At 39.8% G+C, this 72,089-nt stretch overlaps 1 protein-coding gene across 6 annotated transcripts; it reads right to left on the minus strand.

Annotated features, from left to right (window-relative positions):
* Positions 1 to 22,912: 22,912 nt before the first annotated feature.
* On the minus strand, positions 22,913 to 27,996 carry LOC104231864 (internal alternative NAD(P)H-ubiquinone oxidoreductase A1, mitochondrial). 6 transcript variants are annotated; one of them, XR_011405585.1, is made up of 9 exons: positions 27,298 to 27,996; positions 26,362 to 26,575; positions 25,928 to 26,088; positions 25,770 to 25,835; positions 25,467 to 25,627; positions 25,203 to 25,317; positions 24,730 to 25,095; positions 24,565 to 24,628; positions 24,099 to 24,186 (listed from the first exon to the last, which is right to left on the minus strand). XR_011405585.1 is itself a non-coding variant. In XM_009784916.2 (8 exons), the coding sequence occupies exons 1-8, from the start codon at positions 27,739 to 27,741 to the stop codon at positions 23,123 to 23,125; spliced, it is 1,494 nt and encodes a 497-aa protein (XP_009783218.1). In that variant the 5' UTR covers positions 27,742 to 27,980; the 3' UTR covers positions 22,913 to 23,122. The 6 variants fall into 6 exon arrangements, 2 of the variants coding, with proteins under 2 accessions (XP_009783218.1, XP_009783220.1); XM_009784916.2 differs by lacking the exons at positions 24,565 to 24,628; positions 24,730 to 25,095 and adding an exon at positions 22,913 to 23,275 and having other exon boundaries at positions 24,007 to 24,186; positions 27,298 to 27,980; XR_712190.2 differs by having other exon boundaries at positions 24,094 to 24,628.
* Between the last annotated feature and the right edge of the window lie 44,093 nt (positions 27,997 to 72,089).

A 72,089-nucleotide genomic window follows, 5' to 3' on the forward strand; every position in this document is an offset into this window, starting at 1 on the left:
CTTCAACACTGGGAAAGGTTCTCAGAATTCCGTGTGAAGGTATGTCCTCAGTTAAGGGTGTGTGTGGAGTAAACTTTCAGAGAGCTATCATGAAAGAGCAAGCTATCCAACAGGGGGAACTGGTGCATAAGAAGGTATTGCTTCCTGAGTACCAGCTTCTTTTTGAATTGGTAAATAAAGTACTCTTACCCCGCTTTGAGAGGCGCTCTATTGCTACAAAATTGGATATGTCCTAATGGAAGCGCTTGATGAGTTTTCCCCAATTAATTTACCAGCAATCATGATAGATCATATGTAGAAGGTGGCAAATTTTAAAGGTGGAAATCATGGGTTACCTTATGGCTTTCTCCTCACTCAGGTGTTCAGATTCTATAAGGTCCCCTTGGATAATCCTAGAGTGGGAACACGCAAGCAGACCTTCTCTAAGACTACTCTAGAAGAATGTGAATGTATAGAAAGAGTTGATGGAAGCATCTCGACCATTTCTCAGCTAGTCAACGCTCAAAATGTAGCCTCTGAGGAAATAAACGGCTAAGGGCTCGAAATGCCATACTGGAAACTCAGCTCAGTCAAGCAGCTAAAGGACTTGATTCTGTAAGTGACGAGGTTGCATGACTGACAAGGGAAAATGAGAGACTTCAGGCTCAATTACTTGAAGAACAACTATATGCAAATGCTAGACTGGACCTGGTTCTCAAAACCATTGATGTCTCTTCCTCCAAACCTCCTTCTTTTAGTGTCCCCTAAGATCCTCTTTGTGTCAAGCTATTTTTGCTCCAACATCCTATGGCTGCCGTTTTAATTTTGTTTGCTTGTTTTTATGATGGCATGTTGAACTTAACCATTACTGCTTCTGACTTGCTCAGCCCAATGTAAACATTAATAAAACAGCTCCCCTTTCTCCCCCTGTACAATATTGTGTTCCTCTGGCTTCTCTTTTCTATCATGTTGTGTGCACATATGTGGCATGAGCTAGCTGTGTTAGACTTCTTTATACTTATTACCTGCTTGTGCTCTTCTTAATACCTATTCTTTTTTATGATGCCAAAAGGGGAAAGAAATGTGTAGGTGAGAGTGAGGGGTAATATATGCATGCTAAGAGGTAAGGGGTATGTGAGATTAAGGGGGAACTATCAAGCGATCAAGGGAAAATCAGAAAGAGGGGGAGATCCAAGATTAAGGGGGAACTTCGTGTAGTTCTGGTGTCTCATCTGGTTATTTTTGCTCTAAACAAATACCGACCATGCCTAAGTTTGTCATCATCAAAAAGGGGGAAATTGATGGGTTTTCAATGTCTTAGCCTTATGCTTCTTATGTTTTCATGATCTAACAAACTTGTCGTGAAGAACCAGATAGAGAACTTGGCCCACAGGATATACATTTCATGTGAACTGGTCGAAGTTTAAAAATCAGCAAATGAATGAACGACCACAGAGAGGAACACAACAGGGACCTGATGACCTGGTCCCCTAGAATTCTCCGACATAAGCACAAGTCAGTGACTATACGCAATCAATATAAAGAGGAACACAACAGTGACCTGCTCCCTTAGGGTTCTCTGACAGAAGTACAAGTCAAGTACACAGCTGGAACGTAGCCGAAGAAAGTGACCATCTAGCAACTGTCACAGAAGGGGAACACAACTAGGACCTGGTCCGTTAGTGTATCCTGACAAGAAGGACAAAGTCCACTATCCAGCTGGAATGCAACTGCCCAGAAGTGGCTGTGCAGATAGTACAATAGTCACTTCTCATTGGGAAGAAGCATACGCCAAGAGTTGACATCTCTATCGATTATGCTATCTTTTGTGATAAAACAACCTGGTGCAAGACACACCATTCTTTGTGAATTCAGTGATATTCTCTCAAGAAACAAAAGTATTCATCCGGCATTGAAGTCACCGGTGTGTCAAGAACAAGAAGACAGCTCCACTAAGGATCAGTTTCTAAATGAGTTTATGTACATTCGTAGTTGAGTTTTAATCTTATTATTTGTTCGTCATTGTAATTCCTAGTTTGCTTTCTTAGAAGCGTTGTCTTAGGAACAAACCAAATTCGTAAACTTCTGAGTTTATGTTGTGACTAGGGATAGTCATAAGTTTAAATCATTTGTAACTAGGAGAGTTATAGAGTGGCTTATGGTGGTTGCATCACAAGTTAGTTTGAAGTCATTGCAATAGGGTTTTTGCAAAGTGGCTTGTAATAGGGAGATTGCAAGTTAGTTGAGTTAAAAGCCTACAAGAGTAGGTCGTGGTTTTTGGATCCCCTTGTGTGAGATTTTTCCACGTAGAAAATCTCTTGCCTTCTTTACATTCAGTCTTTACTGAATTCTATGCATCATCTCATAGAAGACCTGGTACTCTATAGTTTGGTGAACTGATATAAACTAACAAGCACATTTAATTAAATAAATTATCATAGCTACCGGTACGATTCTCGTGATGTAGTTGTGATGCCTAATTTCTAAATCTAGGGGTACTTTATGTGACCCGACCACAATTTAATCTATTTAATAAAATAAACATGTTGTGGATCGTGGGTACGGTTCCCGTGACATGATTCGCAATGTGTAATCAAATAATTTGTTGTATGACAATTGGGTTATTAAAAATGCACATAGGTTTCAAAGATATTTTAAAATCAAATGAATAGGCCAATATTAATAGTTGAGCGGTCGTGCTAAAACAATGGAACCTGAAAATGCCTAACACCTTCTCCCGAGTTAACAGAATTCCTTACCCGGATATTTGTGTTTCGCGGACTGTAAAACAGAGTCAATCTTTCCTCGATTCGGGATTTAAAACCGGTGACTTGGGATACCATAAATTATCCCAAGTGGCGACTCTGATTTCTAAATAAAATAATCCCGTTTTGATTGTCACTTTAATTGGGAAAACTCCCTTACACCCCTTCTGGGGATAGGAAAAAGGAGGTGTGATAGCTCTGGCGACTCTGCTGGGGATTAAGAACCCAGAATCTCTGGTTCATGGTTCAAGAATTCGAGCTTAGAATAATTGTTATATTTGGCTTTTATTTATTATCTGATTTTTATTACATGCTTGGGCCTAATGTGCTAAATGACGCTTTTACTGCTTTGATATTATTTGAACTGTATATAAACTGCTACGAAACCCTTCTCTTCTCATCTTCAGGGAAGTGCACGCTAGCGTGACTTCTTTTCTATTAATGTCATACCTTAAATTAGAAAGAGGCTCGGACAAGTTATAAAGCTGGATGACCTTTTAGTTCCCGGTACGTAGCCCCCCTGACTCGAGTTGCCCACTCGGGTACACAAGTCTAGAACAACATACCCAGGTTTTTTGAACATAGAATAACTCAACCTCATGCCGGATCCCTAGTAGGAATGCTTGTTTTCATCATGTGCATTTTGACTTTGGGGACTCAACACAGGGGTTGGGTTCGTCTAGGACAGGCGTGCCCGAAAATAAAAAGACCAACCTGATGCATTTTATTTATATGCTACCTGTGCATTTAATTTGTTTCGGATTGCATGTTGACCGACTTCTAGATTAAGTGAGGAAAACCAAAAGAAAAACCAAGTGCGGGGTACGAGAGAGAATTTCATCCGTTGTCCAAAATACGGTACCCAAAACATCCCGAAACTCTGCCGAAAATTTTTGAAAAAAAAAAGAAGAGAGAAAAAAAGTAGAAAAATCATTTCAAAGTGTTTATATTTTTCAGTTGCGTCAAAACTGGTCGAACTACGCGGGTTTGATTCTCACCGGATGTGGGATACGTAGGTAACCCTCATCGGGTCCAACCCCGCTTTTTGAAAATTTTGAAAAACAAATATAAGAAAGTATCGTCATTTTGTCATAAATAAAGTGGGTGATGTCGTTCTTGTCTAAATAGCCGAATGTCCCAACGGGACGCCGGAAGGCTATTTTTGCAAGAATAGCCACTGACTGTGTTTTTGTCAATTTTGGCCACTTAGCGAACACAACCCTAAAAACTTCCATTTCAAAGTGCTGAAGGGCCGTACTCGCAAAAGTAGCCCCGATTTCCTGATTTTTTGCAAAATAAACCCTTTTGTCAGTTTTTCAAATGAGATTCACTTTGTCTTTAAACCAATCACCTTAATCTAAATGTGCAGAATGAGCACGAGTCAAAATTTACCAATGAAGGTCATGACCAAGATTCCGTTGGAACTACACATATGGTAGGAAGATTTAGGTGGGCAAGGACAAGACACGGTCAACCATTACTGGGGGGGGGGGGGGCTCACCGGTTTACTAAAGATCAGGCCCAAGGGAGATATAATCAAAGCACTAGTAACATTTTGGGATCTAGCTCACAATTTCTGCATTTTTCGGATTTTGAACTCACACCCACTTTGGAAGAGATAGCGGGATATGCTAGGAGTACCGAGGGTCTAAGACACAAATACCTGGCCGCTCCAAGGGCCGTCACCCCTCACAAGGTTTTGGATTTGTTAAAAATAAGCAAGGGTCTATGCAGATTTGGCGGCGGGGTTTTCCACTCTACGCTTCATATACCAGTGGTACAGACATGTAAGATGGTTTGAAAATTAGGAAAGCAGAATCTGTAGTAAAGGGAATCGACAAAAATGGGAAGAGCATAGATGTTTTGCCTTCATGGTAACATTTTTGGGGCTTCTAGTGTTTCCCAGGAAAGACGAGAATATTGATCTACGGGTAGTCGGAGTCGTCAATACTCTAATTACCAATGCTAAAAGCACCCTCGCGCCTATGATAGTGTCTGAAATATTCCGAGCTCTCACAACATGAAAAGCTAGAGTAGATTATTTCTAGGGGTGCAATTTGTTGCTACAAATGTCGATGATTGAGCATTTATGTCATCTCCCTCGGTACATGAACTATGGGTCGACAGGGAAAAGTTTCATAGAGGAGTTTCATACAATGGTCGATGGGTTCAAGATACCGGAAGGTGTCGTAGATTGGATATCCTGCTTCCATTCCATAACTGTTGATAAAATAGAGTGGACGTTGGGTTGGCTTCCTGTTAATGAAATTATATACATGCCTGCCACCGGTCCTCACTTCCTCCTGATGAGTCTCAGAAGTATCCAGCCTTATGCCCTGTATCGGGTTTTGAGACAGCTGGGAAGATGCCAAATAGTTCCCAAGGACGAAGACCTTAGCACTCATGCAGTTGAGATCCATTATGATGGTCAATTTCATGAAGCAGCGGTTCGCCAAATCTGGAGTGAGTTCCAATACTTGACAGCAAACACCCGAGTGCGTGATCTATCCAAGGGTGAAGTTTCGTCCGGTTACCTCGCTTGGTATAAAAGAAGTGTTGAGTTTTGAAGACCAGCCAAAATACCCCACCTTCAAGAATTTGTTGAAGCATCACAGGAACAATGGGATTGGCTGGCCAAAGAAAATAAGTATAGGGCCACCATAAGCAAGCTGGAAAAACAAGTCAGAGATCTTCAATTTGAGAATGGTTTGCAAGCCTCTGCGGATGAGGATGAAAAACAAAGGCTATCCAAAGAAAATGACCCCCTCCGGGCCCAAATCCAAGAGATGAAGATAGCAGTTGAGACTGCCAGAAGTGAAAAGGATAAGAAACTTATAGACAACCTTAGGCAAAAAGTAGGTGACTACGGATTTGACTTGGAAAAGGTTGAAGCTGAACTAGCACAGGCTCGAGCAAAGTTAGCTAATAATGCAGAGGGACAAGCAAATTTTGTTCGACAACTGAAGGAAAAGTACGATAAAGGAATCATGGGTCTGAAGAAAAGGGTCAATTTCTTTGAGAACGAAATGACCAAGCAGGTAAGAGACTTTAAAGCAGAAAGAAAACACTGCTATGCCCTGATGTCGTAGCTAGAAAAAGACCTGCAGCAACTTCAAGAGCAAAATCATACAGCCGAACAAGTTTTGGGGGCCAGATCTCAACAGATCGGATGGTTGCTACAAGAAAAGGGTATTATAAGGGAGAGGGTTAGGAGGATCGCAGACTACATTGTAATGAAGTGCAACGAATGCGAGGACATGACCAGGTCCATGTTCTTCGCTTCAGTTATGATTTTTATCCAGCAGATCATGGATGACCTATTTCGCCTCCAAGAAGATATGACACATAAGCCCGCGGCGAGACCGACTGATGTCCCGCGGGCCCCTGGGGCAGTAGTTGAGGCACTTATATATTCCTAATTTTAATTGTTCGAGTCTATATTTTCAGTTTCTTTTGGAGTTAGTTAGTCCATTTTTGAGTCTGTATTTTCATTTTTCTTTTGGAGTTTGTTAGTCCACCTTTCGAGTTTGTTAGTTTTTATGTTTAAATCTATAAGGGAAGTTGTTGTAATCAGGATGTTTTTGTTTTTCGTTTATTTTATGAAAATTTGAAAAAAAAAACAAAAAATGTATCTTTCTTTTATTTCGCATTTATCCCCCTGAACTACGTAATGATCTTATTCATACGGCGTCATAATACGTAGGCAATCCCCATAGGATTCGATCATAGCCATAAAATGAAAAGGAAAAAGAGGAGAGAAAAAAAAGAAGAAAAATTGAGTGGAAAGAAATAATGGAAAAACAAGAAAGAAAAACGAGTGCAAAATAAAAGGGAAGTAACAAGAACAAGTGGGAAAGGCCAATAGTGATTAAAAAGGATTGGATTGAAAAGAAAAAAAAAGAGAAGAGAAAGAGCAAAATGAGAAGAGTTAGTTAAAAGCTGGCATGAAGCATGCAACCATTCAAATACACGGTAGGAGCTTTAACCGTTTAGGTGCATTGCATCCCAAATGTGCGGTTGCCTATCTGTTAAATCTTAGACACTAACAAGGTGGTTGTTGTCATTGAGAACAAGAAGGTGGTTAGTTTGTTTGGCATTCTGTCAACCCACCCGTATAACACCAGGTCTAAAAACAAGTTGATCATGGCTGGCCAAGAACTGGATGCAAGTATTATTAATCCACCGAGAGAGGTGGAGAGTTTGAGATTTGTCTGAAAGAGGAGTTACATAAGTTGAAACACTAGATGGCCGAAATGTACCAGGCATGGATGAAAGGGCATCCCCCACTATCATACCCTACCAACCCTGCTTTCGTCCCACCACTAGATCAATACCAAGAACCTCCCACTGTTGATTTATCCCCACAACATGCACCAAGCTTCACCCTTAGCACCACTATCATGGCACCACTTCCCAAACCATACAAGCTCCACCAGCCAAAACAACCCCATACCCCCTCCACCAACTACCCCTATTTTTGTAGCACCTCCACCAGCTACGCTCCATCGATCTTCCAGTGAGCTGTTATTCCAAACCCAAGATAATCAGTACTATCCCCCAGAGCCTACCTTCAAGGCCCTAGATCATTACTCATACACTCCTCGTTTCGACCTTCCTGTTAAGACTTAGAAACCACCTAAGAACCCGGAACAAGAGGAGATGTTTAGGAAGGCGAGAAGCCTGGAACAGTCACTCAAAAACATGCAAGGGTTGGGAGGTCAAGTGAGTGTAGCCTACAAAGATCTGTGTTTGTTCCCTGACGTACAACTACCTGTTGGGTTCAAAATGCCCAATTTGATTTGTATCACTTTAGCCAGAGTCTGAGTGGCGCGGTATTGGAGTGGTACACTCGTCAGGACCACAGAAGAGGGTATACCTGTGATGATTTGGCCCAATCATTCGCTCGTCATTTCCAATACAACATAGAAATTATTCCAGATCATTTGTCTTTGACTAATATATAGAAGAAGCCTAGTGAAAGTTTCAGGGAATATGGTTTCTGCTGGAGAGAACAGGTAGCACGGGTTAACCCTCCAATGGAGGAGGATGAAATGGTGGAATACTTTCTTCAGGCTTTGGAGCCTACTTACTTTGGCCATCTTATCTCGGCCATAGGCAAGTCTTTCAATGAAGTAGTAAAAATGGGAGGAATGGTAGGGGAAGGGCTCAAATCAAGCAAGATCATGAGCTACTCTGCCATCAAAGCAACTACGCAGGCAATCCAGAATGGTACCAGAGGCATGCTAGGGAAAAAGAAGAAAGAGGACGTCGCTATGGTTGTCTCAGGATCGTGACACGACCTGGGGATGCTCCTACCCACTACACCCAACCTTTACCCCAGCTTCAAACTTACACCCCAACTCCGTATAGTCCATCCCAACACTACTTCCCACCACCAGATCCTCAGTACTAGGCCAGGACACCCCAATATCATGTTCATCATGCACAGTCATATGCTCAATCCCCTCCTCACCCGCAATGGCATGCACCAGTTCCACGGAACCTTTACCCACCTCTACAAACATACCGAAACCCTGTTGGTCCAAACTTTCGGACCAAGCCAAAATTCAAGAATGAAAGGTTGCAGCGAAAGAAAACTTTTACCCCGCTTGGGGAATCTTACACCAACCTATTTCAAAGGTTGAGGCAGTTGGCTGTTCTGAGGCCAATTGAGTCGAAACTACCAAACCCCTTCCAAAGAACCTAGATTATTCTCTCAAATGTGCGTACTGTTTTGATACTCTGGGGAACGACACAGAAAAGTGTTGGAATTTGAAGAACGTCATCCAAGAGCTTATTGATACGAACCAGATTGTGGTCCAGAGCCCAGAAGCACCCAACATCAATTAGAACCCATTGCCAGCCCATGCTGGAACGCACATGATTGAGATAGTGCACAGGGATGGAAAGCCCAAAAAGCTTTCACAATCTGTCATGATGATCTAGTCTAGTGAAAGTAAGTCAGTCAAGGACCCAGTTGTCACAAAGGCAACTTCTTCGATAGCTAAAGGATCGGCGGAAAGGTTGAGCATGCCAAATGATAAGCCAGCTGTGGTAGTTGAAAAGAGGTCCCCAAGTGATGATGTAGCAATGCAAGAAAAGCCAAAGGTGATCGTGCCGGGGGTAGCAAGTAAGCCAGTCATAATTGTGGAGGGTGCTCACACGGACCCTATCATTATCAAACCTATGACCCAGCTGCCGGTAGCTAATACCAAGACTGTCCCATGGAACTATGAGCAAGTGATAGTGACCCATAATGGGAAGGAAGTTAAAGAGGAAGTTAACGAGGCCCAGGGATTAACTCATTTGGAGAGATGCTTTGCCTCGGAAGAGTTAAGGAAAACTAAAACACTCAGAGAAAATCCAGTTCTAGTGAAGAAACCGATCATTGAAGAAGAGGCAGAGGAGTTTTTGAGAAAAATGAAGGTACAAGATTACTCCATCGTAGAACAGTTGAGAAAGACTCCTGCTCAGATTTCCCTGTTATCATTGGTTGATCCATTCATATGAGCACCGTCGGTCCCTGATGAAGATTCTGAACGAAGCTCATGTCCTCGACAAAATCACAGCGAACCATTTGGAGAATATTTCCAATAAGATATTTGAGTCCAACAGGATCACATTCTCTGATGATGATTTGCCTCTGGAGGGTACGGAACATAATCGAGCCCTCTACCTCACAGTGAAATGCGAAGATTTTATGGTCACAAGGGTGTTAGTTGACAATGGTTCTAGTGAAAACATCTACCCTCTCTCTACTCTGAACAAGTTAAAAGTTGATGATGAGAGGATTCACAAGAACATCATATGTGTCCGAGGTTTTGACGGAAGCGGAAAAAACTCTATTAGAGACATCATGCTAGAGTTGACAATAGGACCAGTTGAATTTACCATGGAGTTCCAGTTACTGGATGTGGTTGTTTCTTATAATTTGTTGTTGGGTAGGCCTTAGATATATGTTTCCAAGGCAGTTCCGTCTTCTTTACATCGGATGGTGAAGTTCGAATGGGATAGACAAGAAATCGGCGTACATGGCGATGAGAACTTATGTGCTTTCAATGATAAATCCATCCTGTTTATTGAGACTAAAGAATATAAGGGGTTGTGGGTCTATCAAGTTTCTGAAACGGTGTCGGTAGAAAATATTCCAGAAGGGGAATACATTCCAAGTCCAAAGCTAGCTTCTACAACCATCATGGTAGCAACTGAGATGTTGAAAAATGGTTTTTTGTCGGGCAAGGGTCTGAGTGCATCTTTGCAAGGTATCGTGCAGTCAGTGTCTTTGCGTGAAAATCTGGGTACATTTGGTCTGGGGTTCAAGCCTACAGGGGATGATGTGAAGAAGGCTAGAAAGCTGAAAAAGAAGGCATGGTCATTCCCTAAGCTAGTCCCACGTCTCTCCAGATCTTTCATCAATGCAGAGGTCGTGAAGCGTCCAGTGACAACAACTCCAAAGCCTATGGTTGATTTTGATGAGGAATTGGTTAAAAGGTTGCAGAGTCTATTTGATGAGGTGAACATGGTAGAAACTAGGGAAGGTTCCAACAAAGCGGATGTGCAGTTTATTAGGCCAAAAGTGAAGCTTAACAATTGAGATGCTACTCCTCTCCCTAAAAGGAAGGAGTTTTGGTATTTTGCTTTGTTTTCCTTTCAGTTTATCTGGATTATTCTAGGTTTGTAATTCAGATTTTATTTTCCGTCTGTTTTGATGTACAAACCCTTCTATCCTTTACTTTCAATGAAATACAATTTTTCTTTTTTCCATTACTCCTGATAATGTCATCTTTTTGTTTCTTCTTTCTTTGTACAGTTCTTTGTATGCTGGTTTCAATGACATGACATGCATGAGGAATCTTCGGCCAAGTCTTAAAATCCAATCTAACTCTGAAATAATAATCCAAGAAATAGAGTGTGATGATGAAATAGAATATGATGAAGAGGAAGCATTTGAGGAAATTAGTAAAGAGCTAAGTCACTTTGAAGAGAAATCCAAGCCTAATTTGAATAAACCTAAAGCAATCAATTTTGGGGATCCAGATAATATCAGAGAAACCAAAATAAGTCTAACCACAAATCAGGGAGGAAATAATCAAAGCATTGTTTGAATATAAAGATATTTTTGTATGGTTATATGAATACATGCCGGGTCTAAGTACTGACTTGGTAGTTCACAAATTGCCCACTGACCCGACATTCCCTCCCGTCAAGCAGAAGTTAAGGAAGTTTAAAACTGACATAAGTGTGAAGATCAAGGAAGAAATCACAAAGCAGTTGGACGCAAAGGTCATTCGAGTCACGCGATACCCCACTTGGTTAGCTAATGTTGTGCCAGTTCCAAAGAAGGACGACAAGAACAGGGTGTGCGTTGATTACCACGATCTTAACAAAGCAAGTCCAAAGGATAATTTTTCATTTCCAAATATCCACATTTTAATTGACAACTATGCCAAGCATGAGATCGGTTCTTTTGTGAATTGCTATGCGAGGTATTACCAGATCTTAATGGATGAGGAGGATGCAGAAAAGATAACATTCATCACACCATGAGGAAATTATTGCTACCGGGTAATGCCATTTGGTTTGAAAAACATTGGGGAAACTTACATGAGGGCGATGACTACTGTGTTCCATGATATGATACATAAGGAGATTGAGGTTTATGTGGATGATGTGATTGTAAAGTCAAAGCAACAAGCCGACAATGTCGGAGATTTGAGGAAGTTTTTTCAAAGGCTCCGCAGGTACAATCTTAAGCTTAAACCTACCAAGTGTGCATTTGGTGTTCCATCTGGAAAATTGTTGGGATTCATAGTTAGTCATCGATGAATTGATTTGGACCCGTCAAAGATCAAAGATATCCAAGAATTGCCACCTCTAAGGAACAAGACCGAGGTGATGAGTCTGCTCGGGCGTTTAAACTACATCAACAGGTTTATCGCTCAACTCACAACAACTTGTGATCCCATCTTTAAGTTGCTGAAGAAGGATGTTGCGATCAAATGGACTGATGAGTGCCAGGAGGCATTTGATAAGATCAAGGGGTATTTGTCAAACTCACCCTTGTTGGTCCCACCGGAACCCGGGAGACTTTTGATTCTCTATTTGATGGTCTTGGACAATTTGTTCGGTTGTGTGCTGGGTCAACATTTGATAAGATCAAGGAGCAAGCCATATATTATCTCAGCAAGAAGTTCACATCCTATGAGGTTAAGTATACTCCCATTGAAAGGACATGTTGCGCCCTGACTTGGGTGGCACAAAAGTTGAAGCATTACCTGTCATCCTATACTACTTACCTCATGTCTCGCCTGGATACTCTAAAGTATATCTTTCAGAAGCCTATACCCACAGGAAGACTTGCAAAGTGGCAGATGTTGCTTACAGAGTTTGACATCATCTATGTGACTCGGACCGCGATGAAAGCCCAAGCATTGGCCGATCATTTGGCCGAGAACCTAGTGGATGAAGAGTATGAGCCATTGAGGACTTATTTTCCTGATGAAGAGGTGATACATATTGATGAGGTGGAATAGGATAACAAGCCAGGTTGGAAACTTTTCTTTGACGGAGCCGCTAACATGAGAGGTGTCGGAAAATGGCTTGTGCTTATTTCTGAAACAGGGCATCACTACCCTGTTACAGCCCAGCTTTGTTTCTATTGTACCAACAACATGGCTGAGTACGAGGCATGCATTTTGGGATTGAGGTTAGCGGTAGATATATGAGTTCAGGAAGTCTTGGCCTTGGGAGACTCAGATCTTTTGGTGTACCAGATTCAAGAAAAATGGGAGACTCGAGATTTAAAGCTCATACTGTATCGGCAATGTTTGCATGATCTTTGTCAACAGTTTCGATCAATAGAATTCAGACATATTCCAAGTATCCATAATAAGGTTGCCGATGCATTGGCTACCTTGGCGTCAATGTTGAACCATCCGGACAAAGCTTATGTCGACCCTTTGCATATTTAAGTTTGTGATCAGCATGCCTATTGCAATGTGGTTGAGAAAGAACTTGATGGTGAATCGTGGTTCCATGATATCAGGGAATACATCAGGATGGGGGTATATTCGGTACAAGCCACAGGTGATCAAAAGAGAACAATTCGATGTTTGGCTAGTGGATTTTTCTTGAGTGGGGGAATTTTATACAAAAGAACTCCAGATCTTGGGCTGTTGAGGTTCATAGATGCTAAGCAAGCCACGACTATCATGACCGAAGTACATTCCGGAGTTTGCGGTCCACATATGAGTGGGTATGTTCTGGCAAAGAAAATTCTTCGAGCAGGGTATTATTGGCTCACCATAGAACGAGATTGCATCAGCTTTGTGCGCAAGTGTCATCAATGACAGGTACACGGAGACTTGATTCATTCTCCGCCATATGAGTTGCATACAATGTCCGCACCATGGCCTTTTGTTGCTTGGGGCATGGATGTCATTGGACCAATTGAGCCAGCGGCATCAAATGGGCACAGGTTCATTCTGGTGGCCATTGATTATTTCACTAAGTGGGTTGAAGCTATGACTTTCAAATTTGTGACCAAGAAGGCAGTGTTGACTTTGTTCATTCAAACATCATTTATCGGTTCGGAATCCCCAAGGTAATCATCACGGATAATGGCGCTAATCTTAACAGTCATTTGATGAAAGAAGTATGTCAACAGTTTAAGATCATGCATCAAAACTCCACTTCGTATCGCCCCAAGGCAAATGGAGCTGTTGAGGTGGCCAACAAGAACATAAAGAAGATACTTCGGAAAATGGTGCAAGGTTCCAGGCAATGACATGAAAAGTTGCCCTTTTCTTTGCTGGGTTATCGCACTACTGTTCGCACTTCAGTAGGTGCAACTCCTTATTTGTTGGTATATGGTACTGAAGCAGTGATACCCGCGGAAGTTGAAATTCTATCTCTTCGGATTGTTGCTGAAGCCGAAATTGATGATGATAAGTGGGTCAAAACCCGTTTGGAGCAATTAAGTCTGATTGACAAGAAAAAACTGACAGTAGTGAGTCATGTCCAGTTGTATCAAAAGAGAATGGCAAGAGCATACACCAAGAAAGTGCGTCCCCGAAAATTTGAAGTGGGACATCAAGTATTGAAACGCATCCTTCCATATCAGGCTGAAGCAAAAGGCAAGTTCGCCCCAAATTGGCAGGGGCCGTTCATTGTAACGAGAGTGTTGTCCAATGGTGCTTTATATTTAACAGATATAGAAGGCAAATATGTAGATATGGCTATCAATTCTGATTCGGTCAAAAGATATTATGTATAATTTTTTTGTTGTTTAATTGTTGTTTATACTTAGCATGTTTTGAAGATTGGAATGACGAAGACATTTTATTCTGCTATTTAAACACTTTATCCTTTGTTACCCCTTTGAACTTTATTTATTTTCTTTCATACCCCTCTTTTGGAATCAGTAGCAAAGTTCAAAAATACGGACATAAAAGGTTAATAAAGAAGAAAAAGAGGAAAAAAAAAAGAAATTGAAAAAGTAAGTAAAGCAAAAGAAAGAGAAAAAGAGAGAGAAAAAAAAGGAAAAGAAAAAGAAAAGAGAAAGAAAAAGAAAAGACAAGTAACAAAAAACAAAGTAATTCCTATGTCATGAACTACGTTCGACCTGATTCCATTTAAGGATACGTATGCAGCCTCACGGTTCGGTCCCAACAAATAAAAAAAATCAAAAGTCCCCAAGCAAAGACACTGGGGTAGAAGTTGCGGTTTCGTAAGAGATCTGATTCCAAAAGTTGTAATTTTGAACTCATTCAAGTTGTTTCGAGCCTTTATGATATCCTTTCTTTCTAACCATATCCAAAAGCCTGCATTATGGTCCAAAGAAAGACCTTCCGATCAATATTTGAGAGTGCCAAGTCAAGCAAGATAGAGGTATGATTCGCATCAGGGGCAACACTCCGTGCTGCACAAGGGAAAATGAATAAATGAGAGAGTCCTATTGGTGAAAACCCTCACGGGCACCGTAGGGCGATGGAAAGATGAGAGAAATTAAAATGAGAGAGTCTTATTGGTGAAAATATTCACGGGCACCATGAGGCGGTGGTGAGGTGAGAGATGAACAAATGGGAGAGGTTTGTTGGCGAAAATTCTTCAGGGCGCCGCAAGCCGAACAAGGTTGATGACTTTGCAAAGAGATTGGAATATGGAAATCCCGGGGCATAAAGTATGACAACTGAAGATTGGTTGAACATGCTGGGCTGATTAATCCGAAATGCATGTCATGATCATTGGTGCCAGCTGCCTCACTCAGATAAGTCTCTTTTCCTTTTCTCCCTCAAACAATCATCATGTTTACAATTTTCTTCTTTATTCCTAACTCTCGAAGTCATTGCATTTCTTTTCTTTTGGGTTTATTTCTCCAAGACTTTTCTAGTGTCAGCCTTGTTTAGGCAAGTAAGAAAGGATTTCAAAGCTTACTACCAACGTCCAAATTGCACAAAGCAAAGTGCGACCAAAACATACCAGAAATAGCATGATGCAAAATGGAAAATAAGGTGTTAGTGAAAGTTCAAGTGGGCTAGTGGTTTGTGAATTCTGTGAAAGATACATGGGTTCAAATTGGAGGTACAAAAATGTAAAACAACAGGTTGAATGCAGGTCACACGGGTCATTCAGGGTCATGTGGGTGAGATTCAGTCAGAAAGTCAAACAATTCTTTGCCAGTCCAAGGCAACCAGTCAGAACAAAGCACGACAGTGAAAAGGCCACCTTCAGCAAGAATGCCGCAAACTAACCACCACATTTTCAAACTGATAAATTTTTCTTTGATTGAAAAAAGGGCAGGAAAAATTTAATTTATTCCGAAAGAACCCTCCATGAGGAAAGTATGTTCCGGACAGGTTCAACCGTAAATCTTCAGGACCTTCCTGGATAATGGGATTTAGCTAAAAATATTCAAGGCCCTCCTGGATAATGGGATTCAATTTTTAAAGGATCTCAGGACCCTCCTGGATAATGGGACTTAGTTGAATTCCAAGATCTTCATAGATAACAAGATTTAGCATAAGCTCTACCTTTAGGAAATATAAGTTGGCTTTGAAGTTTCCACTTTTAAGATGGGATTTAATTTTAATTTTCAGGGCCCTCCTGGATAATGAGATTCAGCTTTTAAATTCTTAGGGCTCTTTCGGGTAACATGAATCGATAAATGTGCCTAGATACCAAACTGGGGCAAAAACGTTTCTTTTGTTTTGTCCGTTTTGTTGTAATCAGGTGCCCACCTAAAGAACAAGGGAATATAGTTCAAGTTTTTGGCAATCAGGCACCCACTTAGAGAACAAGGGAATATAGTTTCAAGTTTTTGACAATCAGATGCCCACCTAGAGAACAAGGGAATACAGTTTTAAATTTTCGGAAATTAGGCTCCCACCTGGAGAACAAGGGAATACAATTCAAGTTTTCGGAAATCAGGCGCCCACCCGGAGAACAAGGGAATACAATTCAAGTTTTGGCAATTAGGAGCTCACCTGGAGAACAAGAGAATACAGTTTAAGTTTTGGCAATCAGGAGCCCACCTGGAGAACAAGCGAATACAGTTTAAGTTTTGGCAATCAGACTCCCACCTGGAGAACAAGAGAATACAGTTCAAGTTCGGGCAATTAGGCACCCACCTGGAGAATAAGGGAATACAATTCAAGTTTTGGCAATTAGGCGCCCACCTGGAGAACAAGAGAATACAATTCAAGTTTTGGCAATCAGGCGCCCACCTGGAGAACAAGGGAACACAGTTTAAGTTTTGGCACTCAGGTGCCCACCTGGAGAACAAGGGAACACAGTTCAAGTTTTGGCAATCAAGTGCCCACCTGGAGAACAAGGGAATACAGTTCAAGTTTTTGGCTATGAGGCGCCCACCTGGAGAACAAGGGAATACAGTTTAAGTTTTGACAATCATGCGCCCACATGGAGAACAAGAGAATACAGTTCAAGTTCTGGCAATCAAGCACCCACCTGGTGAACAAGAGAATATAATTCAAGTTTTGGCAATCAGGCTCTCTCCTGGAGAACAAGGGAATATAGTTCAAGTTCTGGCAATTAGGCGCCCACCTAGAGAACAAATGAATAAAATTCAAGTTTTGGCAATCAGGCGCCCACCTGGAGAACAAGGGAACAAAGTTTTTGGAAATCAGGTGTCCATCTAGAGAACAAGGGAACACAATTCAAATTTTGGCAATCAGGCGCCCACTTGGAGAACAAGGGAATATAGTTTCAAGTTTTTGGCAATCAGGCGCCCACCTGGAGAACAAGGGAATACAATTCAAGTTTTTGGTAATTAGGTGCCCACCTAGAGAGCAAGGGAATACAGTTTAAGTTTTGGCAATCAGGCGCCCACCTGAAAAACAAGGGAATATAGTTCAAGTTTTTGGCAATAAAGTGCCCACCTGGAGAACAAGGGAATGCAGTTCAAGTTTTTGGCAATCAGGCGCCCACCTGGAGAGCAAGGGAACACAGGTCAAGTTTTGGCAATCAGGCGCCCACCTGGAGAACAAGGGAATACAATTTAAGTTTTGGCAATCAGGTGCCCACGTGGAGAACAAGGGAATACAGTTCAAGTTTTGGCAATCAGGCACCCACCTGGTGAACAAGGGAATATAATTCAAGTTTTGGCAATCAGGCTCCCTCCTGGAGAACAAGGGAATATAGTTCAAGTTTTGGCAATCAGGCGCCCACCTAGAGAACAAGAGAATAAAATTCAAGTTTTGGCAATCAGGCGCCCACCTGGAGAACAAGGGAACACAGGTCAAGTTTTGTCAATCAGGCGCCCAGCTGGAGAAGAAGGGAATACAGTTTAAATTTTGGCAATCAGGCGCCCACGTGGAGAACAAGGGAATACAATTCAAGTTTTGGCAATCAGGCGCCCACCTGGTGAACAAGGGAATACAATTCAAGTTTTGGCAATCAGGCTCCCTCCTGGAGAACAAGGGAATATAGTTTAAGTTCTGGAAATTAGGCGCCCACCTAGAGTACAAGGGAATAAAATTCAAGTTTTGGCAATCAGGCGCCCACCTAGAGAATAAGGGAATATTGTTCGTGTTTTGGTAATCAGGCACCCACCTGGAGAACAAGGAAATACAGTTCAAGTTTATGGCAATCAGGTGCCCACCTAGAGAACCGGGGAATACAGTTTAAGTTTTGGCAATCAGGCGCCCACCTGGAGAATAAGGGAATATAGTTCAAGTTTTTGGCAATCAAGCGCCCACCTGGAGAACAAGGGAATGTAGTTCAAGTTTTTGGCAATCAAGCGCCCACCTGGAGAACAAGGGAATGTAGTTCAAGTTTTTGGCAATCAGGCGTCCACCTGGAGAACAAGGGAACACAAGTCAAGTTTTGGCAATCAGGCGCCCACCTGGAGAACAAGGAAATACAGTTCGAGTTTTGGTAATCAAGCGCCCACCTGAAGAACAAGGGAATACAATTCAAGTTCTTGGCAATTAGGCGCCCACCTGAAGAACAAGGGAATAAAATTCAAGTGTCGGTAATCAGGCACACACCTGAAAAACAAAGGAACTTATTGACGAATTCAATTAAAGTTAGCAACAACAGAAATTCAGTGCAAAGCAACAGTTCAAGATGCACAACAGAACTGTAGAAGTGACAAGACCAAGTTTGAAGATGGTAGTACGATTCTTGTAATTCATAGATCATAGTTTAGCCTAGCTTCTTTTTATTTCATCTCGGTGTAATAAGGAGTTTAGCAAGCAGTAGCAGCAGCAACAACAGTGAAATCACAGCTTTCCGGTAGTCCCAGCTACCGAAACTTTCTGAACTACACTGATCTGATTCCTTTATAGCCAAGGATATGTAGGCAACCTCGGAAGCAAGGTTTGGTCAGATCTTTCAAAAAATGCTTCCCACGGAGTATTCAAACGGGCAAAAATCGCTCATATCCGTTCACTTTATCTTTGCCCGAAACTCTTTGTGTTTCTTAGAAAAAAGGGGCAGCTGTGAGCACGTGATCTTTGCCCTATGTGAAATACTCCTACAAATCAAAGAAATAAATTCTTCCAACTGTTTGCAATTTTATAGGATTTTTTGTAGGAATATGTGTTAATTATTTGCATTTCTGTGCATGTTTACTTTTATTAAAATCATGAAAAAATACATAAATACCGTGCATTGCATTGAGATTTTGTTTTCATATTTTTAGGACTAATTATTAAATTAGGTGTCTCATTAAAAAAGAAAATCACAAAAATTGGTTCACTTTTATATTTTTTTAGCTTTTAATTCAAGATGAGTAGTTTTTCTCTTTTAATTTAGGATCAATTAATTTTTGTAAATCTTAGGATTTGCTAATTAGTTTGATTTTACAACTTAAATTAATTAAGGGTTTAATTTAGGATTTTTATTAATCAAAAAAAAGAAAAAAAATTAAAAAGGGAATTGAAAAAAGGGGTTTGGTCTTAAGTTTAATTTGGGCTAATGTTTGTTGAAGCCCAATTACTTCACCCAAACCCACCCCAAATCTGAGTCCAAATACCAAATTACCCACCCCAGCCCAGACCTCTCCTCTGACCCGCTATGTTTCCCCCTTTAATATATAAACCTCATATAACATTTCTCCCAAAACAAACCATAAACTTAAAAGACCACAAACGGCGCTGAGCTACTGTTCATCGTCTCCCTCATCTGAGCCAGCCCTAACTCACTTGAAACTCAGGTGAGTTCATTCACACACGGGCCTCATCGCTCCACGTCACTCTAATCCTAACGAATTTCTGAAAAACGAGAATATTCCCTCCGGATTTGCACGTTTTTTTGGACTCTTGAACGATTTGTTGGATGAATGGGAGTCGTGGATGGATGAAAATCAATCCATGACTTCCATTTGTCCCTAAAATTGTTTACAAACGGATTGAATTCTTTAGATTTTTGGCAGAAGGTTCGAGAATATTAGAGGCTTATATATAAGGTCCGAATTTTCTTGGTTAAAGGGTAGGGAAAAAAATTTCAGAAATTTAGGGAAGAAAAGTTCTAGGGTTCTTGAGTTTCTTTCTTCAGATTCCTCAAGTTTTAGATTGCATTTTCAAAAAAAAAAAAAAAATAGTCTGAGTTGTTTCTTCGTTCGAGTTTATTTCATTTCAAAGAAATTAGAAATACCCAAATTTCGGCATTTTTTTTTATCTCTGGTTCTCAAAGAATGGGGTTCGATTGAGTTCAAAGTAAAGTTAACTTTTTGAGGGTTGTTTGATTTTTGTTGTTGGTTCGTAGATTTTGTTGTAATTTTGTTCGAACTCGTTCTCTGTGAGTCATTGTAGCTGTTGAAGTATTGTTAATCAAAAGTTCTAATTTCAGGTTCATCTCTAATCTTTCTTAATTTGTTTTTTTCTCTTTGTATTGTTGGAAATCTGGTAAGAGCTATGGGTGGTCGAATGGGGTACTTTAGTGGCTATAACATCTTAAGGGTACCGAATGAGTTTGTATGCGCTTAATAAACAATTTCGAATGGGTTTGTGTTCGAATGTATGTTTCAAAAGTCGTCCTGCTCTGGACAGATTTATCTGAGTTTGTTTCTTACTGTTTTGTGCTGTTTGGATAGAGAAATCGTCCCTCAAATCGTATCTGCCTCCGATTCAGTTTTCTACAACTTGACTTATATGTCTCCTCTAGTTCTTGTTTTATTCCCTGTGTGGACTGGCTATCAATGTTGAATTAGCTAAGAGTTCAAGTGGTATTTGAAAAATGTTTGTTGGCTTATCATGTTCTAACAAATCTGCACCTCTGACCAACATACCTGACTATTTGTGCTTTGTTTCGTTTACTGGAGATGGATCAGTCAATTGGTTTAAATTTAATTGACTAGTTCATTGGTTTCAGTTTTATAAGGTCGTCCAGTTTTTTAGTTTGAATGAGAACCATTTCGAAGTCTTCTCCAATGGCTATTCATGTGCTTGTCTGCTGGTTTACCGCCGAGTTACTTTGAATTTCTTTTCTTTTTTTAGAAACTTCAATCTATTCTTTTCCTTGAGAACTTGATCGATCGCAGGGTTTGAATCTAACTGATTATCTTGTTTCCTATATGTTCCCTGAGAATGAACTCCATTAGCCATTTTACTGGATTTCCTGTTCATGTTCTAACACATAGGGTTTCTTTGGTTTCCTGGAGATGTTTTGAGATAGTATGGTCGATAGAAAATGGAAATATTTGGGTTCAAATGCAAGTTGAATGCTTTGGTATTCCGAAGATTTCTGGGAATCAATTCATTGTTGCTTTGGTTGTCAATGTAGGTGTGGATCGATCATGCGTTTGTTGGTAATTTTCAACAATGTTTTTGTTTATTAAATGGAGATTTGACCAAAGATATCTGTTTAAGCTCGTTCAATTACCTTCGTTAGTATCAAATGACATTGTTGATTAATTCTGGTGTTGATAGATGTATTAGTTTCCTTGACCCAATGAGGACTTTTCTTTGAATTCTGTTGGAACACTAAGTTAATTCTCATAAGGGCAGTTATTGGTAAAACGTTCTGTTGGTTGATAACTTTCTTCATTATCTTGTTAGAATTATTCTCTTCATAAAGTGTCTTCTGTGCACAATTGGATTAGTCATAAAATTCTGAAACTATGAACAAAATTCAGTCATTTTGAAAAATTAAAAGGGGGTATTTTATGTCCATCCATGGAAGGTTAAAGATATGGTCACTGAAATTATAATCCATGCCCTTTGTAACAGTTTGCTTGGTTTGATTTGTTTGGCTTAAATGAAGGTTCTTTATGTGACTTTGAAAGCAACTGCTTGTTCTTTTTGTGCTTGGTTATTGAAGTTTAGCTTCAAGTAATGGTACTGTTGTTTCTTGAATTGTAAAGACAGTAAATTTTCATTCTGCTATATCTTCTTGGACTTCACCAAAATATAAAATGAATCCCATGATCTCGGGCTTTCTCGCTTACATTCGTAGTTTGCTTTAGGCACGTAATTAAATCATCGTAACTACGGGTATGGTTCCCACGACGTGGTTGTGATACTTAATTTCAAATTAGTTATAAATATGAATATCCGTAGTTCACTTAGTTGAATATTTTTTTTCTTTAATAAATTTGAGGTGTGACATCCAATCACCTAGTCTATGGCCCTCACATTGATATCTTAACTAGTGTAGAAAATGCCTTGAACTCTCGTAGTTTGCTTTAGGCGCATTTAATTAAATAAATTACCATAGCTACGGGTACGGTTCCCGTGACGTAGTTGTGATGCCTAATTTCTAAATCCGGGGGTACATTTATGTGACCCGACCACAATTTAATCTTGTTAATAAAATAAACATGTTGTGGATCATGGGTACTGTTCCCGTGACATGATTCACAACGTGTAATCAAATAATTAGTTGTATGACAATTGAATTATTAAAAGCGGTTTAAAAGGATTAAAAATGCACATAGGTTTCAAAGATGTTTTAAAATCAAATAAATAGGACAATATTAACAGTTGAGCGACCGTGCTAAAACCACGGAACCCGAGAATGCCTAACACCTTCTCCCGGATTAACAGAATTTCTTACCCGGATTTCTGTGTTTCGCGGACTGTAAAGCAGAGTCAATCTTTCCTCGATTCGGGATTTAAAACCAGTGACTTAGAACACCATAAATTATCCCAAGTAGCGACTCTGATTTCTAAATAAAATAATCCTGTTTCAGTTGTCACTTTAATTGGAAAAACTCCCTTATGCCCCTTCCGGGGTAGAAAAAAGAAGGTGTGACATTTAAAGAACAAAGAGATTGACACATATCAATAACAATTGATAAGAAAGTGATGATAAAACCCATTATTTAACGTAAATAAATATGGATGCACTTCATAGTTCTATTAAATATTACATCTCAGGAGAGAGTCTCAAATATTTTAGACATTTTATAAAGAAAATTTTATATAAAATCTTATATATAAATTATATATTTATATTTCGGGTTAGTTCAGATTTTTTTGTTCCATACCAAACCAAATCAAAACAAACCTACTTGAGTTTTTTTATCGGTTTTGGTTTGACTTTTCGATTTGGTGCGATTTTTTGGTTCGGTTTGAACACCCCTAACGGTGAGCAATGGCAGAGACACCTGCTGCATCCCTTTTACAAGGGGTGTCATCCGATATTGTTTCGCAAAAAAGATTCACAATATATATATATATATATATATATATATATAAACATTATATTTGAAAAAAAATATTACTTAGCTATATATACAGTGTGACGATATCTAATGGAAATATTACAAAATAAAAACATTCCGAAACAGGAAATAAAGCCTTGTAATTTCCACACCTCAACCCAAGCTCATAGTAGAGTTGTGACAATAGACGGACATCGCTTGCACAAAATCCTGCAAACACTACTGTACGACAGGTATGTTCCGGATGTTTTGTCTAAATCCGACTTATATCACGGCCAAAGATTAAGGTTGTCAACCAGTTAATCAGTACATAGAATCTGTTCCTCCAGCTCACTACACGAGTCAAATATGCAGAACGCCAAACAAGCAAACTCGTGAATCCTGCTATAGATACACCCTTTGCTTCCTGCACCATATATGTTTCCAATTAGCAAGCTAACAAGTTTTAGCAGCTAAGAAGCATTTATATTGATTGTGTAAATAAATTTTATTAGCAGGGTAACCTGCTTAATTTTTCGGGATACTAATCCCAATGTTATTTGACAGTTGCATGTAGTAATTCTTTAGGTGACTGATAGGATATTAAGTGGGCGTTTGGACATAAGAATTATCAAATTCCAAAAAAAAAAAAAAAGTAAAAAAATTTTCAAGTGAAAATGATATTTGAAAATTAGAGTTTTGTTTGGACATGAATATAATTTTGGGTTGTTTTTGAAGTTTTGTGAGTGATCTGCACGAAAATTTTAAAAAATAGCTTTTTGGAGTTATTCAAAGTTTCGAAAAATTCCAAAATTTATGAAGTGAAAATTGAAAATTTTATGGTCAAACACTGATTTCGAAAAAAAGTGAAATTTTTTGAAAAAATTCTTATGTCCAGACGGGCTCTTAATTATGTCAGTGCATATAAATTAGTGGTAGTATGTACCATATGGCCTTTTCTAAAGCAACTCTTTAAATTCTGTCCCCCATCAACCCAATGCGGCTAAAATATGCCTCTAGAGTAGTTGGGCGATTTTTTTTTAATTTTTTGCTGAAAAATTTAGGCTTACGAGGGGCAAAAGTTAAAGAGATGCCTAAAAAAGGTCATTTATGCAAATGGCCAAAAGAATTAAACTCATATATTGAAAGTGAGGAAACCTTGCTCTCTCTAAGGTCAACAAGGGCCTTGTATCTACCAATAGTAGCCATGCTTCCCAAGTGTTTATAAATAAATGGATTTCCCAAATTCATTTTATTTGCAGAATTGGCATGTCCTCCACCTTCTTTACCCATCCTGTTTATCATACTTGCAAGATATTTTCCCTGCTGCTCTGCAACCTGATCAAATACACCTGACATCATAAGACGACGATGACGACAGCAACAACAACAATAAAGTATAATCTCACCGGCGGGGTCTGGGGAGGGTAATGTGTATTATCCCTACCCTTGGTAGAGAGGCTGTTTCCGATAGATCATCGGCATCCCTCCCTCCAAGAACTCCGGCTCACAACCTCTTGGTTGGAAGTAGAGGGTGTTCACCGCTAGAACAACCCACTCTTGTCAGACAATTAGAGATAATTTACTCAAACACAAGTATGTCAAAACAATTATATGATAGTAATCATCAGCCACAAATATACAACAAATAAATAAAAGGACAGCTCGGTGCATAAAGCACCCTGCATTCATACAGGGTCCAGGGAAGGGTCGAACCCTTAGGGTTGTGTTGTAGACAGCCTACCCAAATGCAAGCATTAGTACGGCTCGAACCCTTGACCTATAGGCACATAGAAACAGCTTTATCATTGCTCCAAGGTTCACCTTTTCATATCCAATAAACAATATGCTACACAAAGAGCTAAATAAAAAAGTGGTTACCTCTTCAACTTCACCTTCACAACATCTCATAATCAACAATGCAGACACCATATGTCGCCACAAATTCGATTAACATAACGATACAAAACCTAAAATATCTAATATTGTTGACAGTGACAGAGTCAGAAATTCTAATAAAGAAGTTCAAACAAAATGTAAGAATGCCACACACGAACTTGCGACCTAACACAAAATTTAAAACCACCTTTGCCATTAGGCTACAAACTTCCCTTATGTCAAGACATTCAACAATTTTCATATAGGAAAGGAGATTCAATCGAACTCCCTTCGTTTTATGTAGCTCCACCCCAGCTTTTGATCATTCTTTAGCCTGAGGAGGGTTGAACATTTTGGATATTTCTTCGGCTGGCAACAAATCAGTATTTTTTTATATGACGATATGCATTAAATAATTTCCGACCAACAAGCTTGAGATTGAGGTGTAGCAGTTTGCCTGCATCCCTTTAACTTACTTGTGCCAAAGCTGGAAGAACTTGTTTGCCTGTACTTTCAAGAAAACCACTGCAGTCACCAATTGAGAAGACATCCTGTACCGATGGGACGCGTAACCATTCATCAATTCCAATCCTGTTAAAGCACCAAAACTGATGAATAAAACAATACAGGCAAAGTCTACTTTTCGGAAATAGAACAGATGGAAAAATCATAGTAACATATAGCAATGTGTCAAATATCCAGCTATGTTTAAGAAGTTGTAACATGAAATCTCGACTTACCTCCCTTTAGCTTTTGGTATATCCAGTGAATTCACAAAAGGTGAAGGTCCAACACCAGTAGACCAAACTAACAGACCATATGGAACATCAGTGCCATCACTAAGAATTATCTTCTCAGGTTGCACATCTTGTACGAGGCCTCGTACTAGACGAACTCCTGACTGAAAACTAAGACATTAACAAAAAATAGGATCCAGAAATTCAATTTGGATAACATAAAGGAACTCCTGACTATGTAGTATATCCTTTAACATATGCTATAGCACAGTAAAAATTTACATACCATTTTACTCAGAATCTCACCTTTGTCAACTGTTTGGTTGCATATACACGTAAACGATCATCAAAGGAGGACAATATCTCATTTGCCTGTCAATTAAGGACATAGAGCTTACTTAAATATAAGCAGAGCTCCTTTCTATCAAATGAGAAAACAGTTATAGAAATTGAGACAAGCTTGCCTCAATCAATGTGACGCGAATGTAGTCTTTGACATGAGAATATCTTTGATGAACATCCCTTAGGATAAAATCACTAAGTTCACCACTGAACTCAACTCCTGTTGGTCCACCTCCAACTACAACACAATGTAAAAGTCGACGCTTTTCTTCCTCTGTAACTCCTGTCTCAGCCATGACCAAAAGTGAGAAATCAGTCAATAATATCCTCTAGATATCACATCGTTCACGTTAATGTTAATTTCATGTATGGTTACTGAATGTCGCCCACTATAGCAGATGTTACAGTAAAATAACTGAACCAAGGCATAGTTCAGTTACTTTAATGTGATTAACAAATAGCTACCACTTTACTGTTATAATGAGTGAAGTTCAGGGATCATTCATGAAACTAACTCTACATTGTCCTTGCAAAAACCTCTGAATGAAAATCTTACCAGGCACATCAGAAAGCATGAGATTTAGGAGTAGTTTCCTTCGTATTTCCTGAGCATGGTAAACTTCGCGAAGAAAAGTAGCATGCTCTTTTACACCTTTAATTCCAAATGTCAAAGCTTGTGCTCCAGAGGCAATGACTAACTTGTCATATGAAATATTGAAGTTCCATGGCTCCAAGGTTTCAACTCCTTCTGTCACAGTTTGGCATTGTACCTACAAGTACAATGCAAACTTGCGTGTTAGAGGTAGTATGCGGAGACGGGATCTTCATCAAGGGGGTTCAACATCTACTATACATAAGGAAAAAAATAATTGACCTAGTATATACAGTGTAATTTTACAGGAAAGGAGATTTAGATGAACCCCTTTCCGCCCCTCTAGCTCCGTCCCTGGACATAGAGGGGTTACGTTAAGTTAAGCTACCAAGTGGAACAATATCATTCAACATGCCATTTGCACTCTCCTAGGGTGCAATTGCAGGAAGCTCTATTAGCGAATGCAATTTCATGCCCGATAAAACTAATGATGTCCTATTGGCTTTTCATCAGCCGTTAGGTGGAGCAATCCGAACTCTCGATAGAATATAAAAGATGATACTAGCCTTTTAAATACCTCAAGGAACTCATAAATACCATTATGCCAACGTATAGCATAAACAGAAGGAGAACCTTGGAGCAATGGTAAAACTGTCTCCGTGTGACCTATAGGTCAGGGGTTCGAGCCGTGGAAGCAGCCACTAATGCTTGCATTAGGGTAGCCTGTCTACATCACACCCCTTAGGGTGCGGCCCTTCCCCGGACCCTGTGTAAATGCGGAATGCTTTGTGCAACAGGTTGACCTTTTATAGCATAAGCAGAGGGAAACAAATATTGGGGGTCTAGGAATTAAAATAGAAAACAACAAGAAAATGAAAAGGAGGAAGAAAATATTCATACCATATGTTTATCAAAATCAATGCCAGTGCAATTAGCAAGAAAGAAATAAGAACTTGGTTCTCTTGAAATAGCAGGTTGAATCCTCCCAATATGTTCTGTAACAGACCTAAACTCAAGAGTTCCAACACAAGTAGATGCTAACAATGGAGTGAAAACCATATGATTCCTAGGTGACACACAAACAACATCATAAATGTTTGTGTCAATGTCTTTCATTAGCCTGCAACCAGCCCATCCTGAACCTAGCACCACAATTCTTGGTTTTTGGTCAGTTTTTGTTGGTTCCATTCCAGCATGTTTAGAACCAATATTAGTAGAGTAATCTTTAGTGAATTGTAGAAAAAATTGGGTCAGTGGAGGTGAGGCAAATGGGGTTATAGATTTGGAAGATGGTTGGTTCAAAATGGTAGTGGAAATTTTGATGAGATTCTTGAACCAAGGCATAGTATCAGAAAATTTGTACTATTTTTTAGCTGTTCAGTCCAATGCATGAAGTGGTATGAAAATCTTTCCCATGAATAATAGTATTTCAGTACTTTCAAAATGTAGAAGGTGAGCCTAAGCATAAGCGTAATGGTTAAAGTTGTTGCCATGTGACTAGGATTTCACGGGTTCGAACCGTGAAAACAGCCTCTTACAGTAATGCAAGATAAGACTGCATACAATAACCACTTGTGTCCGGCCCTTCCCCGAACCGCACATAGCGAAAGCTTAGTACACCAGGCTGCAAATTCAATTTACTTTCAAAATGTACTAGTTCAGCTATCAGCATTTGTAAATATGGATTTCTGTACTTGAAATGAGGAGTTTAACTTTTATATCACCTAAATTGTAACTAAAGAAGTTGTCCATAAAAATAGGAATTAATAGCCTGAAAAATAAGATAGATTACCTGCTCCAAAAGATTAAAATACACCGCAAGTAAAACAATTATTTATGCTATAATTGTATATAAGCTAAATCCATGAATATTGGTGAATAATTGAAAATTTTGTATTAGGAGCACTTCAAATGAAATAATAGTAAAGCTTTCATTCATAAACCTTCGACTTTATTCAAATTGAATGTTTAAATACAACTTCAAGTTTCAAATATTATTTTTTCAACCCAAATAAAGACTTTTATTATGTTGAATCAACAACCAACAAGTTTACAATAAAATTAGGAGCATACTCCCAATAGAGAAAATTAGCATAATTTCTAAACTCTTTTGTCAAGCAGTGAGCAACTAGATTTGCGTCTCTTAACCCAAACAAGAAAAATATTAAGATTTCTATTTAATAAAAAACGATAATCCTACTCAAATTCTCATTCCAACCAAAATATTGTCCAAATGCCTACTCAAATTCTCATGACTTTGAAATAGAATGCAGAGAATATAATAATCTAATAAACATTTTTATCAAAACAATAATTTTATCACTTGTATATTCATAAACCTTTATACTATTCCCTTTGTCCCAATTTTGTATGATACTTTTTGTTTTCCGAAATTCAAATCTTTTAATTTTGACCGTGTATTTCAATATAGAACTTTTAAGTGTGTCACAATAAAAGTACTTAAAATATTTTAAGAGTACTGTAATAATTAATAATTTAAAATAGTTAAAAGATATATAAAAACTATGATAAAAAGTTAATTCGTTTGACCCTTAAAATCTGAACATTGGCAGGAAGGGGGTAATATTTTATGATTTTGAAATTCCATTACATAAATTTTGTACAAAGTAAATTCTATAATGGATAGAGAATAGGTGGCTAAGTTCAGTCAGCATATATACCTCAGATGGAGGATCAGGTGGGCCCAACTTTTTAGATAAGGAGTACCCTTGTGCAAAAGGTGTGGTACCTTTGTGGATTGAATCTACTCTAAATAAGAATTTAAGAAAACAATCAGCAATTTGGTAAAGCAAAGGCGAAGCCATGATTCGAAGATTATGGGTTTAGAATTCTAAATCTTTTAAGCTATTGAGTTCTAAGTTAATAATTTATACGTATTCAATGAATCTATTAAGACAAATACATGGTTTGAACCAAAACTACTGAATTCGGCCGAACCTCTAACTTCTACTCTCCCTCCGCTCTCGCTTCCATGATTGAACAAGATGCCCAAAGAATAAAAAAGCCCCGAAAAGAAATGAGGGATTTTTTCAATTTTAGCTCGCGCAGAAACTATTTACGTTTGGTAAAGGAAAAAGTGTATAAAATTTGTATATAACACACAAAATGTATGTATGTATGTATGTATGTATGTATGTATGTATGTATGTATGTATGTATGTATGTATGTATGTATGTATGTATGTATGTATGTATGTATGTATGTATGTATGTATGTATGCATGCATGTATGTATGTATGTATGTATATAAAGTTATTATTTTAATAGCGGCTATACAGTGTCATTTTCACGAAAAATAATGGGATTTTTACCTATCTATACCATATATCAAACCTTATTACCCTCAATGTTTAAGGTTTGTGTTTATTACATTTAAGCATACCAAATTACCATTTCTATACCATAATTCAAATTAGGGATATAATTAAGGGTTCATTTATATTAGGCATAATTATAGGACTGTATCTTCCCACTTTCTCTTTCCTTTCATCTCAACTGTTCACAACACACACACAACTCACGATGCTCCTATGCTTCCTCTCGTTGATCATCCCCAACTGCCCACCACCGTCGAAGAATATCATATTTTCAGATTCACAAGAAAATTTTAAATTCTTTGATCCAACCGCTTGAATTCCCACTGGAAATAATAATGGCAGAGAGTTCGAAATTCTTTGACCTATTTTTTTTTTGGACAGTGGTTGAAGGTTACTGGTTAACACAGTCGATTGAAATTCGAAGAAGAAGATGAGGAAGACATATTTCCAGAATTTATAGATATTTTGTAGTCAAATTGTAGTCAAATTAGAAAAATTGTAGATAAATTGTAGACTGTTTTTTGCAGAAGATTTTGTAGAAGCTTTAGTCGTTTTGGATTTGTGAAAACAGAAAATAATGCATCTACAATCAGAATACAAATAATCTACAATTTATCTACAAGATATCTACAAAATAGATACATTGAATTTTAATATCCAAATTCTCATTTCAATTGTAGCATAATTGGCATTTTCGACATAATTGTAGAAGATTTGTAGAAGTTTTAGTCTTCCCAATCTACAATTCATCTACAATTTATCTACAATTTATCTACAATTTATCTACAATTTCTGAAAATACGTCTTCTTCTTCTTCTCTTCTTCTTCTTCTTCTTCTTCTTCTTCTTCTTCGAGTTTCAATCTAAAATTCAGTCAAAACCAAGTCTAATCTTCACCAAAACCCCTCAAAATTGAGATATAAACTCCTAAACATATTCCGAATTATTTACAACAACACCCAATCCAAACAAATAATGATTTTTGAAAACCCAAATTTGAATTCAAAGCTTTCAAGCTTTTTAATGGCTATCAATGGTGGAAAATATATGGAAGAACAGATGAAGATGAAGATGAAGATGAAGAACAGAAATCTCCTTTCCGTTTGATTACTGGAGCTTCAGTAGCTTGCGTTTTTTGAGAATTGTAGTTGAGTGAGAGAAGAGAGATCTCTTTCCGTTGAGGAAGGAGAGAATTACGCAGCAATTCGAATTTGATGTTGACAGAATCACACGCAGATCTGGTGCCTCATTTTAGGGCTTTTTTTTAGGGCAAAATCTACCTATTTTTGGATTGGTATATAATTTGTAGTAAAAGTGTGGACTACACGGGTAAATAACAAATTATGAATATTTTTGGTAATAAGATTTGATATATGGTATAGATAGGTAAAAATCCCAAAAATAATAGCGGAAGACTGAATCCCACAAAATTAAGAGCCCATTTTTTGATGACCTGAAGAGTAAAAGCCTATTTGAAATGTCTTGACATTCAAAAAGACTGAAGCCCAAGAGAATAAAGAGGTCCATTTCCGAAAAAAATGAAGAATGAAGGCCTAGTTTGAAGAGTCTTCAAGAAGGATAACATTTAAGATGCAAACATTTCATTAGAAACTCCCTTGGATTACACAAAAAGATAATGTAGAAATGACACCATGTAGCCATTCTAAGGGCTGCTATTTAATGTTGTGAATTGTCCTGAAGTTAAGATTTTTAGTTTAAAAATTTAGGAAAAGATAAGTACTGGTTAATCTCTAAATGACATCCCTGTGAATGACTATATGTGCAATTACCCCAAAGATGAAGGTATCTTTACTCAAATCCTCAGCTAGATTCACTATTTACTTTTTTCTAATCGGTATATATACATACATACACATATATATTTGTTAGCTATTTTAAATTTAAGCGATCGGGTAAACTTGGATTACCCTCCAATTCTCTTGTACTTTTACTTTTCCCCCTCCCATTCCTGCTAGAAATGCATAAGAATGGCACTGGTTATTGTGGCAACTGCTACCTGTAACCTGGTTGTGTGTTCCAACAGCTTTACTTGGAACATGGATGTTTTGTATCCTTATCTGTTTCAACCTTGTGGACAGTGGCAGAGGCTGATGTAGCATCATAAGTACGGATTTAATTGAACTCATAACTTTTGATGTGGAATATAACTTTATATGTAAGATTTATTTAAAATTAAAATAAATAGTAGATATGAATTCATAACTTTAAAAGTATTTCAATGCTAAGAATCTTATAAGTTGAACCCCATAGAATTCAAATCCTAAATTCACCTTTAAACAGTAGTCGAGCCAAGAATTCTGGAAAAAAATTATAAAATGCCACACATGAGATTGACAGCTACATCCTAAAGCAAATTTGAGTCAACTTTGCCATAATAATAGAACCTTCTCCTATATAAAAAATATTCAAAGATTTATATATATGCATAATAATTTGTAATCTATATATACAATATATAATTTTTCGACAAGAAGATTTAATATATAAAACTCTTTAAATCATGTGGTTCTGCCCTTGCTTGTGAAAAGGGACGAAGGTAGAGTATTACCTACGTGTTCAGACGAATTTAATAGCTTTTGTTCTAGCCATGTATATTTATTAAATATGTACAAATATTTAATTGCAAGCCCAATACTTAAGACTAATTATGAGTTTTATGGCTAGGTCAGAACTAATAAATTTGAAATTATAATTCTGCCCCTACTTAGTGGATAATTGCTGGTTAGAGAGCAAGAAATAATGCTATGTGAGACAGCTACAGTTGAAGAGGAACTTACGTATGAAACAGAACATAGAAAGAAAGAGATATGCAATTTGCAAATCCCCATTTACTATCAAGACAGCCTCGTTCCTTTTCTGCTTTTGCTGGCAACTAACATTGCTTTCTGCTGATTTGACCACTAATTAAATAATTTTTGCACTCTCATTCATGTCATTTTCTTAATTAACTCCAAATATTAATGGGTTTCTATTTATTATTTATATAAACACATTGTAAATTTTTCAATTCTATCTGGTACTAGTTAATTTACTCGCGCTTCGCGCGATCGTTAAAAACATCATTGAATTTATAAATAGTCTTTTTGTAAGTATTGTCGAGATAAAAAAAAATAAAGTTCAACAGAAAGATAAAACATAAAATTTGAAATTAAGAGCCAAGTTTATCATCTAACTTCATGAAAACTCTAGTACCATGGTCAACTGAGGAAGGTACTTAAGTATATGTGATGACCCGATAGGTCATCTAGAGTTTTAGAACCTAATTCCGTATTTCGAAGCCCCAAATACCTCATTTTAGACTTTCTCGATTTGCGTGGGCAGTGCAGGTATTTTTTCAGAAGGCTTATATGTTAAAAACTGATAAAATATAAAATTTTGCCTTAAAAATTCATTTTAGTTGACTTTGGTCAACGTTTTGAGCAAACGGACCCGGATCCGTATTTTTGACGTACCCGATGGGTCCGTATCGTGATTTGGGACTTAGACGTATGTCCAGAAACGAATTCGAAGGTCTCTAGCTCGAGTTATCATATTTTGTTGAAAAATTAAGATTTAAAGGCTTAGTGATTCTAAAAGTTTGACCAATGTTTGATTTTATTGATATCGGGTCCGTATTTTTGTTCCGAAACTCGGTATAGGTCCATTACTATATTTATGACTTGTCTGTCAAATTTGGTGAGAAACAGAATTGATTTGACGTGATTCAGACGTCCGATTGTTAAAATAGAAGTTCATGAGTTTTCTTGAAAATCTCATTTGATTTGGTGTTCAGTTCGTAGTTTTAGGTGTTATTTTAGCAATTTGATCGCCCGAGCAAGTTCGTATGATATTTTTGGACTTGTGTGCATGTTTGATTTGGAGCCCCGAGGGCTCGTGTGAATTTCGGATAGGCTACAGAGTTAATTTGGACTTAGAAATATTGCTGGTGTGCTTCAGTTCTGGAGCAAGTCTCTGACCTCGCATTTGCAAGGTCAGTGTTCGCAATTGCGAAATAATCCAATTCCTGTTAGGGTCTCAACTGCAAAGAGGGGTGGGTCAACCTGAGTTTGCATTTGCGATCAATGGATCGCAATTGTGAGAAGGCCACTGTTCGCAATTGCTAACAAGTCATCACAATTGCGATGATAGCAGAAAGTGTGGGACTTCGCATTTGCGAAGAAAAGCTCGCATTTGCGTGGTTTGTAATTGCGAACCCCAGGTCGCAATTGCGACATCTACAACTGGTCAAAAGCTGAATTAGACGGGATTTCTCTCATTTCTTCAAATTTTCAAACCTAGAGAACCCTAGAGGCGATTTTCCCAAGAGTCTTTCTTCCTCAATCCATTGGTAAGTGATTCTACCCTATTTTCTTTCTATATTTCATTATATTTCATAAGATTTCAACCTAAAATCTAGTGTTTTCATGGTGAAAATTGGGGGTTTGGGTAGAATTAGGGATTTTTATAAAATTAAAATTTAGATCTCAAATTGAGGTCGGATTTCAAAACAAATTATATAACCGGGCTCGGGGTGAATGGGTGATCGGGTTTTGATCCAAATTTTGGGTTTGGACCCAGTAAGCCCGGGAGTTGACTTTTTCAATAATGACCTAAATTGAATCTTTTGCAATCGTGAGTAGTTCCTAAGGCTTAATCTGAATCGTTTGGTTAATAATTTGCTAGATTGTGTTGGTTCAGAGGCTTGTTTGAAAGGCAAAGTTGTGGTTGAGCTTTGAGTTGATCTTTGGAGCGAGGTAAGTGTCGTGGTTAAACTTGACTTGAGGGATTAGGATTTGTTTGCCTATTTTCTACATGTCTAGATGTTGGGTACAACATATATGTGAGGTGACGAGTACTTATGCGTTGTTGTTTGGTTAAAGCATGCGGGTGAGACTTGTTTCTTGTAATTTATTACTTTCCTTGATCATGATATCCATACTTAGAATAGTTAATTACTAAATTGATCGTTTTTCCCGCTTTTATGGACTAGCTATGATAATTGAGTATTATTTCTAAAATTGAGGTTGGTATTGTGGGACCATTTTGACGTAAGCCTTGTTCTTGTTCATTCTATCTCCCCGTTGTTATATGTTCATTGTTATATGGTAAGGGAGAGTGTTAATGCACGAAGGGTGATGTTGTACCGTATTTGAGTGTTAATGCACGAAGGTTAATACTGTGCCATATTGTGAGAGTTAATGCACAAAGGGTGATGCTGTGCCATATTTTGAGAGTTAATGCACGAAGGGTGATGCCGTGCAGTTTTATTCTTTGTGTTGAAGGCATATTTACTGTTCTGGTTATCATTTCCTGCTGTATTTATCGTATCTTGTACCCCTTTCGCATGTCCTCTTCCAATAGTACATATTTAGCCTTTATTTGTTCTTATCTTGTACGTAGATTGTTATCTGCACAGGTTATTTACGTGGGTGTCTTGTCATAGCCTCGTCACTACTTCATCGAGGTTAGGCTCAACACTTACGGAGTACGTGGGGTCGGTTGTACTCATACTACAGTCTGCACTTTTTGTGCAGATTTTGGTATTGGTCCTAGTTGCCCGTGAGGTGCATTATCTCGGATCAGCTGACTTGGAGACTCGAGGTAAATCTGTTGGTGTCTGCTGACCTTGGAGTCCCCTTCCATTTTCCCTTATTTACCGCTCTTTTCATTCGAGACAATTGTACTTATTTCAGACCCTGTTTGTAGAAATTCTAGAAGCTCATGAATTGTGACTCGAGATCCAGGTTGTACTAAATATTAATGGTTGTTATGTTATTCCGCACTAAGTTTTAGTTTCATTTTGGTTTAATTGACTTTACTTATTGAAATTGATGAAAATTGTCTTAAAGATCCTCTAACATTGGATTGCCTAACAAGTAAAATGTTAGGCGCCATCACGGTCCCGAAGGTGGGAATTTTGGGCCGTGACAAGTTGGTATTAGAGCACTAGGTTGCCTAGGTCTCACAAGTCACGAGCAGGCTTAGTAGAATCTGGAGGATCGGTACGGAGACATCTGTACTTATCTTCCAGAGGCTATAAAGTTTAGGAACAAATTTCACTTCTATTCTTCTCTGTCGTGCGATTTTATTCTCTCATTGCTAATTGAACTCTTATACTCTTGTTCTCTCGCAGTTGGCAAGAACACGTACTGCATCTTCAAGTAGACATCAGCTGGAGCCCCTAGTGGCAACTGTAGACATGTAATTTTTGATCCTCCCCGAGATTTTACACTTTTTAGCTTTTAGATATTTAGTTTAGGCCTAATATTGCTATTTTACCTAGTTTTAACTTTTTTACTTTATTTTGTCACAAAAATAAAAATTACAAAAATATTTTCTTTTATTTAGGAAATTGATATTTCATCTTGTTACTTTTAGTTTATCTATCTTTCATAAAATTCAAAAATACAAAAAATAGTTTAACTTTATTTTCAAAGATATTAGTGTTTTGGTAGTAATATTATTTTAATTTTACGATGATTTTAATTATCCTATTTTTAGTATAGTCTTTGGAAAAAATTATTTCGTTTCAATTCCATTTCAGTTAAAGTCAATTGTTAATTATATTTTTATTATCTGTGATACTTTTATTTTACCCTCGGAAAAGAAGAATGAATTTTGGGCCAGTTTTGTGTTTTGATAGGTCCAATTTTAGGCCCATTTTCGGAATTCTCCCTTAGCCCATTAAACCAAATACCCTAAAATAACTCTAATCTCCGACACACTTGAGAAAGGGCCGTGACCCCTCACCAAAAGAGGACCCCCTTCTTCATCTTCACCTTAACCAAAAATCCCTTTGGACCAAGAGAAGAAGAAGCAGTCGTTTCCCTTGGCTAGCTTCAACAACCAAACAGACCCATTTTTTTTGAACCTGACCAGCCGTCACCCCTCATCCAAACAGTACCCTAGTTCCCCAAAATCTTCAGCCGCGAAAAGCCATCGCCGGCGACCCCAGAACAGCCCCCACCCTTCAAAATTCGATCGCTGCCACACGACCACCCTTCCACCGTCAAGCACACCCCGAAATCGAGCAGCTTCAGCCGTTTACCCACTGGAGAAGCCCAACCGACGTTCACCCTTCTTCTTCACCACCCCTCCAAGCCGCCGCCCAAGACACTGCCATCTCCGTTTATCCACACACACATACGCATAGTAGGAGAAATCAGAGGAAAAGTGTTCGTGGGTTTTGTTTACTTCAAAATCAGAAACAATACAAAAAAATAGGGATAATTCCGTTTCTTCTTCTGAATTTTCGTTTGAAATAGAATGAAGTCGAAATGAGTGTTCGAAGTTTTGGCGATGTCGTTCGCAGTGCGCTCCTATTACTGTGGCTTTTTCCGGTCAGATTTAAATTGTCGGAGTTTACTGTAATTAAGTCCTTGTTAAATTGAGGTCAGAATCTTACCTTCGTCTTCCTTTTCAATTCCGCGTAGTAAATTTGATGAAATGAAGTTGTGTGGTATATGAGTGTTCGAAATTATTAGTATTTGTTCAGTTGTTATTCATATTGCTTTTGTGTTCTTTTGATTGGCGTTTGTGTTGTTCATCAAATTTTGATGAAATGAAGCTCTTTTGATTTGTTGGATTTTGTCGTTCAATTGATAAATGGGCCGTAGGGGGTTTGTCTGATTTAAAAGGCAAAATCGCATTTAGACTCCTCTAAAAAAATTGTCATGGCAGAGAATTGAAAAATTTATAACAATTTGAGCTTTGGATTATTTTGTTAGTTATTTGTTGCTATACCCGCTTGATCGCTAGTAGCATGATTAGGCCGTAACACTTGGGTAGGCAAGCCTTAGGATTTTTGTTAGTTTTGAGGCGAGAGGTTGTTCCCTTAGTTAATTTTATCGGGTGAATGCCCCGAAGGATTTGTATATATTTTATTCCAGGGAATGCCCCGTAGTATTCTGTAATTGGAGGCCAAAAGCGAACTCGTAGCACCTTTATTCTCATTTCGTTTTTATTTTATCTTTCTTTTATTAGGTGGGGACGACCTCGAGCATCTTGTGTGTTTATTTTATTTTTGTGTGTTTTACCTCAATTTGAATGTTTTAAAAGCCAACTAAATCGAGTACGCAACTGTACTAGTTACGGGACTTGGGGAATGCCTAACACCTTCTCCCCGAGTCGATTGAACCTCCTTACCCGAATCTCTGGTGCAGACTTAGTTTTGGAGTCCAAAGTGTTTTAAAGAAAAAATCGTTTTTAAAAAAAACGGTGACCTGACACACCGAAATTAATGTCAGGTCGCGACTCTGAGTTATTTCCTTTTGAACACAATTTTTGTCACATTCTAATTGGAAAATCCTTTTCAAGCTTTACAAACCTTTTTATTAATTTAAGAGGGTTTAGTGAGTTTTTAAAAAAAAAGGGTGTGACATCTCTGGCGACTCTGCAGGGAACTTGCAGGTTCGAGCTGGTACTTGATCTTGTTGGCTTTTCGGATATTCGGTTGAGATATTTGTTTTCTTTATTTGCTTTGTTTGTCTTATTTCCTTGTTTTGTTGGTTATTTGTTTATCGCTTTTCTTAATGTGTTACTGCTTTATAAACTGTCATCATTTGCATAACCATGGGTCTTCTTTGTGCAACAAGTCTCGGAGTATGGGTCGCGTGAACGAACTCTTTGTTGAGTCACCCTTAATTTGGGGGGGGGGGCATCAGACGTATGGAGTGGGTGGAAAGCTTGAGCAGCCACCATCGACCATATGTTCCCCCGAATTACCTTGTTAGTGAACCCCAAACTTAGGTTAGCCTTTAGGTCATTTTTATTTGCATCATGTCATTTAGACCTAGCAAGGCTCGGACCCAGGTACCGTGTCTTTTTGTAGGAAGCCTATCCAATTTTTTAAAAAAAATGGACCTGTGGCCCAAAAAGACATTTAATCATCCCTATATGATACATGTTGCATCTTTGAGGGTAAAAATGTCATTTGGTGGACCGATGCTTGGGAAAGAAGGGTGAAAAATGAAGCAAGTAGGACCCAGTTATATTTTTCTGTCACAACCTTTTCAAAAAAAATCAAAAAAGAAATAAAATGAAAATCCAAAAAGATTCTACACTTTCCCATCATTTTTCAAAAAATCAAAAAAAATTAAAAATGAAAAATCCAAAAAGATTTTGCACTTTTCCATCATTTTACATAAAAAATCAAAAAAAGAGAGAAAAAAGAAAATACAAATATATTTTACATTTCCATCATTTTTCGAAAAGACAAAAAATATTTTTTTTTTCAAATTAGTGTCATTTTTAAATCTTTCTCCCATATCCAATCTTCCCAAACTACGCATACCTCGTCTTTCAAGGCGAGATACGTAGGCAGCCCATGTAGGGTCCGGTCTTCCTAGTAAGTCTTAGGTTCTTGGCTTCGCGGGGTCTTAGCCAAATCTTGCATGTTTAGCCACATTTGGCCACATCGGCCGTTTTTGTAAAATAGGGATATTTTTGCAAAGTAGCTTATTAACCCATGTCTTAGAGTCTTAAGCCCACAGCAGGATGTCCTCTAAGTTTTAAGGTCCATTCCTGTTGAATTTGCATGTCTAGCAACTTTTGGCCACATTGGCCATTATTGCAAAATGGGGTCATTTTCGCAAAAGTGGTTCAATAACCCATGTCTTAGGATCTTGAGTCCACAACTAGGTGTCATATTACTTTAAGGTTCGTCCTTTTTGAGTTTGCATCTTTAGCCACTTCTAACCATATCGATCGTTTTTGCAAAATGGGTCATTTCTGCAAATTAATTTTGGATCATGATTATTGGGAGTTGAATCCATATAAGCCTTAGTTAGGTATTTCCATATCTAAGTAGTCACCCTTGTTGAGTTTGCACTTCTAGCCATTCTTGGCCACGTAGATTAATTTTCAAAAAATAGCTCAATCGTGTCTTGCATGTGTCCAATAGGAAGATTTGTGGTGTCGCAAAGTGTCTTGAGTCATTGATCTATTTGGTATTATTTTTCTCATTCAGGTGTGGATTCATTTACCAGGACTCGAGCATGACAGATACCCAGGACCACTGCATTCAGGAGCTGCTTGAGGAGTCTTTTTTATGTTTTTGAGTCTATTGATCATGTTTTAGTTTCTAGTCCTGTACAGTTTGGTTCGTCGGGTCTCTCATTATCGTACCTATTTTGTGTTTGAAAACCAAAAAAAAGTTATAAATGAAAATCCAAATAAAATTTTGTTTTAGTTTATTTTGTCCATTACTTTTCCAAACAACGCTTGATCTGATTCATGAGAATATGATACGTAGGCAACCTACATAGGGTTCAATCGAATCGTCAAAAAAAAAAAAAGAAAAAAGAAAAAAAAAGAAAAAAAAAAGAAAAAAAAAGAAAAAGAATGAAGTTGTGGGACATGAGAAATGAGAGGAAAGAAAAGAGCGATAATCAGAAAGAAAAGAGGGAGAAAGAAATGAAAAACCAAGCGATGTTAGAAAGGAAGATGAAGAAGGAAATGGGGTAAGAAGAGTGAAATTGGGATGATGCCATATGACCTTCGTACCCTCGAAGCCATTCTAGAACCATTAACTGTGACTAGGGGGCTTTGCACGCAATGTGATATTTCTATCTGATATATGCTCTAACGCTAACATATTGGCTTTGTTTTGCTCCTCTTTGTTACTTTCATTATTATCATAACAGAGGATGATTAGTTTGTGGCACTTTGGCGATTCATCCAGACAACATAAGGTCAAAGAGCAAGGTAGCCATGGCTAGCAAAGACTTGGACACAGAAGTTGTTGACCCGTCGAGGGAGTTTGTGGAGTCGGAGTCTGAATTTAAAGAGGAGGTCCAAAGGTTGAAACAGCAGATGGCAGAAATATGGCAGAAATGTATCAGTCTTGGATCAAGGGGCATCCTCCACTTTCATTCTCCACTAACTACACTGAAAACCCTGCAACTACCCCACCACTATCACAAGCCTAGGTTTCCACTACCGTTGACCTTTCCCCTCAACATGCATCGGGCTTTACCCCTTACCACAATTACACTGGCACTTCCTCTCAAACTTTCCATGCTCTACCAGCCAAAACAACCGCATTCCCAGCTCCAGATACCCAATACTATGCCCCGGAACCCACCTTCAAAGTCCCAGATCCTTACTCCTACACTCCCCACTTTGAGCCTCATGTTGAAATTGAGAAACCACCCAAGAACGTGGAGCAAGAGGAGATGTTTAGGAAGGTAAAGAGTCTGTAGCAATCATTGAGAAATATGCAAGGGTTGGGAAACCAGGTGAGTGTGGCCTATAAGGATTTGTGTTTGTTCCCCGATGTCCAACTGCCTACTGGGTTCAAGATGCCCAAGTTTGACTTGTATAATGGATATGAGGATCCTGTAGCTCATCTGAGGGGTTATTGCAGTAAAATGAGAGGCACCGGGGGAAAAGACGAATTACTGATGACATACTTCAACCAGAGTTTGAGTGGGCGGCTCTAGAATGGTACACCTGCCAAGATGCCAATAAGTGGTACACATGGGACGATTTGGCTCAGGCCTTTGCTCGGCATTTTCAGTACAACATAGACATTGTCCCGGATAGTATGTCCCTGACCAAGGTAGAAAGGAAGCCTAGTGAAAGCTTTAGAGAATATGGATTCCGATGGAGGGAACAAGATGCACGGGTCAATCCTCCGATGGAAGAAGATGAGATGGTTGAATACTTTCTTCAATCCCTGGAGCCTACTTACTTCAGCAATTTGATCTCAGCTGTTGGTAAGCCTTTCAATGATGTGGTAAAGATGGGAGAAATGGTGGAAGAGGGGTTGAAGTCAAGCAAGATCATGAACTATTCTGCCTTAAAAGCCACAACACATGCAATTCAGAATGACACAGGAAGCTTGACGGGTCAGAAGGAACATAATGATATTGCCACGGTTGTCTCAGGATCACGACATGGCCCAACGGGTCCGCCTCACCAATATACTAAACCCCGACCCCGACCTCAACCCCAAACCTATCCCCGAGCTCCACATAATCCACCTCGGTACTATCCTCCTAACAACGTCTGCTCCTCTGTCCAGCCCCTGGGTCACCTCAGAAGGCGAGCGCCAGCACCGCAAAATCTCCACCAGCCTCCACAAAATTTTCAGGTGCCCCTTAACTCACATCCAAGCCAGGGGTATAGAGGTAAACAAAGGTTGAAAGATAATTTTACACCGATAGGAGAGTCCTATGCAATCTTGTTTGAGAAATTGAAGCATTATGACCTGATTGCACCTATTCTTCCGAATCATGTGGACCCGCGTGCAAGAAGTTTTGACCCTTTTAAAAGATGTGAATACCATTCCAATGACCAGGGGCACAATGTCGAAAGTTGTCGGGATTTGAAAAGAGAAATAGAAAGAATGATTCAAGAAGGGATAATTGTGATCCAGGACAGTGACACTCAGAATATCGCATAGAATCCTTTACCTGCACATGATAATGCACACTTTGTGGGGAGGATGCATGGTGACAGGGAGTATGAGAATCCTCTTGGAAACTTGCTGACTGAAGTTAATGATATTGAAACTAGTGAATGTCCTAGTAATTTTGATGTGCAACCCAGTGGCTAAGATGTTGAGCTTGGTGATTGGAAAGACATTCCTTTCTTGGCTATCCAAGGAGGAGTTTTGGTGGTTTATTTTATTGTCATTTCTGTTGTCCGGGTTATTTCAGGGTTATAATCTGGATATTGTCTTGTGACTCAAACCCTTTTTCTTCTTTTTACCTAGTTCGTTTTATTGTAGTAACTCGTTAGTGTTATCTAAGATTGTTCCAAGGTTGTAACCCATGTCTATTTTGCTTGTTTTGTTCAAACCCTGTTCACCATCTGTCTAATGCAATCTCCTGTTTTCTGTTAGTTCTAGTCAGTTTGGTTTAAGTCACTTTTCCTTTTATAGTTCTTTTCATGCTGACTCTAGTGGCATGACATACACGCATAATTCTCAGCCTGGTCTTGAAAGTTAGTCTAATCATGAATCAATGACACGGTTTTGAATATGATAAAAGGAGGCATTTGAGGAAACAAGTAAAGATTCACGCATTCTGAGATAACCTGAAGCTTAAATTGAGTGAAACTGAGGCAGTTAGTCTGGAAAATCAAGAGGTTGATGAGAGCATACAACAAGGGAATGTCTCTCAAGTAGTTTGATGTAGATCAGTCAGTGCTAAAATGCATTCTTCCACATCAAGATAAGTTTGAATCAAGTCTGCTTCGAACTGGCAATGATCATTCATTGGGACAAAGGTATTGCCCGTCGACACTTTCTATTTGTGATGATGTCATCAATAGATACTGTGCATGATTTCTTTGCTTATCTTTGATTGCATGTTTGTACTTGGCATTCTTAAAGCTTGGTAATACGAAGGCATTTTATCCTGCTACCTAAACACTTTTATCTTTTGCTACCTCTTTTGAGCCTTAATTTGTTTTGTTTCATACCCCTCTTTTGGAATCAGAAGCAGAGTTGGGAACTAGAAAAGAAAAGAAAGAGAGAAAAAGGAGAAAATGAAAGAAAAAAAGAGAAAAGAAAAAAAGAAGGAAAAAAGAAGAAAATAAAAGGAAAGAATGAAAAGGAAAAGAAAAAAACAAAATAGTCCAACTTTGTTTTGAACTACGTTCGACCTGATTCTTGTCACCACACGTAGGCAACCTTAAGGTTCGGTCGTACCAAATAAAATGTTTCATAATCCCACGAAGTCAAGAGTGGGGCAGTCTTTCTTAGAAATCTTCATCAAAGCAAAAATCCGAAAAAAAAATAATCCCCAGACTCCAGAAACTGGGGCAGAAGTTTTAATTTTGACAAAAGGTCTGATTCCAAAAGTTGTAATTTTGAACACTTTCATCTCAAATTATTTTGAGCCTTCATGCCACCCTTTCTTTCCAACCCTGTCCAAAAACCTACAGTACGGTCCAAAGAAAGACCTTCCGACCAATCTTTGAGGATGTCAAATCAAGTGTATGGTGAAAGTATGATCTTCTTACATCATAGGTAATACTTTGTTCTCAGCACAAAGAGAGAAAATGGTAAAATGAGAGAGTCTTATCAGTGAAAACCCGCATGGGCACCGTAAGGCGACAGTAAGTTAAGAAAAGAACAAAATGAGAGAGGCTTGATAGTGAAAACCTTCAGGCACTACAAGTCGATTGAGGATTGTGGATCAAATAGGGCAATTGGAGCGCTGAAGCCCAGTTTCATGGCTCAGAGGTACAACAAGAGTTGAATATTAGACTTGCTTGACATATTAGACCACTTAATCCAAAGGTGCATGTCATGGTCATTAGAGTTGCTATCCACATCTGATAAGTTCTTACTTTATAATTTTCTTGTTAGGTATCATCTCTTTCCCTTGTCCCTTATTTTGTTCCTCTTGTTTTGTTTGAGTCCCTTCTTGAGTCTGTTTGGTCAGAACAAGTGAGAAATGACTTCAAAATTTGCTACCGGCTTTCCAATTGCACAAAACGAATTTGGCTAGCACATCAAAGTGGCATGCGCATTGGGTTGATAACAATCAACATGCTTTGGAATTCATGTGAAATGCAAGGGTTCGGTAAATGTCAATTCATGAGCAAAATGTAACAAGTAGAGGATATTGGGATAAAATAGAGCAGAGGTGTTTTCTGTGATAAGGGTTGAAAGAAAAGGGGTAGTCGATAACAGTCAAGGTCGTCAAAGTTTAAATCAAAGTTATCTTGGCAAGTGTAGAAGCAGCCGCCCTCAAGGTCAAGGCCACAAACTAACCACCACATTTAAACTCACAAGTTTTCTTTGTTTGAAATAGGAACAAAGCAATGCAAGCAAGTGGGTTCAAAAACAGAAAAAAAGGAAAGAAAAGAAAGAAAAATAGGAAAAAAAAGAAGAATCGACAAAGGGAAGTTTCTCAAATCTTTCCCCTTACCTGTCTTGTTGGGGTGCATAAAATGTTGCCATTACTTTTCACATTTTCCTCCTAGGATAAAAAGTTTTAGTCTGATAAATCGTTCTCCTAAGATAAGAAGGACCTAGTTTGATGAATTTTCTCCTAGGATCAAAATCTTAGTCTGAGAAATCTTTCTCCTAAGATAAGAGACCTAGTCTAACGAATTCTCTCCTAGGATCGAAATCTTAGTCTGATGAATTTTTCTCCTAAGATAGAAGACCTAGTCTGATGAACTTTCTCCTAGGATCAAAATCTTAGTCTGATGAATCTTTCTCCTAAGATAGAAGACCTAGTCTGATGAATCTTTCTCCTAAGATAAGAAACCTAGTCTGATGAACTTTCTCCTAGGATAGAAGACCTAGTCTGATGAATCTTTCTCCTAAGATAAGAAACCTAGTCTGATGAACTTTCTCCTAGGATCAAAATCTTAGTCTGATGAATCTTTCTCCTAAGATAAGAGGACCTAGTCTAATGAGTTTTCTCCTAGGATCCAAATCTTAGTCTGAGGAATCTTTCTCCTAAGATAAGAAACCTGGTCTGATGAACTTTCTCCTAAGATCAAAATCTTAGTGTGATGAATCTTTCTCCCAAGATAAGAGACCTAGTTTGACGAGTTCTCTCCTAGGATCAAAATCTTAGTCTAATGAATTCTTCTCCTAAGATAGAAGACCTAGTCTGATGAACTTTCTCCTAGGATCAAAATCTTAGTCTAATGAATCTTTCTCCTAAGATAGAAGACCTAGTCTGATGAATTTTCAACAATGATCAAAATCTTAGTCTGATGAATCTTTCTCCTAAGATAGAAGACCTAGTCTGATGAACTTTCTCCTAGGATTAAAATCTTAGTCTGATGAATCTTTCTCCTAAGATACCCAAAAAGAGACCTAGTCTGATGAACTTTCTTCTAGGATCAAAATCTTAGTCTGATGAATTTTTCTCCTAAGATAGAAAACCTAGTCTGATGAATTTTTCTCCTAGGATCGACGTCTTAGTCTGATGAATGTTTCTCCTAAGATACCAAACAAAAAGACCTAGTCTGATGAATTTTCTCATAGGATCAAAATCTTAGTCTGATGAATCTTTTTCCTAAGATAACAAAAAGACCTAGTTTGATGAATTTTCTCCTAGGATCGAAATCTTAGTCTGATGAATCTTTTTCTCCTAGGATCCAAATCTTAGTCTAATGAATCTTTCTCCTAAGATAACAAAAAAATGGACCTAGTCTGATGAGTTTTCTCCTAGGATCAAAATATTAGTCTGATGAATCTTTATCCTAAGATAGAAGACCTAGTCTGATGAATTTTCTCCAAGGATAAAAATCTTAGTCTGATGAATCTTACTCCTAAGATAACAAAAAAAAGGACCTAGTCTGATGAATTTTCTCCTAAGATCGAAATCTTAGTCTGATGAATTTTTCTCCTAAGATAGAATACCTAGTCGGATGAATTTTCTCCTATGATAGAATTTTAGTCTGACGAATTGTTCTTCTAAGATAGAAAACCTAGTCTCTTGAATTTTCTCCTAGGATCGAAATCTTAGTCTGATGAATCTTTCTCCAAAGATAGAAGACCTAGTCTGATGAATTTTTTAGTCAAATTTTCTTTGTTTTACTCACAGGAGATGCACATGCCAATCGAGTCTTTAGTTTTGCTCTCATCATTGCATCAATAACATAAGTGATTTACAGTTTTGCTAACAACTCACAGATCTTCCTAGTGCAAACTAGGGCAGAAAATTTTGTTTGTTTTGTTGTTTTGATTGCAGGCACCCACCTGGAGAACGAGAGAAGACATTTCAGAGTTCATTTTAGAGTCATTTCAAGTTTCAAGTCAGTAGCAGGCACCCACCTGGAGAACGAGGGAAGTCATTTCAGAATTCAATTTTAGAGTCATTTCAAGTTTCAATTTTAGAGTTCATTTTAGAGTCATTTCAAGTTTCAAGTCAGTAGCAGGCACCCACCTGGAGAATGAGGGAAGTCATTTCAGAATTCAATTCAACTTAGAAGTAGCAGAACCTCGCGGCAAGAATGCGAGTCAACAGTCCGAGGTGACCAACAGAAGTAGTCTCAACCCAAAAAAAAGAAAAAAAAAGAAAGAAGAGAAAGAAAGTGAATCCAAAATGCAGAATCAGAAAAAGATGTGACCTGCTAAAGACGTGGTTGAAGTCACGAGCGCTACACGTTCGGTCTTGAATCGAAAAAGCTGAAGAAGAATGAACTACCACCTGCAGCTAGCGAGCGTCAAGGTTCAAATCTAAAGCCTGCATGAAGAACCATACAAGACTCAAGATCAATCTTCAGAAGACTTTTAGATAGGAATTTTGTAACTCATAGTTGACATGCTTAGTTAGTCTTTTTCATTTTTGATTTTAATGTAATAACAGGACTGCAGACCGGAACCTCGATAGAACGACACCTCGACCGGCTCTCTACCATAGTATACTCCATCACCTCATTCACTTCTGAACTACATGTAGCCTGATTCCTTTATAGCCAAGGATATGTAGGCAGCTCAGATACCAGGGCTCGGTCACATTCTCCTTTCTTTTAGTTTTTGGTCTCCCTAAATATGGGTCAGATAAAAAAATATGTCTAGTCGTTCTTTGTCTGAAAATACTTCGTATTTCCAGTCAAAGAGGGTAGCTGTAGACATGTAATTTTGACCCTCCCTGAGATTTTACACTTTTTAGCTTTTAGATATTTAGTTTAGGCCTAATATTGCTATTTTACCTAGTTTTAACTTTTTTTACTTTATTTTGTCACAAAAATAAAATTGTAAAAATATTTTCTTTTATTTAGGAAATTGATATTTCATCTTGTTACTTTTAGTTTATCTATCTTTCATACAATTCAAAAATACAAAAAATAGTTTAACTTCGTTTTCAAGGATATTAGTGTTTTGGTAGTAATATTATTTTTATTTTACGATGATTTTAATTATCCTATTTTTAGTATAGTCTTTGGAAAAAATAATTTTGTTTCAATTGCATTTAAGTTAAAGTCAATTGTTAATTATATTTTTATTATCTGTGATACTTTTATTTTACCCTCGGAAAAGAAGAATGAATTTTGGGCCAGTTTTGTGTTTTGATAGGTCTAATTTTAGGCCCATTTTCGGAATTCTCCCTTAGCCCATTAAACCCAATACCCTAAAAAAACCCTAATCTCTGACACACTTGAGAAAGGGTCGTGACCCCTCACCAAAAATGGATCCCTTTCTTCATCTTCACCTTAACCAAAAATCCCTTTGGACCAAGAGAAGAAGAAGCAGTCGTTACCCTTGGCTAGCTTCACCAACCAAACAGACCCATTTTTTTTGAACCTTACCAGCCGTCACCCCTCATCCAAACAGTACCCTAGTTCCCCAAAATCTTCAGCCGCGAAAAGCTATCGCCGGTGACCCCAAAACAGCCCCCACCCTTCAAAATTCGATCACTGCCACACGACCACCCTTCCACCATCAAGCACACCCCGGAATCGAGCAGCTTCAGCCGTTTACCCACCGGAGAAGCCCAACCGACGTTCACCCTTCTTCTTTACCACCCCTCCAAGCCGCCGCCCAAGCCACTACCATCTCCGTTTATCCACACAGACGCATGCATAGTAGGAGAAATCAGAGAAAAAGTGTCTGTGGGTTTTGTTTACTTCAAAATCTGAAAAATACAAAAAAACGGGGATACTTCCGTTTCTTCTTCTGGATTTTCGTTTGAAATAGAATGAAGTCGAAATGAGTGTTTGAAGTTTTGGGGATGTCGTTCGCAGTCCGCTCTCCTGTTACTGTGGCTTTTTCCGGTCAGATTTAAATTGTCGAAGTTTACTGTAATTGAGTCCTTGTTAAATTGAGGTCAGAATCTTACCTTCGTCTTCCTTTTCAATTCCGCGTAGTAAATTTGATGAAATGAAGTTGTGTGGTATATGAGTGTTCGAAATTATTAGTATTTGTTCAGTTGTTATTCATATTGCTTTTGTGTTCTTTTGTTTGGCGTTTGTGTTGTTCATCAAATTTTGATGAAATGAAGCTCTTTTGATTTGTTGGATTTTGTCGTTCAATTGAAAAATGGGCCTTAGGGGGTTTGTCTGATTTAAAAGGCAAAATCGCATTTAGACTCAAAAAAAAATTATCATGGCAGAGAATTAAAAAAGTTATAACAATTTGAGCTTTGGATTATTTTGTTAGTTCTTTGTTGCTATACCCGCTTGATCGCTAGTAGCATGATTAGGCCGTAATACTTGGGTAGGCAAGCCTTAGAATTTTTGTTAGTTTTGAGGCGAGAGGTTGTTTCCTTAGTTAATTTTATTGGGTGAATGCCCCGAAGGATTTGTATATATTTTATTCCAGGGAATACCCCGTAGTATTCTATAATTGGAGGCCAAAAGCGAACTCGTAGCACCTTTATTCTCATTTCGTTTTTATTTTATCTTTCTTTTATTAGGTGGGGACGACCTCGAGCCTCTTGTGTGTTTATTTTATTTCTGTGTGTTTTACCTCAATTTGAATGTTTTAAAAGCCAACTAAATTGAGTGCGCAACCGTACTAGTTATGGGACTTGGGGAGTGCCTAACACCTTCTCCCTGAGTCAATTGAACCCCCTTATCCGAATCTCTAGTGCAGACTTAGTTTTGGAGTCCAAAGTATTTTAAAGGAAATTATTTTTAAATAAAACGGTGACCTGGCACACCGAAATCAATGTTTGAGTCATTTTCTTTTGAACAAAATTTTTGTCACGTTCTAATTGAAAAACCCTTTTCAAGCTTTACAAACCTTTTTATTAATTTAAGAGGGTTTAGTGAGGTTTTTTAATAAAGGGGTGTGATAGCAACTCCTACGAGGGGCAGAAGTCAAGGCCGAGGTCGTGCTAGAGGCTGAGGCAGGGGCATAACTCAGCCCAGAGCTCGAGTAGTAGCACCAGCAGTGGAGCCTCAGGTGGAGTTTGATGAGGAGGTTCCATCTCAGGCTGTACCTGTTGGACCAGCTCAGGTCCCGGAGGGATTCATTGCCACCCTAGTGCTTCAGGATGCTCTAGTGCATCTGGTGGGCCTTATGGAGAGTGTGGCCCAGGCCGATTCATTCCCTATGGGACCAGGTGCCTCTCAGGTTTGGGGAGGAGCACAGACTCCCCTCTACTCACACTCCAGAGCAGATGGCTCCCCAGTATCAGACTTCAGGTTGGGGTAGTTCAGTCGGTTGTTGTGGCACATGCCGGTGATGGACCAGTCGTGTCTTTTGAAGACTTATTGAGATTGTACAAGTTTACCAAGCTCTTTCAGTTCACTTCAGTGGTGCACCTTCTGAGGACCCACAGGATTATCTTGACCACTACCATGAGGTACTGCAGAACATATGGATAGTTGAGACCAATAGGGTAGATTTTGTTGTGTTTTAGATGATGGGTTCCGCCAAGAGATGGTGGAAAGATTATGTATCTACCAGACCAGCCGGGTCGCCTGCTCTTACCTGGCACCAGTTCTATTAGCTATTTCTTGAAAAGTTTCTTCTAATCACACTAAGAGAGGATTATCGCAGGCAGTTTGAGCATCTCCAGCAGGGCAGTATGTCTGTCACTCAGTATGAGACCCGTTTTGTGGATCTGGCACATCATGCTATTCTTATGCTTCCTACCTAGAGAGAGAGAGAGAGGGTGATGAGGTTATTGAGGGGCTCGCTCAACCTATCAAGTTGCAGATGGCCAAAAAGACTGGGAGTGAGATTTCTTTTCAAACAACTACTAATGTCGCCAGGTGAGTCGAGATAGTTCTTGCACATGGGGGAGGTCAGGGGTCTGACAAGAGGCCTTGTCATTCCGGTGGGTTCAGTGGTGCCTCATCTGGAGGCAGGGGTAATTTTGGTAGAGGCCATCCTCCTAGGCTATTTATTTAGTATTCCAAGCATCATACAGTACTTCAGATGGTCGTGTCCGTCATATGTCTTACTTCGACCAACTAGCCTACAATGCATCACTAGCTCCTATTAGTGAACCTCCACTCCAGAGCTTTTAGGGTGGTTACTCAGGTCGATAGGGTCAGTAGTCACAACAACCGAGGTTCTGTTATACTTGTGGTGATCTGAGGCACATTACTAGATTTTTCCCTTGGGCATCGAGCAACTCACAACATTAGGGTTCTCGTGCCATGGTCCTGGCATCGGGTTCTTCACCGCCCGCTCAGCCAGCTAGAGGTAGGGGTCAGGCAGCTAGAGGTAGAGGTTAGGCTATTAAAGGTGGAGGTCATGCTGCTAGAGGTGGGGGCTAGCCAACTAGGATCCATCCTAGGGATGTAGTTCAGAGTGGTGGGGCCCAGCCTCAATGCTATGTTTTTCTAGCCAGGCCTGAGGCTGAGTCATCTAACGTTGTTATCACAGGTACTGTTTCAGTTTGCCATAGAGATGCTTCCGTTCTATTTGATCCGGGCTCTACTTATTCCTAGGTGTTATCCTATTTTGCTTCATATTTAGTTGTGCCTAGTGATTCTTTGAGTGCTCCTGCGTATGTGTCCACACCTGTGGAAGATGCTATTATTGTAGATCGTGTTTATTGTTTGTGTGTGGTTACTATTGGGAGTCTTGAGACTAGTGTAGATCTTCTACTTCTCGATATGGTAGATTTTGATGTTATCTTGGATATGGATTGGCTGTCACCTTATTGCGTTATATTGGATTGTCACGCCAAGACGATGACCTTAGCCTTGCCGGGGTTGCCTCAATTAGAGTGGAGAAGGACTCCTAGCCATTCTACCAGTAGGGTTATCTTCTATGTGAAGGCTCGACATATGGTCGAGAAGTGGTATCTAGCTTATTTGGCTTATGTCTGCGATTCTAGTGCGGAGATTCCTTCCATGGATTCAGTACCAGTTGTTCGTGAGTTTCCATAGTTATTTCCTGCAGACCTGCCAGGGGTGCCACCCAACAGGGATATTGACTTCTGTATTGATTTGGCTCCGGGCACTCAGCCCATTTCTATTCTGTCATACCATATGGCCTCACCAGAGTTGAAAGAATTAAAGGAGCAGTTGTAAGATTTGCTTGATGAGAGCTTCATTAGACCTAGTGTCTCACCATAGGGTGCACCCGTGTTGTTTGTGAAGAAGAAAGATGGATCGATGAGGATGTGCATAGACTACCGATAGTTGAACAAAGTTACCATCAAGAACAAGTATCCATTGCCGAGGATTGATGACTTATTTGATCAAATTCAGGGTGACAAGGTATTTTCAAGTATTGATTTGAGGTCTGGCTACTATCAGTTGAGGATTAGAGCATCCGATGTCCCTAAGACAGCGTTTCGGACTCGGTATGGACATTATGAGTTTCTAGTGATGTCATTTGGGCTGACAAATGCCCAGCAACATTTATGGATTTGATGAACCGAGTGTTCAAGCCCTATCTTGATTCCTTTGTGATTGTGTTTATTTATGACATCTTGATCTACTCCGCAGTCGACAGGAGCATGAGTAGCATCTTCGGATCGTACTTCAGACTTTGATACACAACTAGTTATATGCTAAGTTTTCAAAATGCGAGTTTTGGTTAGACTCAGTCACTTTCTTGGGGCACGTTGTATCAGTAGAGGGCATTTAGGTGGATCCCAAGAAGATTGAGGCAGTTTAGAACTAACATATGCCCACTTCAGCTATAGAGATCCGGAGTTTCTTGGATTTGGCGGGTTATTACTGTCGGTTCGTGAAAGGGTTTTCATCTATAGCAGCCCCATTGACCAGGTTGGCCCAGAAGGGTGCCCCGTTCAGATGGTCAGACGAGTGTGAGGCGAACTTTTAGAAACTCAAGACTGCTTTGACTATAGCACCCGTGTTGGTGTTGCCCACAGGTTCAGGATCTTATACGGCATATTGTGATGCATCTCGTATTGGACTTGGTGTAGTATTGATGCAGGATGGCAGGATGATTGCATATGCGTCGCGGTAGTTGAAGGTTCATGAGAAGAATTACTCTTTTCATGACTTAGATTTGGCAGTCATTGTTCATTTGATGAAGATTTAGAGGCACTATCTTTATAGCGTATCGTGTGAGGTATTCACGGATCATCGAAGTTTGCAGTACTTGTTCAAATAAAAGGATCTCAATTTGAGGCATAGGAGGTGGTTAGAGCTATTGAAAGACTATGATATTACCATCTTGCTGCCACGACCCGAATTTCACACCGTCGGGATAGTGATGACGCCTAGCTTTTCAAAATGCTAGGCAAGCCAACAGACAAAGATCTAACATGCTAACTACTATCCAAAACAATGAATAACAATAATTAAACTGAAACAAAGTGAAGAAGTGCGAAAATTTATAATAGTCTAAATACTAATACACGACTACCCAAAATCTGGTGTCACAATTCATGAGCTTCTAAGAATCACTACAAATACTGGTTTAAAGAAAATACATTTGTTCTCGAAATAAAAGAAAACAGGGAAGACTAGGATAAATGGAAGGGGACTCAAGGGCCTGCGAGCGTCGATAGATCTACCTTGGGTCTCTTGATGGACGGAAAGCAGCAACCCAACTCTAATTAATGAGGTCCGATATCGAAATCTGCATAGAAAGTAAAGAGTGCAGTATTAGTACAACAGAGCCTAACCCCGGCGAAGTAGTGATGAGTTTAGGACACAACAATAACATGAACCTATGCAGTAAAATCATATACGAGAAAATAACAACAATCAGAAATTTAGCATATAATAACGGGAAGGGGGGAAACATGCTGAGGGGAAATATCAAATCTTGAAAAAAGTACAGTAACGAAATGTAGTAAATATCATGCTTTGCACCAATAGAAGTAATAACATAGTAAAACATGTGCACGACATCACCCTTCGCGCTTTTACTCTCGTCCTTACCATAAGAAACAATAAAAATGGCACGACATCACCCTTCGTGCATTAACTCTCTCATAACATGGCACAACATCACCCTTCGTGCATTAACACTCACAGAATATGGAACTGCATCACCCTTCGTGCATTATCACTCACTTACAAAACATTGCACGACATCACCCTTCGTGTTTTACACGCTTCCTCGCCCAAACAACAGAACAATAACAACCCGGCAAGGGAAATCATCAATAACCAACCTTGTTTCAATGTTAAATTTCACAATATAATCTCAACTTGAGTCAATACTCAACCAATATCTAATTCCAGTAAAACATGATAAGATTTGTTTAACATAAAGAATAACCAGTTTAAGCATGAACAGTACGAATAAAGAATACAACGGTCACAAGTATAAAACTTACTCGCATGCTATGACTCGACGACAACGTATAGGTACTCGTCATCTCACCTATACGTCGTACTCAACAACCAAACATCTAGCAAATAAGGAAACAACACATAATCCCTCAAGCTAAGATTAGCCACAATACTTACCTCGATTCCACGGCCGAACTCAAGCCTCAAACACCGCTTTTCCCTTAGTTTTCACCTTTGAACCACTTGTATCTAGTCATAATTAACTTAATAATATCAATTATCGCTAAAGAAATCAATTCCAATGCACAATTACAAGTTTCCCAATATTTTCCCCAAAAAGTCAAAAAATCGACCCCGGACCCGCTTGGTCAAAACTCGAGGTTCGGACCAAAACCCATGAGCCTATGAGCCTAAATATGCTATTAGTTTCGGAATCCGACCTCAAATTGAGGTCCAAATCCCAATTACACAAAAATCTCTAATTCTACCCAAACCCCTATTTTCCACAATGAAAACCCTAGATTTTAGGTTAAACATTGATGAAATGCAATGGATAATTGAAAGAAAGTAGTTTAGAATCATTTACCAACACTTAAAGGAAGAAGTTGTCTCTTGAAAATTGCCTCTATGCCTTCTAGTTTTTGAAAATATGAAAGAATGGCCTAATCTCGATTTTGATTTTGTTTTTAAAACACTGGACAGGTCTTCTTTGCATTCGCGAGAATCTTGTCACGTTCACGAAGCTTTGGCCCTATTGGCCTTCACGTTCGCGAGTAACACATCGATTTCATGAACGCATATCCCCCTAGCCTCCGCGTTCACGATCCAAGTGTCGCGTTCGCGATGAGTTAACTTCCCCTCCCTCAGGTCCCATATTTCAAGTTCACGGTAGACGGGTTGCGTTCGCGAAGGGTAAAGCCCCCACTGCTCCGCATTTGCAACCTTTCCTTCGAGTTCGCGAAGGAGAATTTTCCCTGCCCCTCTTTACCTTTCGCGTTCGCGAGACTACCTATGCGAACGTGAAGAAGGGCATATCAGAACAACTGCTGTAGCAAAAATACCAGATTTTCTAAGTCTAAAACATCCAGTAGCCCATCTGAAACTCATCCGAGCCCTCGGAGCTCTAAACCAAACATGCACACAAGTCTTAAAACATCATACGAACTTGCTCGCGCAATCAAAACGCAAAAATAACACCTAGAACTATGAATTTAGCATTAAATTGCATGAAATTTTTAAGAAAGTTCAAAAGTTCTATTTTCTCAACCAAAGGTCCGAATCATGTCAAATCAGTCTCGTTCCTCACCAAATTTCACAATTAGGGTATAAATATCATAACAGACCTATACCAGGCTCCGGAATCAAAATACGAACCCGATACCAACGAGATTAACTATTAACCATTTTCTCAAAACCATTATAATTTCAGTTTAATAATTTTCATCACAAATTCATTCCTCGGGCTAGGGACCCCGGAATTCGATTCCGAGCATACGCCCAAGTCCCATATTTTACTACAGACCCTCTGGGACCATCAAAACACGAGTCCAGATCCGTTTACTCAAAATGTTGACCGAAGTTAACTAAAATCACTTTTAAAGGCCAAAATTATTACTTTCTCAAAATTTCCACGTAAAGGCTTTCCGGAATGCGCCGGACTGTGCATGTCAATCGAGGAGAAGTAAAATGAGGTTTTGAAGGCCTCAGAACCCCGAATTGGGTTCTAAAACACGAGATGACCTTTTGGGTCATCATATTCTCCACCTCTAAAACAACCATTCATCCTTGAACAGACATAGAAAAGTACCTGAGCTAGGGAAAAGATGGGGATATATGCTCCTCATATTGAACTCGGACTCCCAGGTGGCTGTCTTAACAGGTTGACCTCTCTACTACACATGAATCGAAGGATAGCTCTTAGACTTTAATTGACGAACCTGCTGGTCTAGAATAACTATCAGCTCCTACTCGTAGGTCAAATCCTTGTCTAGCCGGACTATGCTGAAATCTAACATGTGGGATGGATCGATGTGATACTTCCGAATCATGGACTCATGAAACACTAGGTGTACTACTGATAAGCTTGGTGGCAATGCAAGTCTGTAAGCCACCTGTCCGAGCTACATTTGCAACAATATCCTTCTTCATCCTCCTCCACCAATAATGTTGTCGCATGTCTTGATACATCTTAGCAATGCCTGGATGAATAGAATACCGGGAACTATGGGCCTCCACTAGAATCAACTCAAGAATCCCATCCACATTTGGCACACAAAAACGACCATGCATCCTCAAAACTCTATCATCTTCAACTGTAACCTGCTTGACATCACCGTGTCGCACTGTGTCCCTAAGGACAAGCAAATGAGGATCATCATACTTCTGTTCCCTGATACACTCAAATAAGGAAGACCGGGCGACTGTACATGCTTACATGGATGGGCTCAGAAACATCCAACCTCACGAATTGATTGGCCAAAACCTGAACATCTAATGCAAGCGGTCTCTCACCGACTGGATATGTGCAAGGCTGCCCATACTAGCTGACTTTCCACTCAAAGCATTAGCCACCACATTGGCCTTCCCAGGATGATACAAGATAGTGATATCATAATCTTTCAATATCTCCAACCACCTTCTCTACCTCAAATTGAGCTCCTTTTGCTTGAATAAGTACTGAAAACTCTTATGATCCGTGAATACTTCACATGACACGCCATATAGATAATGCCTCCAAATATTCAGCGCGTGAACAATGGCTGCTAGCTCCAAGTCATGAACTGGATAATTCTTCTCGTGAATCTTTAACTATCGCGAGGCATACGCAATGACCTTGCCACCCTGCATCAATACCACACCAATTCCAATACGAGATATGTCATGATATACTGTATAAGGCCCTAAACTAGTGGGCAATACCAACACCGGTGCCGTATTCAAAGTTGTCTTGAGCTTTTGAAAGCTCACCTCACGCTCGTCTGACCACCTAAACTGGGCACCTTTTTGGGTCAACCTGGTCATCGGGGCTGCTATGGATGAAAACCCCTCTACAAACCGGCGGTAATAGCCCGCCAATCCCAAGAAATTATAGATCTCTGTAGCTGATGTGGGTCTAGGCCAGTCCTTGACTGCCTCGATCTTCTTCGAATCCACCTGAATACCCTCTACTGATACAACATGACCCAAGAAAGTAACTGAACTCAGACAAAACTCACATTTCAAAAACTTAGCATATAGCTGGATATCTCTCAAAGTCTGAAGAACAGTCTGAAGATGCTGCTCATGCTTCTCCCGGCTGTGGGAGTATATCAAGATATCATCAATGAAGACAATCACAAAGGAATCCAAATAGGGCCTGAACACTTGGTTTATCAAATCCATAAATGTTGCTGGGGCATTTGTCAACCCAAATGACATCACTAGAAACTTATAATGCCCATACCGAGTGCGAAAAGCTGTCTTAGGGATATCAGATGCCCTAATCCTCAACTGATAGTAGACAGACCTCAAATCAATCTTTTAAAACACCTTGGAACCCTGATGCTAATCAAATAAGTCATCAATCCTCAGCAGTGGATACTTGTTCTTAATGGTGACTTTGTTCAACTACCGATAATCTATGCACATCCTCATCGATCCATCATTTTTCTTTACAAACAACACTGGTGCATCCCAAGGCAAGACACCGGGTCTAGTGAATCCCTTATCAAGCAAATCTTGCAATTGCTCCTTTAATTCTTTTAACTCTACCGGGGCCATACGGTATGGCAGAATAGAAATGGGTTAAGTGTCGGAGCCAAATTAATGCAAAAGTCAATATCCCTATCGGGTTGCATCCTTGGCAGGTCTGCATGAAATACCTCTGGAAACTCACGAACAACTGGTACAGAATCCATGGAAAGAACCCCCGAACTGGAATCATGAATATAAGCCAAATAAGCCAAACACCCCTTCTCGACCATATGTCGAGTCTTCATATAAGAAATAACCCTACTAGTAGAATAACCATAAGTCCCTCTCCACTCCAATCGAGGCAACCCTGGCAAGGCTAAGGTCATGGTCTTGGCGTGACAGTCCAATATAACATGATAAGGTGACAGCCAATCCATCCCTAGGATAACATCGAAATCAACCATATCGAGAAGTAGGAAACCTACACTGGTCTCAAGACCCCCAATAATAACCATACATGAGCGATAGACACGATCTACAATAATAGAATCACCCACCGGCGTAGACACATACACAGGAGCACTCAAAGAATCATGCGGCACAACCAAATATAAATCAAAGTAAGATGATACATAAAAATAAGTAGATCTCGGGTCAAATAATACTGAGGCATCCCTAATGCAAACTGAAACCGTACATGTGATAACAACATCGGATACCTCAGCCTCAAGCCTAGCTGGGAAAGCATAACATTAGGGCTGGGCTCCACTACTCTGAACTACATCCTTGGGACGGTCTCCTGCTGGCTGGACTCCACCTCTAGCGGCCTGACCTCTACCTCTAATACCTTAACCTCCACCTCTATCTGCTTGACCCCTACCTCTACCTGGTTGAGCGGGTGGTGGAACCCTCGATTTTGGGACCATGGAATGAGAACCCTGATTCTGAGAACTGCTCAATGCTTTAGGGAAATACCTGGCAATGTGCCTCAGATCACCACAAATATAACAAGACATCGGCTGCTAAGACTACTAACCCTAAAATTGACCCTGACGGCCTAGGCAACCACCTTGAAAACTCTGGAGGGGAGGTGCGTTGATAGCAGCTAGTGGTGCACTATAGGTTAGCTAATCAGAATACTACATATGAGAGCCACATCCACCTGAAGCACCATAAGAAACATGAAGTGCTAAATGAAACGGCTTGGGAGGATGGAATCTACCAAAAGAATCCCTGCCTCCAGATGAGGCACCACTAAACCTACCATAATGACGAGGCCTCTTGTCAGAACCCTGACCACTCTCCTAAGCTAAAATTGCCTCAACTCGTTTGGCCACATTGGCTGCATCCTGAAATGAAATCTCGATCCCTGTTTCCTTAGCCATCTGCAATCTGATAGGCCGATTAAGTCCCTCAATAAACCTTCTCACCCCCTCTCTCTCTCTCTATGGGGAGTATAAGAAGAGCATGATGGGTCAAATCAACAAATCTAGTCTCGTACTGAGTGACAGTCATAGAACCCTGCCGAAGATGCTCGAACTGCCTACGATAGTCCTCTCTCTGAGTAACAGGAAGGAACTTCTCGAGGAATAAGTTCAGGCTTTGGCCAATCAGTTCGTGAGGTTGGATGTTTTAGAACCTAGTCATGTTCTTGCTTGTACTCTTCCTTGTTTGAGCGCATAAGGTAGCAGTAGTATGATGATCCTCATTTGCTTGTCCTTAGGGATACAGTATGGAACGATAATGCCAAGTAGGTTATTGTTAGAGATGACGGAGTTTTTAGGATGCAGGGTTGTGTTTGTATACCTAATGTAGATGGATTCGTGAGTTGATTCTTGAGGAGGCCATAGTTCCCGGTATTCTATTCATCTAGGTGCCGCCAAAAGGTATCAGGACTTGCGGCAGCATTATTGGTAGAGGAGGATGAAGAAAGATATAGTTGCATATGTAGCTCGGTTTCTAAATTGTCAGCAAATAAAGTATAAGCATTAGAGACCTGGTGATTTGCTTCAGAAGTTAGAGATTCCTGAATGGAAGTGGGAGCGTATAACTATGAATTTTGTTGTTGGACTCCCACAGACTTAGAGGAAGTTCGATGTAGTTTGGGTCATTTTGGACAGGCTGACCAAGTCAGCACATTTCATTCCTTTGGCAGTTACCTATTCTTCAAAGTGGTTGACTGAGATTTAATCCGCGAGATCGTCCGTCTTCACGGTGTGCCCGTGTCTATCATTTCTGATCAAGGTACATAGTTCACCTCAAACTTCTAGAGGGCAATACAACGTGAGTTGGGCACGCAAGTTGAGTTGAGCACAACATTTCATCCTTATACGGACGGACAATCTGAGTACACTATTCACATATTGGAGTATATGCTCCGAAGTTTTGTCATAGACTTCGGAGGTTCTTGGGAAATTCTTGTCACTTGCGGAGTTTGCCTATAATAATAGCTACCAGTCAAACATTCAGATGGCTCCTTGTGAGGCAATATATGGGAGGCGGTGCCGATTGTTAGTTGGATGGTTCAAGCGGGGGGAGGCTCGATTGTTGGGTATAGATTTGGTACATAATGCCTTGGATAAGGTCAAGATTATTCAAGATCGATTTTGCACAGCTCAGTCCAGGCAGAAGAGTTATGCCGACCATAGAGTTCGTGATGTTGCATTCATGGTCGGAGAGAGGGTATTACTCCGAGTTTCACCCATGAAGGGTGTGATGCGGTTCAGAAATAAGGGCAAGTTAAGCCCTAGGTATATCAGAACTTTTGAGATTCTTTAGAGAGTGGGTAAGGTGGCTTACAAGCTTGCATTTCCACCTAGTTTATCAGCAGTTCATCCGGTGTTCCATGTGTCCATGCTTCGGAAGTATCATGCTGATCCGTCCCATGTGTTACATTTCAGCTCTATCCAGTTGGACAAGGATTTGACATATGAGGAGGATCCAGTGGCTATTCTAGTCCGGTAGGTTCGTCAGGCTTCGAGGCAGCTACTTAGGACTCAGAGTCGGACATGCGGAGTAGATATCCACACATTTTCACCAGTCTTGGTACTTTTCTATGTCCGTTCGAGGACGAACGATTATTTTAGAGGTGGAGAATGTGATGTCCCGATAGGTCATCTAGAGTTTTAGAACCTAATTCAGTGTTTCGAAGCCCCAAATATCTCATTTTAGCCTTCCTCAATTTGCGTGCACAATTTGAGTGTTTTTCGGAAGGCTTATATGTTAAAAACTAATAAAGTGTGAAAATTTGCCTTAATAATCCATTTGAGTTGACTTCGGTCAACGTTTTGAGTAAATGGACTCGGATTCGTATTTCTATGGTTCAGGTGGGTCCGTATCGTGTTTAAGACTTGGGCGTATGCCCAGAAATCGAATTCGGAGGTCCCTAGCTCGAGTTATCGTATTTTGTTGAAAAATTGAGGTTTAAAGGTTTAATGAATTTAATAGTTTGACCAATGTTTGACTTTATTGATACCGGGTCCGTATTTTAGTTTTGGAACCCGATATAGGTCCATTACTATATTTATGACTTGTCTGTCAAATTTGGTGAGAAACAGAGTTGGTTTGACGTGATTCGGACGCCCGATTGTTTAAATAGAAGTTCAAGAGTTTTCTTGAAAATCTCATTTGATTTGGTGTCCAATTCAAAGTTCTAGGTATTATTTTGGCAATTTGATCGCGCGAGCAAGCTTGTACGGTATTTTTGGACTTGTGTACATGTTTGGTTTGGAGCCCCGAGGGTTCGGGTGAGTCTCGGATAGGCTACAGAGTTAATTTGGACTTAGAAACATTGCTGGTGTGCTTCAGTTCTCGTGCAGGTCTCTGAACTTGCATTTACGAGGTCAGTGTTCGCAATTGCGAAATAATCCAATTCTTGATAGGATCGCAATTGCGAAGAGGGGTGGGTCTGCCTGAGTTCGCATTTGCAATCACTGGGTCACAATTGCGAGAAGGCCACTGTTCGCAATTGTGAACAAGTCATCGCAATTGTGATGATAGTGAAAACTCTGGGACTTCGCATTTGCGAAGAAAATCTGGCATTTTCGAGGTTTGCAATTCCGAACCCTAGGTCGCAATTGTGACATCTGCAATTGGTTAAAAGCTGAGTTAGACGGGATTTCTTTCATTTCTTCAAATTTTCAAACCTAGAGAACCTAGAGGCGATTTTCCCAAGAGCCCTTCTTCCCTAATCCATTGGTACGTGATTCTAACCTAATTTTTTTGCAATCTTTCATTACATTTCATAAGATTTCAACCTAAAATCTAGTGTTTTCATGTAGAAAATTGGGAATTTGGGTAGAATTAGGGATTTTTATAAAATTAAAATTTAGGCCTCAAATTGAGGTCGAATTTCAAAACAAATTAGATAATCGGGCTCGGGGGTGAATGTGTAATCGGGTTTTGGTCTGAATTTCGGGTTTGGAGCAAGCGGTCCCGGGAGTTGACTTTTGTTGACTATTTTAATAATGACCTAAATTGAAGCTTTTGCAATCGTGGGTAGTTCCTAAGGCTTAATTTGAGTCATTTGGTTGATAATTTGCTAGATTTTGTTTGTTCGGATGTTTGTTTGAAAGGCAAAGATGTGGTTGAACTTTGAGATGATCTTTGGAGCGAGATAAGTGTCATGGTAAACCTTGATTTGAGGGATTAGTATTTGTTTGCCTATCTGCTACATGTCTATATGTTGGGTACAACGTATATGTGAGGTGACGAGTACTTACACGTTGTTTTGGGTTAAAGCATGTGGGTGGGACTTGTTTCTTGTAATTTATTGCTTTCCTTGACCATAATATCCATGCTTGCAATAGTTAATTACTAAATTGATCGTTCTTTCCGCTTTTATGGACTAGCTATGATAATTGAGTATTGTTTCTGAAAATTTACGTTAGTATTGTGGGACTATTTTGATGTAAGGCTTGTTCTTGTTCATTATATCTCCTTATTGTTATATGTTCATTGTTATATGGTAAGAGAGAGTGTTAATGCACAAAGGGTGATGTCGTGCCGTATTGAGTGTTAATGCATGAATGGTGATGTTGTGCCATATTGTGAGAGTTAATACACGAAGGGTGATGTCGTGCCATATTTTGAGAGTTAATGCAGGAAGGGTGATGTCATGCAGTTTTATTGTGATGACCCAAAAGGTCATCTCATGTTTTAGAACCCAATTCGGGGTTCCAAGGCCTTCAAAACCTCATATTACATCTCCTCGATTTGTGTGCGCAGTCCGGGCGCGTTTCCGGAAAGCCTTTATGTGAAAAATTTGAGAAAATAATAAATTTTTCCCTTTAAAAGTGATTTTAGTTGACTTCGGTCAACTTTTTAAGTGAACGGATACGGACCCGTGTTTTGACGGTCCCGGAGGGTCCATAATAAAATATAGAACTTGGGCGTATGCCCGGAATTGAAATCTGAGGTCCCTGTAACTAGGGATTTAAATATATTTTATACTCCTTCTTGCTTAAGTTTTGATTAGAAATTTGTACAAAATAGTCCCAAAAGGATCACAAGTTGTGCTTGATTGCAGGTTTGATCAACAAAGTGACAAGATGTCAAAGATCAACTCAAAAGGAGTGAAACTTGCACAAGTGCCAAAGACAAGACAAGCTCAGGCAAAGCAGGCCCAGTGCATCCGCACACCATTCTGTGCGATCCGAACTAGGAGATTCAGAAAGGTTGATTTACAGGAAAAGATGCAATGCGGACGCACTAGGTTTTGTGTGGTCCGCAGTGAAGGCAATGCGGCCACACTCGATTTAGTGCGGTCCGTAGAACCCAAGATCAGAGAGGTGCCAGATTTGAGGATTGAAGCCTGTGCAGTCCGCAGTCCATTTTATGCGGACCGCACTAGAAGGCTATGCGGCCGCAATCCATTATGTGCAGTCTGCATTGCCCAAGTTCAGAGAGCTATATTTTCAAGTTCAGAGCCCTATTGCATCCGCACACCATTTTGTGCGGTCCGCACTAACCCCGTAGGGGCATTTTTGTTCAGAATTTTTAGCTTAGTATAAATAGCTTCCTTTTCCATTTTTAGGGTATCATATAGTTTTGTAATGTAGCTGCGCTCATGCGTTCGACTTTCTTAGCCATTTTGGCAATTTATCTACTTTTCATCATTGAATCTTGTTATTTACCTTAGTGATTAATTAATATGAGTTGTTCTTCATCTATTTCTTGCTTTTCTTCTTTAATTATGAGTAGCTAGACCTATAAGCTAGGGTTGTGGCTCAACCCTAGTGTGGGTAATTGATGGGTCTTGTATTTTAGGACTAGATTGACTATGTATGTTTGATATTTGGGCCAATTTCATGGTTAATTGCTGAATTAATGGTTACAAATACTAGTTTGTGTTTAGTTGACTAGGGCTCTTCTTGAGAAAGAGAGCCTAAGTCTCCGAAATTGGCCCAACAAGGAATTGGGGTGTACTCAAGAGATTGATAACCCCAATTAAAGGGTTAAACCTAGAGAGAGTAATACCCGACTTGAACCCTAGTTGCTTGTGCAAATTTGCATACCCAATTGGTCTTGAGAAAGTCAATTTAGGCAAAATCACTCGAACCACCGAGAGGTGTAGAGTGGGTAATATCATGCAACGGTTATATCATAATCCCCAATTATGTCAATCGTGTCTTAGATTCAATTACCTATCAATTAACCACCTAGGTGAAAGTTATTACCCTAGTGCCTTTTAAACTATTTGAATAACTCTTTTTAGATTAACTCTTAGCTTAATCTAGTTGCATTTACCATTTGTAGTTGATAATAGAAGAAATAAAACGAAAATCCCAAAAATGATTAGAAGTGTAATTTGGAACACATACACAATCCTAAACTAGATAGATACTCGATTCCGAATTCTAGCTCTCTGTGAAAATCGATCCCGACCCTAAATCGGGTAAAAGCTGCTCCGACCCTCTCTCGCTACTCAATAGTAGTGCGGAGTAGGCCGTGATCACTTTTTGGTGCCGTTGCCGGGGGAGCTAACGGTTTTGGCTATCTATTTAGTTAGTTTTGTGTATTTTTCTTCTTTCCTTCTTTGTTACTAACTTGTTTGTGTCACAACTCAGGTACTAAATGGCAGCGAACAACGCTAATGACCCTCTTGGAAATGTGATTGCGGGGGAGGAGGTAAATGATGTCGGAGAAGATGAGGTGCCTCTTGTATCTCAAGGACAACGTAGAGGCCGCAATGCCAATGCTAATCCCAATGACAATATTCTAGACCCTCCTCCGCCACCTCCAAGAGTGTCTCCCAAAGTACTTCTGAACCAATGCTATGCAAGTGCTATTATCCCACCCCGAATCCGGGCGGGCAATTTTCAGATAACCAATGTGATGTTGACCTTACTTGAGCAGCGTGGGTATTTCCCGGGCGCTGCAAATCAAAATGCCTACAAACATCTCAAAGGGTTCGTGGATACATGCTGGGGTAGCAAGCAGACAAATATGTCCGAGGATGCTCTTAGGTTGAGACTCATCCCATTCTCACTTCGGGGGAAGGCATTAGATTGGCTCGAGAGACTTCCCAACCATTCCACCACAACTTGGGATGAGTTGGCGGATAAATTCATTGCTAAATTTTTCTCGCCGGGACATATGGTGGTATTGCGTGATGAGATATTGGCCTTCAAGAAAGAGCCCACAGAACCTTTGCATGAGATTTGGGAGCGTTATAGAACGATGGTGAAGGAATGCGCCAACAATAATATGACCGAGGCTATGATCCAACAAACCTTCTACCAGGGTATTAACACCACAAACCAATGCATAGTGAACCAACTAGCTGGGGGAAACTTTATGAAGCCGTCATATGATGAGGCATGTGATATACTTGACGAGATGGCTGACACTTCTTCTGCATGGCAAAGTAGAGCCAATGTGCCTCAAGGTGACCCTACAGTTATTCATTTGCACAAGGAACTACATGATCATGGGCAGGCTATAGCGGAGTTGACTACTACTATGAACCAAATGGCAAAGGCACAGTTGCAACAAGTTCAAAATCCTTGCCAAGTGAATGCCATGGAGGGTGTTAATATGCTTGTCAACAAAAGAAGGCAACAAAATCAAGGGAATTCTGAGCAATTTGATGATGACTGTGATGAGTTTCAATATGATGGTTATGATGAACAAAGTGAAGAGGTCAATTATTAAGGCCAACGGGGAAACTCTTCTAACCAACAACAATGGAGACCTCAAGGCAATGGTAATTGGGGCAATCAACAATAAGGAAATGGTAATTGGGGGAAAAACAACCAAAACAACAGCTGGGGCAATCAGAACAACAACCAGAACAATCAAGGGAATTGGAATGGTAATAACAACAATTGGGGTGGTAATAACAATCAAGGTGGATGGAACAATAGAAACCAAGGAAACCAGGGGCAAGGCTTTCAAAGGCCCCCAATGTACCAACAACCGAACAATCCACCCCCATTTCCATCTCAAGGTCCTAGTTCTTCTGGCAATGACATGGGTAGAATTGAAATGATATTCGAACAGATGATGAATTCTGATGCACAGTTGGCTTCCCACAATACCTCTATTAGAAACTTGGAGGTACAATTAGGCCAAATCTCTCAGTCTTTAAATACTCGCCCTAAAAGTGCTCTACCAAGTGATACGGTAGTGAACCCGAAGGGTGGAAACAATCATGTTATGGCGGTAACAACGAGAAGTGGGAGAGGCGGTGATGTGAATGCCTCCAAACAAAAGCAAATCTTGGATGATGATATTGAGTTGCAAGAAGATGAAGTCCCTTTGGTAGTTGAAGATGTGGTTGAAGAAAATGTGAACAATGAAGTGAGGATTGATATTCAAGATGTCGAGGTGGAAACTCAAAATGATGTGAACCCATCTAGGGAACACATAATAGACATGATGGAGCCGGTTGTGCCTAAATCCAAGGCTCATTTGCCAAGGCCACCTCCACCTTATCCTCAAAGGCTCACGAAGCAAAAGAATGATAATCAGTTTAAGAAGTTCATTGACATGATGAAGATCTTGTTCATTAATGTCCCTCTGGTGGAGGCTCTTGAACAAATGTCGGGCTATGCAAAATTCATGAAAGACTTGGTGCCAAAGAAGCGCTCTATGGATTGTGAAACTATAAAGATGACTCACCAAGTTAGTGCTATAGTGCATTCAATGGCCCCGAAGCTTGAATATCCCGGTGCTTTCACCATTCCTTGCACCATTGGGAGTGCGGATTTTGCCAAGGCTCTATATGATTTGGGAGCTAGTATTAATTTTATGCCCTACTCAATTTTCAAAACTTTGGGTATTGGGCAACCTAGGACGACTTCCATGAGGTTACAATTGGCTTATAGATCGATGAAGAGACCCATGGATATTATTGATGATGTGCTTGTCCGGGTGGACAACTTTCTCTTGCCAACTGATTTTGTGATCTTGGACTGTGAGGTGGACTATGAAGTTCCTATCATACTGGGCAGACCTTTCCTAGCTATGGGGACGGCATTGGTAGATGTGGAAGCAGGGGAACTCACCTTCTGGGTAGGTGATGAAAAGGTGGTCTTTCATGTATGAAAATCTATGAAGTAGCCCAACAGTACCGAGGTGTGCTCTTTTGTTGACTTCGTCACAGCAGTGATAATTGATGACACCAGTGCAATGATCAATGTGGAGGACCCATTGGCCGTATTGTTGAATCTTGATGTCAATGAGGATGCAAGCCGAGTGGAGTGCGTGAAAGCTTTACATGAATTGGACTCTTATTCTTATGAGCCTAGGAAATTGTCTTTGGATCTCGAGAATAGAAAGACTCCACCAACTAAACCTTCAATTGAGGAGCCTCCGGTGTTGGATTTGAAACCACTTCCTCCATACCTCAGGTACAAGTTCTTAGGCTCAAATTCTACTTTGCCAGTTATTCTTTCTTCTTGCCTTACTAGCATGCAGGTTGATGCCACATTGCGGTGCTTCAAAAGCGGAAAAAGGCAATTGGATGGACTTTAGCTGATATTCAGGGAATAAGCCTCATATTCTGTATGCACAAGATTATCTCAAAGCCTTCCTTGAAGCATCAAAGGAGGTTGAACGAGACAATGCAAGAAGTTATGAAAAAGGAAGTGATCAAGTGGTTGGATGCCGGGGTTGTGTACCCCATCTCTGATAGCTCTTGGACTTCACCGGTGCAATGTGTACCGAAGAAGGTGGCATGACCATGGTTACAAATTCTCAAAATGAGTTTATTCCTATAAGAACAGTCACTGGTTGGAGGGTATGCATGGACTACCGCAAGTTGAATAAAGTGACCCACAAGGATCATTTCCCTTTGCCTTTCCTTGACCAGATGTTAGACCGACTTGCTGGGCGTGTCTTCTATTGCTTCTTGGATGGGTATTTTGGGTACAACCAAATCTTGATTGCTCCAGAATATCAGGAGAAGACCACATTCACTTGTCGATATTGCACTTTTGCTTACTCTAGGATGCCTTTTGGTTGTGTAATACACCGGCTATATTTCAGCGGTGTATGATGGACATTTTCACCGATATGGTGGAAGACATTTTGGAGGTGTTCATGGACGATTTTAGTGTTGTGGGAGATTCATTTGATGAGTGCTTGAAGAATCTTGATAGGTTGTTGGCCCGTTGTGAAGAAACCAATCTTGTCCTCAATTGGGAGAAATGCCACTTTATGGTGGAAGAAGGAATAGTTCTTGGGCATAAAATTTCGAAGCATGGTATTGAGGTAGATAAAGCAAAGATCAATATGATTTCAAGGCTCCCTCTCCCTACATCTGTCAAGGGAGTTCAAAGTTTTCTTGGGTATACGGGGTTCTATCGGAGATTTATCAAAGACTTTTCGAAGGTAGTGAATCCTTTGTGAAAGTCATTGGAAAAAGATGCTAAGTTTGTGTTTGATGACAAATGTATGCAAGCCTTTGAACTTCTCAAGCATAATTTGACCACCACTCCTATCATCACCGCGCCTAATTGGAGCTTGCCCTTTGAGCTCATGTGTGATGCAAGCGATTTTGTGGTTGGGGTAGTTTTGGGTCAAAGAGTGAACAAAATGTTTCATCCGGTGTACTATGCGAGCAAGTCAATGAATGATGCTCAAGTGAACTACACGGTGATCGAGAAAAAACTTTTGACTATTATGTTTGCTATGGAAAAATTTCGGCCGAATCTTATCGGTGCTAAGGTTATTATTCATACCGACCATACCGCACTTCGGTACTTGATGACGAAGAAAGACTCCAAAGCTAGACTTATGTGATGGGTCTTTTTACTTCAAGAGTTTGATTTGGAGATTGTGGACCGGAAGGGTAGTGAGAACCAAGTGGCAGACCACTTGTCCCGCTTGGAGGAGGAGGGGAGTCCTCGTGATGGCCTAGAGATCAATGATTCATTTCCTGACGAACAACTCCTTTCGGTGTCGATGAATGATATGCCATGGTTTGCCGATGTTGCTAATTTCCTTGTGACCGGTATAATCCCATGTGAGCTCTCTTCTAACCAAAGGAAGAAGCTCAAGCGGGATAGTTTGGACTTCTATTGGGATGAGTCGTACTTGTTCAAGATTTGCACGGATGGTGTGATCCGAAGGTGTGTCCCAGAGGATGAGCAATTGAGTATCTTAGAGGCTTGTCATTCCTCTCCCTATGGTGGCCATCATGGTGGGGCAAGGACAGCTTCTAAAGTTCTTAGTTGTGGGTTTTATTGGCCAACTTTTTTCAAAGATGCAGGTGATTTGGTGAAGAGATGCGACGAATGCCAAAGAGCAGGTGGAATTTCGAAAAAAAGATGAGATGCCTCTAAATACCATCCTTGAGGTTGATATTTTTGATGTATAAGGCATTGATTTCATGGGTCCATTTGTTAGCTCTTGTGGGAACACTTACATTCTTGTGGCGGTGGACTATATTTCAAAGTGGGTTAAAGTTGTGGCTTTGCCCAACAATAAGGCCCGGAGTGTTGTTGCATTTCTCAAAAAGAGCATTTTTACAAGGTTTGGTATTGCAATCATAAGTGATGGGGGGTCTCATTTTTGCAATAGAGCTTTCGACACTTTGCTTTCAAAGTATGGTGTCAATCACAAAGTTTCTACTCCCTATCATCCTCAAGGAAGTGGTCAAGTTGAAGTCTCCAATAGGGAAATCAAAAGCATATTGTCAAAGACGGTCAATGCAAATAAGACCGATTGGTCAAAGAAGTTGGATGACGCTCTATGGGCTTATAGGACTGCTTACAAGACTCCAATTGGTATGTCTCCGTATTGGTTGGTGTTTGGAAAAGCTTTCCATCTACCGGTTGAGTTAGAGCACAAGGCCATGTGGGCTTTGAGGAAGCTAAATCTTGAGTGGGATGTTGCAGCCAATCTTTGTGTGGAGCAGCTCAATGAACTTGATGAATTCAAATTTCATGCCTACTTCAGTTTGTCCTTGTATAAGGACAATATGAAGTACCTTTATGATAAATATGCTCGTGGAAAGGAGTTCAAAGTAGGTGATTTGCTTCTCTTGTTCAACTCCCGGTTATGTCTATTTCCGGGAAAGCTCAAGTCAAAATGGAGTGGACCTTTTGAAGTGGTGAGTGTGACCCCGTTTGGTGCTCTTGATTTAAAGACCAAAAATGGTGAAGTTTTCAGAGTTAATGGGAACTGGGTCAAGCATTATCTTGGAAAAATTGATGATAGCCACGTGGTGACACTTCTTCATTTCAAATGATGTGATGGTAACCTGCGTCGTGCCGCGACGTTAAATCAGGCGCTTCTTGGGAGGCAACTTATGTGTTTCTATTCTTGTTTTTATTTGATTTTCATTTGTAGAGTAGGATTGATTTTTGGGCTAACTGGTTGTGAGATGTTACAGGATTGTGTTGGTGCAGTGCAGAACATAGTGGAAATAAATGCCAGGTCTCTGAAGTTATTAATGCGGCCGCACTACATTTACTGCGGACCGCACTAGTAAGGGTGAAATGTAGACCTCTCTGAAGTTTGCCACTGTGGTCGCACTACATTTTGTGCGGTTCGCAGTGGACCACTGCGATCGCAGTCCATTTTGTGCAGACCGCAGTGTGTTGCCTCCTCAAGCTTGAAATGTGTTGTGCGGACCGCGTTCCATTTTGTACGGTTCGCACTGGTTGGTGAGACTGGGCCCCAGGTCCTTTTCTATAAATAGGGCCTGAGGCCCTCCTTTTACCCTTTTCGAACCCTGACTTTTAAAACTAATAGAAGCATTGTTCATCATCTTTTCTCCTCGTAACTAACTACTTGGAATCGTTATTCTTCATTTCATCTCATAGCTGGTACCATTACATCCCTTTTACTTGTTCAATTTTGTCAATTTCTTTTAATTTTTGTTTTTCCTGCTTCCTTTTCTATGTTTCCCGTATTTTCCTTAATTGATTAGATTTGGGTTGATAATTTCTTGATTATAGTAGGTTCATGTGGTTAAAACAATGGGAAATCACGTAGGGACATGACTCAGGTGTTAATTAAGCTTAAAATAAAAAATCCATGAACCCTAATTTAGTGCCACAGCTGGGCACTTAGTGCGGACCGCGGTTATTTTTGTGCGGTCCGCGGTGCCCCTGTGCGGTCCTTAGTACCATTTTGTGTGGACCACACTGCTTATTGTTCTGAAAGCTGAACATCAGGGAATGCGGCCGCACTACATTGTGTGCGAACTGGATTGCCCTTTGTGCGGCCGCACTATATTTTGTGCGGTCTGCACTGCCTGGATATAGAGAGTGGGTAGTCTGAACCCCACCTCTGTGCGGACTACATGGCCATTTTGTGCGGTCCACAGTGGCCCCTATGCGGCCACACACCATTTTTGTGCGGTCCGCACTGGGTGACTTCTGCAACATGTCTGGAATTTTTTTCTCCTGTTCTGTAACTCTTTCTGCAACACTACTTTTCACTGTCTACTGATTCTAACAAGCTCACTTGATTGTGGTTGCAGACAATGGTGAAACAACGGGGTAAATGATCTAAACAACCTGGCAGAGGTGAATCCTCCCGGGGAGGGAAACAGAAAATGGTTAGACTCACTCCCCAAGCCCGACAAAACATAAAAAAAATGAGGAGGATGATTAAAGCTGCGGATAGGGCCATTGACATGTCGGGGAGTGAGTACGAACCCTCCTAGGAGATCTCTTCGGACTCTTTGCCAGAATACATCCCTGACTGGCCGGAGAGGAACAAGTTGAGAGACACACATTCGGCATCCCCCGCTGCACAAGCTTTCGTAAACATTTCTTCTGGGTCGTCTGAGGGCTCAGGTGAAGGTAGTGAGGAATACTCCACCTCTCTCACAGCTTCATTATCTAGAGAGGGTGCAGTAGGTGATGAGGAGGAAATAGGGGGAGAAGATGAAGTAGGAGAAGGAGGTGAACCACAGGTGGGGGGTTTTGCTAGAACTAGGAAGCTGAAGGTATGGCAAGACCGGTTTGTTAGTGAGGTAGCATATCATAAATTCCGGGAATGGTGGTCAGTGAGGAAGTTGATCCCAGAGAGATGTTTTGTAGATAGAGACTTGCTACCTCACAACCCCAATGTGAGGAGGCAGTTTAGGGCGAGAGTAGGCTGGGAACGTTTTTTGGATGA

This window comes from Nicotiana sylvestris, chromosome 2 (assembly GCF_000393655.2).
Source record: "Nicotiana sylvestris chromosome 2, ASM39365v2, whole genome shotgun sequence".
NCBI lineage: Eukaryota > Viridiplantae > Streptophyta > Magnoliopsida > Solanales > Solanaceae > Nicotiana > Nicotiana sylvestris.

What these genes read in the sequence shown, in the direction of transcription:
- LOC104231864 (XM_009784916.2), bottom strand. Translation starts at nt 27,741, where the DNA reads ATGCCTTGGTTCAAGAATCTCATCAAAATTTCCACTACCATTTTGAAC. An exon ending in TTGATTTTGATAAACATATG is followed by an intron (nt 26,576 to 27,297) that starts GTATGAATATTT and finishes TTGTACTTGTAG; the next exon opens with GTACAATGCCAAACTGTGAC. An exon ending in TTCGCGTCACATTGATTGAG is followed by an intron (nt 25,836 to 25,927) that starts GCAAGCTTGTCT and finishes CTTAATTGACAG; the next exon opens with GCAAATGAGATATTGTCCTC.